The 69731-nt window shown below is 47.5% G+C and overlaps 5 protein-coding genes, 1 long non-coding RNA gene and 1 other non-coding gene across 8 annotated transcripts; 5 read left to right on the top strand and 2 right to left on the bottom strand.

Annotated features, from left to right (window-relative positions):
• The first annotated feature begins 29709 nt into the window (after window positions 1–29709).
• On the top strand, window positions 29710–31574 carry LOC100273234 (PLAC8 family protein). The gene has a single exon (NM_001147676.1). It carries the CDS (start codon window positions 29719–29721, stop codon window positions 31432–31434), a length of 1716 nt encoding a protein of 571 aa, NP_001141148.1. The 5' UTR covers window positions 29710–29718; the 3' UTR covers window positions 31435–31574.
• A 924-nt stretch (window positions 31575–32498) lies between these two features.
• On the top strand, window positions 32499–34121 carry LOC100382355 (PLAC8 family protein). Its single transcript, NM_001175101.1, has one exon. It carries the CDS (start codon window positions 32560–32562, stop codon window positions 34057–34059), a length of 1500 nt encoding a protein of 499 aa, NP_001168572.1. The 5' UTR covers window positions 32499–32559; the 3' UTR covers window positions 34060–34121.
• Window positions 34122–47005: 12884 nt separating this feature from the next.
• LOC100278017 (uncharacterized) lies at window positions 47006–60796 on the top strand. Its single transcript, NM_001151434.2, has 4 exons — window positions 47006–47365; window positions 47501–47681; window positions 59903–59957; window positions 60334–60796. Exons 1-4 carry the CDS (start codon window positions 47098–47100, stop codon window positions 60457–60459), a joined length of 630 nt encoding a protein of 209 aa, NP_001144906.2. The 5' UTR covers window positions 47006–47097; the 3' UTR covers window positions 60460–60796.
• A 962-nt stretch (window positions 60797–61758) lies between these two features.
• LOC103640650 (uncharacterized) lies at window positions 61759–62717 on the bottom strand. The gene is made up of 2 exons (XR_559804.2): window positions 62370–62717; window positions 61759–62268 (listed from the first exon to the last, which is right to left on the bottom strand). It is a non-coding gene; the product is annotated as an uncharacterized lncRNA (long non-coding RNA).
• Window positions 62718–65063: 2346 nt separating this feature from the next.
• LOC100278892 (uncharacterized) lies at window positions 65064–67091 on the top strand. The gene is made up of 5 exons (NM_001367122.1): window positions 65064–65524; window positions 65603–65777; window positions 65910–66118; window positions 66222–66380; window positions 66449–67091. Exons 1-5 carry the CDS (start codon window positions 65115–65117, stop codon window positions 66813–66815), a joined length of 1320 nt encoding a protein of 439 aa, NP_001354051.1. The 5' UTR covers window positions 65064–65114; the 3' UTR covers window positions 66816–67091.
• A 34-nt stretch (window positions 67092–67125) lies between these two features.
• On the bottom strand, window positions 67126–67198 carry TRNAK-CUU (transfer RNA lysine (anticodon CUU)). The gene has a single exon. It is a non-coding gene; the product is annotated as a tRNA-Lys (tRNA).
• Window positions 67199–67206: 8 nt separating this feature from the next.
• LOC542392 (ferritin homolog 2) lies at window positions 67207–69581 on the top strand. Of its 2 annotated transcripts, none has more exons than XR_004853085.1 (8): window positions 67207–67947; window positions 68118–68201; window positions 68331–68391; window positions 68471–68558; window positions 68808–68869; window positions 69024–69089; window positions 69175–69262; window positions 69353–69581. XR_004853085.1 is itself a non-coding variant. In NM_001308828.1 (8 exons), the coding sequence occupies exons 1-8, from the start codon at window positions 67661–67663 to the stop codon at window positions 69394–69396; spliced, it is 759 nt and encodes a 252-aa protein (NP_001295757.1). In that variant the 5' UTR covers window positions 67588–67660; the 3' UTR covers window positions 69397–69566. The 2 variants fall into 2 exon arrangements, 1 of the variants encoding a protein (NP_001295757.1); NM_001308828.1 differs by having other exon boundaries at window positions 67588–67947; window positions 69196–69262; window positions 69353–69566.
• The last annotated feature ends 150 nt before the right edge of the window (window positions 69582–69731 follow it).

Here is a 69731-nt window from a genome sequence, read left to right as displayed (position 1 = left end):
GAACAAGCCGAGTGGTGTTAATAAGTGGAGCTTCCTCTTTAACAGTATAATTGAACAGAATGGTCTTGTGGAGTTTGATTTGAACAATAGATTGTTCACATGGTCGAATAACAGGATGGACCCTACTTTTGAAAAGTTGGATAGATTCCTGGCTAGTCCTGAATGGGATCTTGCTTACAATAATATTATTGTCCGGGGTCTGAATAGATCCTTTTCTGACCATGTTCCTTTGTGCATCCAAACGGATGTTGTCTCAACTGGCAGTAGAATTTTCAAATATGAATTATGTTGGAAGACTAGACCAGATTTTCACAAAAAAGTGATAGACAATTGGTCTATGTCAGTGAAAGATAAAAATAGTATTGACATTTGGAAAACTAAACGTTTGAAGCAAATGCTCAAAGGTTGGAATATTAATATTGAAGGGCAATACAAGAAATTGAAACGAGAAATTTTGGATAAAATAGATATGTTTGAGAAAATCAGTGAAGTCAGTGGCTTGTCGGAGAATGATAGGATGGAGAAGCTTGATCTGGAATTGACTCTTAAGAAATTAGTTGATGGGGAGGGAATTAAGCTCAAACAGAGAGCTCGTGATAAATTCATTTTGGAGGGTGATGAAAATTCTAGATATTTTCATCTTCTTGCCAAGTGTAAGAGAAGGAAGCTTAAAATGGTGACTCTTACTCATGAAGACAGAAGTGCTCAGGATGATGTTGAGATAAATCTTTTGGCGACTTCTTTTTACCAAAATCTGTTTGGTCATTCTCAAGAATCTAATATGAATCTAAATCATTTGGATATGAAAATGTTGGAAGATACTGACAAAGAATATCTGACTAGACCTTTTGACATGAAGGAAATTAGAGAGGTGGTGTTTTCTATGAAACATAATAGAGCTCCTGGGCCTGATAGCATCCCTGCTGAATTTTTTCAGGAGTTTTGGGACACGATTAAAAATGACCTGTTTAAACTATTTCAAGATTTTCATGCTGGCACTCTTAACATTGAGAGACTTAATTTTGATGTGGTGACTCTTATTCCCAAAGTTCCTAATGCTATTGACATTAAAGCATTTAGACTTATTTGCTTGCTTAATGTGTGTTACAAGATTATTACCAAAGTCTTAACCAACAGATTGGCCAACTGCATCAATAAAGTGATTAATGATTTTCAGTATGGTTTTATCAAGGGTAAATATATCATGGATGGAGTGGTCTCTCTACATGAGATTATTCATGAGGTGAAAAAAAAGAAGCAGAGTGGGATAATCTTTAAGGTTGATTTTGAGAAAGCGTATGACAAGGTGAATTGGAACTTTCTTCATCATTTGATGATGAAAAAAGGTTTTGGTGACAAATGGTGTGATTGGGTTATGAGAACTGTTAGGGGTGGTAAAGTGGCCATCAAGACCAATGATAGAGTGGATCCCTATTTTACCACTCACAAAGGAGTTAGACAAGGTGACCCTTTCTCCCCCTTGCCTTTTAATATTGCTGCTGATGGGCTTGCTTGTATGGTTCAAAAGGCTAAAGATGAAGGTATTATCAGTGGGATCATTCCACATATAATTCCTAATGACTATTGTTGCTTGCAGTATGCTGATGATACCATTTTTTTGCTCAATGATTGTCGGCATTTCGAGACCGGGGGGTCCCTGGGCCGACGAGTGAGTGTCGCCGCGTGCCCCAGCCCAGATGGGTCGAGCGCGAGGGCGAGCGCGAAGGGGGGAGAGCGAGGCGGCCGGAGACCGGCGTGAGAGAGGTGGGAATCCCGCGGCCTTCGTGTTCGTCCCGCGCCCAGGTCGGGTGCGCTTGCAGTAGGGAGTAGGGGGTTACAAGCGTCCACGCGGGAGAGGGAGCGAGCGGCTCCAGGCGAGCGCCTGTCTCGTCCTCGTCCCCGCGCGGCCAACCCTCTCTAAGAGGGCCCTGGTCCTTCCTTTTATAGGTGTAAGGAGAGGATCCAGGTGTACAATGGGGGTGTAGCAGAGTGCTACGTGTCTAGCGGAGGAGAGCTAGCGCCCTAAGTACATGCCGTTGTGGCAGCCGGAGAGATTTTGGCACCCAGCTGGTGTGATGTCGTGGCCGTCGGAGGAGCGATGGAGCCTGGCGGAGGGACAGCTGTCGGAGCGGTTGGGTCCTTCCTGACGTCCTCTTGCTTCCGTAAGGGGGCTGAGAGCCGTCGTCGTCACAGAGTACGCGGGGCGCCATCATTGCCTATCTGGCGGAGCTAGCCACATGGGACGCCGGTCTTGTTTCCTGCGGCCCGAGTCAGCTCGGGGTAGGGTGATGATGGCGCCTCCTGTTGACGTGGCTGGCCTGCGCCCTAGGTTGGGCGATGTGGAGGCTCCTCCGAAGCCGAGGTCGAGTCTGTCTTCCGTGGCCGAGGCCGAGTCCGAGCCCCTGGGTCGGGCGAGGCGGAGGTCGTCGGCTGAGGCCAGGGCGGAGTCCGAGCCCTGGGGTCGGGCGAAGCGGAGTTCGTCGTCTTCCGGGACTTAGCCCGAGTCCGAGCCCTAGGTCGGGCGGAGCGGAGTTCGCCGTCTTCCGGGACTTAGCCCGAGTCCGAGCCCTGGGTCGGGCGGAGAGGAGTTCGCCGTCTTCCGGAACTTAGCCCAAGTCCGAGCCCTGGGTCGGGCGGAGCGGAATTCGCCGTCTTCCGGGACTTAGCCCGAGTCCGAGCCCTAGGTCGGGCGGAGCGGAGTTCGCCGTCTTCCGGGACTTAGCCCAAGTCCGAGCCCTGGGTCGGGCGAAGCGGAGTTCGCCGTCTTCCGGGACTTAGCCCGAGTCCGAGCCCTGGGTCGGGCGAAGCGGAGCTTCCTATGGTGCCTTCGGCAGGGCCTGACTGCCTGTCAGCCTCACTCTGTCAAGTGGCACCGCAGTCGGGGTGGCGCAGGCGGCACTGTCCTTCTGTCAGGCCGGTCAGTGGAGCGGCGAAGTGACGGCGGTCACTTCGGCTCTGTCGGGGGGCGCGCGTCAGGATAAAGGTGTCAGGCCACCTTTGCATTAAATGCTCCTGCGATTTGGTCGGTCGGTGCGGCGATTTAGTCAGGGTTGCTTCTTAGCGAAGGCAGGGCCTCGGGCGAGCCGGAAATATGTTCGCCGTCGGAGGGGGCCTTGGGCGAGACGGAAATCCTCCGGGGTCGGCTGCCCTTGTCCGAGGCTAGGCTCGGGCGAGGCGTGATCGAGTCGCTCGAATGGACTGATCCCTGACTTAATCGCACCCATCAGGCCTTAGCAGCTTTATGCTGATGGGGGTTACCAGCTGAGAATTAGGAGTCTTGAGGGTACCCCTAATTATGGTCCCCGACAGTAGCCCCCGAGCCTCGAAGGGAGTGTTAGCACTCGCTTGGAGGCTTTCGTCGCACTTTTTTGCAAGGGGACCAGCCTTTCTCGGTTGCATTTTGTTCCGGTGGGTGCGCGCGAGCGCACCCGCCGGGTGTAGCCCCCGAGGCCTCGGAGGAGTGGTTTCACTCCTTCGAGGTCTTAATGCCTCGCGTAATGCTTCGGCTGGTCTGGTTGTTCCCTCATGCGAACTGGCCGTAGCCCGGGTGTACGGTCGGGTCCCAAGTTCTCGGGCTGGTATGTTGACGCTGTCAACGGTTCGGCCGGAGCCGGGTTTGCGAGAGCAGCCCCCGAGCCTCTGCACAGGGCGAGAGGGCGATCAGGGACAGACTCGGCTTTTTTACATACGCCCCTGCGTCGCCTTTCCGCAAGGAGGAGGGGGGGAAAGCGCCATGTTGCCCTCGATGGGCGCCGAACATGGTGTCTCCGGTGAGCTGCAAGCGGGTAATCCGAGTGGACGTCCGTGCCCCGTTCGTTAGGGGTCGGCTAGGGGCCCAGAGGCACGCCCAAAAGTACCTGCGGGTGATCTGCCGGACCCGGTCCCCTGGCGACGGGGTCCGAGGGCTCGATGCCTCCCTCTGATGGGATTCCGTTACAAGATCGCTCCCGCTGGTCTCGGAAATGTCCTAGGGTACCTCGGGAGCGCAGCCCGAGCCTTGGTTATGTATCGAACGTACCCATGGTCATCCCTCGCTCGACGTCTGAGGCGGCTGTGAACCCTTCGGGGGCCAGCCTTCGAACCCCTGATCAGTAATGGACACGGAGCCCGAGTAGCCTGAGGCGGCCGTGGAACCCTTCCGAGGGGCCGGCCTTCGAACCTCTGACCAGTAGTGGGTGTGGGGCCCACGCGATCTGAGGCGGCTGTCGAACCCTTCCGGGGGGCTAGCCTTCGAACCTCTGATCAGTAGGGAGGCTCGGAGCCTGGTTCCTTCACGGGGAAGGATCCTTTTCGGGGTATCCCCCTTTCCCGGTCCCTGTTGCAAGAGAGAGAGAAAGAGGAAAAAAGGAAAAGGATACGAAATCGAACGACGCGGCGTACCTTTTTTGGCGCGGTCATTATGGCGAAGGCGAAGCGTCGCCTGCTTCTCCTGCCAGAGGCGCCGCCTGTCCCACCGTGGAGTTAATGCGACGAGGCGAGTGGTTGGCGGGGCGGCCGTTGCGCGTGCGCGAGCCGTTCGAGGAACGGATCACGGGCGCGTTGTCTTCACGCCGTGAGAGGGGGTTCTCTCGCTGCCCCCGGATGGGACGTGAGCTTGGCTGACGACGTGACCGCTGCTCCCGCCCGCCTGCCACCGTCATTACTGCCGGCCCATTTTTGGCCGCACTGACCGTCGCGCCAGGCTGGCGCTGCTGGGTCGTGTGCTGGGTCGCCTCGAGTCGCGGTATTGGTTCCGCAATCGAGGAGGCGCGGTGGTGGCGCAAGTGGCGGTGCAGTTGCATGCACGAAGCATTCGGCGCGCCGGTTGCATGACGCGTGGGCCTGGGCCTCCAGGCTGGGCGTGTTGGGAGTCGGAGAAGGGCGTCCACTTGGCGCGGTTGCATGCCGCCTGCATGGCTGCCCGCCCCTTTCGCCCGCTGGTCTGGGCAAAAGTGGAGGGTCACTTGTAACCGCTGGGCGGTCGTGCGCACCGCGCACGGCGGTTTGGCTTCTTCTGCTCTGAGCCGGCTTGCATGACATGTGGGACCCAGCCCCCGCGCCGCAGGGGAGGGCCTTGGAGCGTGTTGGAGAAGACTCAGCCTGTGACGGCTGGGGACGCAAGTAGGGATAGTCGCCTTTAAAAGGAGGGTGACCCCCTTGGAAGGCGACCATGTCTTCGTGCTTCCTTATGCATCGTGTCTTTCCACCTTCCAAGCCCCCGGATGGGGGATACCCGCCGTCTTTCCGCCTTGTCGTCGGGGGAACGCAACTCCGCGGGAGTTGGTACCTTCTAGCCATCGTTCGGCTTCAAGGATTTTCATCATGCAGCCCGGCTGCACCCCTCCGCCGGTGGTCACCCAAGATGGTGACCTCCAGCTTGATGATGGGGGAAAGCGAGTCGGGCTGCGGCCTCTGCCCCTCCCTCAGCCTCAAGGATTTTCATCACCACGGCTGGGGAGGGGAGTGTGCCGAGTTGGGTTCGGCCCTGCGTGGGCGGTGGCCCGCTCCTTCACTCAGTGATCGGAGGGAAGGGCGGTCATCGTCCGTGGCGCCGGCAGCTGCACCGTGCCTGGCTCTCGGACGCGAGTGGCTTCGGAGCCGCTCGCGGCGCCGGCGTCTGCCACGGCAGCTGGAAGAGGTTCTTCCGCCGACGAGATAGCCAGGGTCGCCCACGGACCGACCTCTAACTCTACGGCCTTCTGCCCGTCCTTGCCTCACGAGTTTGGGCATGGGCGGGGGCCTCTTGGCAGCAGCATCCGCCCTGAGGTCAGTGCTGCCGCCGTTCGCCCCCCCGGAGCAGAAGTCGTCGTCGTCGCTGCTGCTGGAGCGGGCGACCGCGCGCCGTTCGTCGGTCTTCTGTTGCTCCGCAGGCCCTCCCCCATCGAGTGGGGTTGTTCGTACCTGCGGAGGTGGAACCGGAGTTCCGTTTGTAATGGCACTTTGAATGCCAGTGTTTTTGTTCATTATGGCTGTCGAGGCCTGAACATGTATGTAATTTTGGCACGGAGCCGTGTTTTTCCTCATTTTCGAGCACTAAGACTCGCCTGTTGGTTGCCTGAACCGCTTCACCAAGCGTGAGTCGCCCCGTGTCAAGGTGACGAGTGAGGTATCCGTATCCCGGAGGCGTAGGAGTCCCTCGGCTCGGTCGGCCTTGTTGTCCGAGGCTCCTCTAGCTTAGTTAAAGGGGCCCCTTGGCCGCTCTTGGATGAGCCGAGGCCAGGGGTAGCGATATCAGCATGAACAGGGGCAGAGTTGGCTCAAAAATGAAACCTGGTTGGCCGAAGCCTAGCCGGGTCGTCCGTTGGCGGGACCGACGCTAGAGCTGACCAGCCGACGCCTCGGGTCGGGCTGGCGCCCTCGGTGGAAGGCTGGCCGAGGCCCCGGGGCGACCGGCCGAGCCGCCCGCTCGGGCCGGGTTCCCGGAGGAGACCCTGGCAGCGATGGCCCGGTCGTGGCGATGACGTCGTCTTTCGGAGTGGAGATCTTCGGACCGCGTCGCCGTCTGAGGCTAGGTCGGACCTCGCCGAAGGTGTCGTCGATGCCGAGGGTGCTGCTGCCCCCTTCCAGCGTCAAGACCCGAGCCTGCAGGATCAGATTGTCTTGTGGCGTGTGTCTCCTGCGGCCGCCGAGGCCAGAACACACCCTCGCTGTGTTGTAAAGTTGCGTCTCTTTTCCTCTTGTTTCGAGTATTTGGACTTTTTTGTCGGTAACAGGGATGTTTGTGCGAGCGAGAGTTGCTTCTCGCGGAAGGTGATGAGTGAGGTATCCGTATCCCGGAGGCGTGGGAGTCCCTCGGCTCGGTCGGCCTTGCCGCTTACGCGCACTTTTACCCGTCCATGAGGCTCTGTCACCGACTCAGTCGAGAAGGCTCGAAGGATCGCTTCGGCAGAAGAGCTTCCGAACGTGAAGACTTGTTCGGTCCGCGGAATCACTTATCCAAACGTGAGTTACTTATCGCAGAAGGTGATGAGTGAGGTATCCGTATCCCGGAGGCGTAGGAGTCCCTCGGCTCGGTCAGCCTTGGCTGCTTACGTGTACTCCGTTGTTTTCAGGATCCACTTTTCGAAGTAGTCAAAAAGCACGAAAGACATTCTGGCAGAAGAGATCTTTTTTCGAGGAAAATTTCAACGCAGAGGGGGTTCCCCCCTTTAGCCCCCGAGGGAGGGTCGGGCTTTGCCGAGGCGAGGCCGACCCTTCCTTGATGACTAAACTTTGCGTGGGTGCGAGGTATATGAACAACTTGAAAACATCTTAAGGGTAGAAGCGACGTAGCTGTTGGATGTTCCAAGCGTTGCCGTAGACCTCGCCTTGACTGTTGGCCAGCTTGTACGTTCCGGGCTTCAGAACCTTGGCGATGACGAACGGTCCCTCCCAGGGGGGCGTGAGCTTGTGCCTCCCTCGGGCGTCTTGTCGCAGCTGAAGCACCAGGTCGCCCACCTGGAGGTCTCGGGACCAGACCCCTCGGGCGTGGTAGCGTCGCAGGGACTGTTGGTACCGCGCCGAGTGTAGTAAGGCCTTGTCCCGAGCCTCTTCCAGCTGGTCCGGCGAGTCTTCTCGGCTAGCTTGGTTGCTTTGATTGCTGTAGGCCCTCGTCCTCGGGGAGCCGTATTCCAGGTCTGTGGGCAAGACGGCCTCGGCCCCGTAGAAGGCATTCCCGACAAGGGCTCGAGGCACTGCGTGATGGCCGCAAGCCCCCGAGTGTATCTCCCGCAGGAGTTCCTGACCTTCAGCGACGGAGATGCATCGCTGGAGGATGCCTGAGGGGCTGCGGTGGTAGAGCTCCTTCTCTTCGCCCAGCAAGACGAACGACTTGGCGCGCTGCGCCACCCGCCGAGCGTCGGCTCGGTCGAGGGGTAGTGTTGGGGCGAAGGCAAAGGCGCCACCACTCGCCCGAAGTCTTCGCTGATAACTGCTGGTCAGACAGAGACAGAACAGGCAGGGACACCCTTCGCTTGATCGGCACCAGACGAAGACCGGCGACGAAGTCATCCCACAGTGCGGCCTCGACCAGCTCAGAGGCCCACGTGCGTTCCGGCCCATTGTAACGGGCCCTGCGTGGTCGCCGCCGGTTATGGGCCTAACTTGTAAAGGCATCCCTGTAATTACAGTCTGTAACCCCGCTTTTTGGGAATATTCTAGGGATAACCTAGGTAGCTGAGGGCACATGCGTCCTTAGCACAAGGCGCTGGGCGCTCAGGTACCTATAAATACCCCTGCACAGTGCCCGTGGGAGGGCAGATCAACAGAGCTGTTGTCTTCTAGCACGTAACCCTGTTGTCACCACTGTTCACCCTTGTTGGCCTCCTTGCGATTGAGAGCAAGTTCCAACAGGTAGCTCTCCTTGGTAGAGATATCGCAGGTACGGGGTCTGCCAGTCTCGATCAGGCGTGGCCCCGCTTCGCTCCCCCTCGACGCGCAGTGCCTCACCCTCGGGGGCCGAGGGTACCTCGGGCCGAGCTGAGGGTGCCTCGGGCTGTGCCGAGGGTACCTCGGGCTGGACCGAGGGTACCTCGGACTGGGCCGAGGGTGCCTCAGGCTCGGGCGTGTCGTCGATCTTGACGGGGGGTTGGTGCAGATCCCGGGAGAAGACGTTCGGGGGAACCGTTGTTCGCCCCGAGGCTATTTTAGCCAGCTCGTCCGCAGTCTCGTTGTAGCGCCGAGCGATGTGGTTAAGCTTGAGCCCGTAGAACTTGTCTTCCAGGCGCCGAACCTCATCGCAGTAGGCCTCCATCTTCGGGTCGAGGCAGTGGGAGTTCTTCATGACTTGGTCGATGACGAGCTGCGAGTCACCGCAGGCGTCGAGGCGCCGGACCCCTAGCTCGATGGCGATCCGCAACCCGTTGACCAGAGCCTCATACTCAGCCACATTGTTGGATGCCGGGAAATGGATGTAACACCCCTGGTGTTACTATAACTAAAACTTGAGCATGGCATCATGAGCATTGGCATTGCATATGTTTGACACACCTAGAGTGCATTCACTAGGCAAAAATTTCAAACAAGTTGTATTGTTTTAATGTTTTGCAAATAGAACCCTGGTTAAAGGACTTAACCCTAAATAGTGGTTAAAGGGGTAAAACTTAACCCAAGTTGAGAAAACCTAAAAGCTTTAGGGTAAAAGTTATAAAATGACCCCAAAAATAAAGTTGAATCACATTTATACCCCTGGGATACCAGAAACCCTAATTGGAACCCTGGAAAACCCTAAAACCAAACCCTAGGGGCCTATGTGCAAAAGCAGTGCATATTTGGACCAAAGTGTAAAAACTACAATGTTTAAATATATAAAGGCACATGGTTCACATTTAGGATGATTTGCAAGCCAAACCCTGAGTTTTGGACTTATTTGCAAAAGAGTCACATTTGAACTCTTTTGACTAAGTCTAATTTCAGTGTATTGTGCTCATCTTTGTGACCTTGTAACTTCTAAACAAAGGAGATTTTGCCCTAGGCTACCACATCAAGTTTGTAGCTCAATCATAGGAGAACAACTTTGCTTAAGGTTGTGAGCTCACTTGTTAAGAAAAATCCAGAGATAATTAAGCTCAAAGTTTGGCTGTCAGGCTGGTTTATTCTGAAATTCAGACTTACAGTGTAATAAAGCCATCTTTGGGGTTGAATTCAACCATGATCTAGTTATCAAATAAGCTCAGTCACTATAGTTGATTTGTAGCTGGAACATGGGGCTATAACTTTGGTACAGAAGGTTGATGAATTTCTCATGCAAAATCTGGAGAAAATCTGGCCCCAAATCGCTCTGTCAGACTCATTGATTCTACTGAAACCGAGCACTATTCACCGGCCTTCAGAAATATCGCGCCGTGGATATGGTCAGCCCCTCGCCGGCGATAAGAACGCCACCGCAGCGGATGGTCATCGGCGGCTGCGGTAAAAATCTGGTGCGACGTGGCCTCAAAGCATTGAGGTGGCGCTACCCGGTTAAACGGCGGCCACCGGACTTGCGTCGTGGCTCTGCCGTGCGGGTGAAGCTCGCCAGCACGATTACAACCGGTGAAGCTCATCCGATTGCGGCCGGTTGGCTATAAATTGAGGGCGAGCGTTGCTTCTTCACCGTATTCCATCTCTCAGCCACTAAACGCCCGACTCAGGATCACCGGAAAACCCACGTATCCTCCAAATCCCTCGCTCCCTTGTTCTTAACTCCGCCGCGAAGAACATCTCCGTGGCCAGCCTTCCTCGAGTGAGTACTTACCCAATTGTTTCATGTTCTTGCTTGCTATTAGCCCCCTATTGCTCCCAGTACCAACCAATCGAACTTAAGCCAAAAGCTTTCACCGGAACGTGTGCTTGCTCTGAAGAACACCACCGTGACCCCCTCACCGTCGACCCACTCCTCGGGCCTTGTTCTGCCCAAACCAAAATGTGTCCGTAGACCCTGGTGAACCCGTGAAGCTTTGCCCAGCCCCAATTTGGCCATCCTCATCTCTGTTTGATCGGAACACGTTCATCCCCTTGCCCATCCGCTCGGACACCATGAATCGATTGATCCAATGCCCCCTTGGTGAAATTAATGGAGGGGAAATGCTCGGGCTTGGTTCAATTTGATGTCCGCCGCTCGGGAACCCTAGCCGTTGCCCTAATCGGCCGGCGTAGGTGCTCGCCGGAGCTCGGCTGGGCGTGAGCGCAGTCGGGGACTAGGTGTGGTAAAAGATTAGAACGCGAAGGGTCTTTCTGCAAATGTCAGCGACTCGCCGAAATAGTGCTCTGACCCCGCTTTAAGTTATTCTGTTTGTCAGGGCCTTTTCTGCAAAACCCGCAGCGCGGGCGCGCGCTGGCGCGTTTCTGCGCTAGTTGGGCCGACTTGGGCTGATTTCGGCCCGCGTCTGTTTATTGTTTTTCTTTTTCTATTTCTAGCGGGCTTCGGAAATCTGTCATAAATTATAGAAAAATCCTAAAAATATGAGACCAATTTTCTTAGAACCCTAATTTCCTGTAGTATTTAATAAAAATGAACTCATGATTTTTAGATTAAATAAGGAATTTTGGGGTATTTAAAGTAGCTTAAAACAATAGTTTTGGATTTTTAGAAAATAAATGGTAATTCTAAAAATGCCCAAACTTTTTATGGGAACTTAAAACATTATTTAGAAGCCTTGGGTAGACTTTGAATTGTTTTGGACCTTGTTTGATCACCAAACCCCAAAACACCCCCCTGCCCTATGAACTCCTTTACCGACTCCGGAAACCCTAAGTTCCCGGAACTCCGTGAAGGAAAGTTGTATTCAAGACATAAATAATAAGTTTATGCTATCTTTGCATCCTCATGAGCATCCCATGGCATCCATTCTTATACTTATGTATGGTTATGATTAGAACGAGGAGAAGAGGATGAAGTGACTGAAGAGAAGACACCACCACCTTTGGAACCTCAGGCAAAGACTTGGCTCTACTTCAACATCTGCGAGTCCGAGCCTGACTCACCTGTAAACGAAGGCAAGCCCCGGTGCATGCAACCCCTTTCCTTGTGTTTTTAAATACTTTTTGCACACTTAAGTCTAGTGAAATGTGCATTAGGTTCATAGGAGTTACTTGAAACCCTTTGATGCATTGCTTTCCTTGACATCCATACCTTTATAGATACTTCTGTGAAGTATCAAAACATGATTTACAAAAATGCTTAGACTTGCTTAGATCTTGTGGATAGAAGTTGTCCTCAATTTAACCATGGAGAGGATGGCTTCTACCTGCAAGAATATTTTCATTTGGAGCAATAGTGGGATCTTACTGCAAAGTTCCCCGTGATGCTCTTTCATCCTAAGGAACAGACACATTCCTAAGGGTGGAAATACTTAAATTGAAACTTGGGGTAGGAACAAGTGATGTTCTACCCAGGTTGGTTAAGGATTAACGCGTATGTAGGCGTGCTGACCGAGGACCCTTTAACTGGTCACATGCCTCGTCATGGGTAAGCCTTGCCTCGGGCAGACTAAGGCCGGAATAAGATAACACGAAATGGGCGTGGAGCGGTGGCGAGAGTAGCGTGTACCCTCCGTGGCAAGAGGCTGGACGGTGGAGTATCTGTGCTCTCGGTTTGCGTGAACCTGATCCGGTCTTAAGAACCCCGGTGGCGGGTTGACATATGCAAGGGTTAAGTGCTACATATGTCGTGTGATTGGAGATCCTCAGCTGAGTATAATCGATTCGGATCGCCGTACCTTCGCGGTTATGAAGACTTGGTCACTTCCCTGCAACCTAAAGTCAGGATGTGAACACGATGGATAAAAATGATGTTGTCTTGATGTGATGTGAAATTAGACTAGATGCAAATAGAGTCTATTAATACTTAACATGGCGTTAAAAGATTGAAAGTAAGGACTCACTTTAGTAAGCTATTTTTGCAAAGGTATAAGTTGAATTTTTGCTAAAGCCTTTCCTTGACTCCTAATTATCCAGCATACCCTTGAGAGTCTTTTCCTTAGTCGGGTAAGACTTGCTGAGTAATTCCATACTCAGGGTTTATCCCTTTATTGTTTTTAGGTGAGGAAGCGACAAAGTTTTGTTGCTTTTGCTCCAAGGTGGTATCTAATGAAGAAAAACAAGAATGAAGATACGGGAGGACTTGGTCCTCCACATAGGATCTTTTTGTTTGATAGTTATTGGGAGGAGTTTTTGCCTCCCTTGATATGTGTACTCAGCACTCGTTTATAGCTCTGGTCTGTAATAAGTAACTTGATCTTACTTTCTAAATAAATGTAAGTTTATGTAATTGCTTCCGCACTTCTATATCTCCGATGTTCTGTAATGTCTGCAAGACGGGTGAAACGTTCCTGGTAAGGTAAGGAAAGATACCGAACTTGTCAAGTAGTTCAGGGGCACCTGCAGGGTTGTCTGATGTCTGTGAGACAAGGACAACTGTAGGTGGGCCTAATTACTTGGGAGGTTCTGTCACAGCTGGTATCGGAGCGTAGCCCTTCTTTGCAGATATTATGAGGCATCTTCAAAAGAATTTTCAAAAGTCTTACCTAGAAATTCTTTTCTCTTCTTACCTAAGTATTCTGAAGAGTTTAACTTAAAGACCAGATAGGAAGAGTGCAATGTATAGAAGGTTGAATCGACTGAGGTTGATTCTGTAATTATACATGCATCATGCTAAGAATCATACTAATAACATTTTCCCCCTTAGAAAAGATGCCGCCACGCACCAGGCTAACGGCACGCAAGTCTACGGGACCAATTGGGGTGCCTCGGCATCAATTGGCTCCCCGACATGAAAGCAGTAGCAGTGGAAGTAACGACCCCATCGGAGACCTTGAAGCTCGTGTGAGTCGACTTCAGGCAGCACTGCAACATAGGACTGATGCTTGGGTCGCTGACGGAGATAGAATCAATGAACTGAGAAGGGACATCCGATACTTGCAAGACCAACTCGCGAAACGAGATTTAGCACTCGATTGGGTGGTTAACTCTCGTTTACTCGTCTGGGCTAAGGAAGCCAAAGCTCGAGCCCGTGTGGAGGAGCTTAGCTTAGCCATGGATAACTTGCAGGTCTATTATAATCCACTACATGAAGAAGTTCATGTGTTGTATTCACAACTACACCCGGACGTCCCTGCGAATCCTGTCGGGATGGAAGCCGGACCTTCTCATGTAGCGGGAGAAGCACTTGATGGTGCATTGGACCTTTTTCAGGCCCCCTCCCTCTATGAAGTTGGTTGACGAGTGGTCTTCTATGCCCGACAGTAAAGCTACCAAAGGTGAAAAGAAGTGGCTTCCCAGGTGCCCTTAACATTGGCCAGACATGACTTTCCTACTAATATGGTTGTTCTGAAAAGCCAAGACATAGATGTCATTTTGGGCATGAACTGGTTAGCCCAGCGTAAAGCAGTTCTCAACACGGATGTGAGAACCATCGGGTTGAGTTATGACCAATAGAGAGTTGGTGACTTGATTGCCTAAACCAAGATTAGGCTATATTCGTATTTAGTAAACCATGACCCGACCCAAAGTCGAATTTTCCGTTATCACTTCATGACCACACTCGTACAAATAAATGCCTAGATAATTTCCTTGTCAAACCTAAGGTGTACCTAGACCTCAAACGAGGATCTCAAGTCATGCCTCCTTTTAGAGCCATTCTCTTAATCAGCTGATGCAGGTTGAAGTCTTTAGTGTATTTGGCCTCTCCTTGCGGACCGTCGTGTTGCTCTATTAACCCAACCTAGAAAAGACATGTCTGACCATTTCCTTGAATTTGATGCCTTTGGTTTCTTCATATCTATCGAAGGCATACCAACTTAATCCTTGACCTTGTGCTTTCCACGATGTGCATAGAAATATGCTTGGGCTGAATTAACAGTCTCCCATCGTACTTCCTTCATCAAGTTTAGATTATGGCCATGCCTTGGGCCATGATCTATTTGGCGCTCTACTTGTAACCATCTTTACTAGTGGAGTATTTCGCTGTGTATAATCACCCTTGCTCAATCTATTGGTGACATGGTTAAGAACTTATGGTACCGCGGCGAAGCTGAGAGCCTCCTATGAATGTGCACCCAGGATTTTGCTGCTTGGCGCATGTCGGTATCGAGGTCTCTAGTCAGGATCCATTATGGAATTACACTGATGTGTTATCTCCCATTGACCTTTCCTTAAAACAATTTCTATGTTGTTTGTGAAGAGATCAAGCAACATCTGTCATTTTCATTGGATCAAAAGGACATACCACTTTCATGTGTGGTCTTATTTCTTTTGATCTTGGTAGTGACTACTCACACAAGTTCCCTTTGCATCTTTTGTGTAAAGGTGAAGCCTTGGATCTTTTTAGTGTTGGGTAACAACTGATTAGCTCCCAAAATGAAGACTGGTTTTCCCTGCTGTTGAAATGCAAGAGTTTGTTCATTCGCTCTCTTATTTAATCCATGTATTTCCTAACCAAGTGGATAATTCATCTTGCATGAAGAAACGGATGAACAACATGACCAAATGGATTTTTACCCAAATGCATGACCTTTTGCTTGCAAATGTGAACTCTCAACCCCTTGACTTACCAATGGTACTGAGAGGATTTGCTTAATGTCAAAAGTAGTTCAACAAGTTGGTTTTGACTAACTTGTAACTGCCCGTTGAACGAATGCTGAGTTTAGAGATCATTTTATTGAGTTGTCTAAACTCACTTTGGTTCAACCCACTCTAAAGAAAGTATTTACCAAAATGAGATTAAGTCAGCCAATAGCCACCTAATCATCGCTCTAGTCGTGCCTCGACCGTCTCACGCGTGTTTTTCCTGCATGTGTGATCATGCCGATCCATGACTAGTGCTGGATAAGATGGACTGGTTGCAAAGTCCACATTTATAGATCCCTTCGCTAGTGATTTTTCTTGAATCAATATCACCTTTCGTGGACTTGGATCCCTTGGCTAACACGAGTTGACCGTGATGTTATTCGACATTTCACCCCCGTCTCGTGTGCTATGAACCTACTGTAACCACTTGTTGGTAAACCTCTTCTTATGTGTTTTACCCAAGATGGTGCATCTGATTCTATTTGGGTAAAATTGCATAATTGCCGCCCAACAGACTTAGATGGTACAGTGTCATCAGAAAAAGTAAGTTGCACACATGGAACCTTATGTGTTCTTCTGGTGGGCAAAGATGCAAATTGAAATTGCACACTATGTGGCTAGATGTGACACTTGTAAACGTGTCAAGGCCATATACATGAAGACTGTTGGTCCATTACAATCCTTACCTATCCCAACATGGAAAGGGGAAGACATTAGTATGGACTTTATCGTGGGATTACCCAGGACTACAAAAGGGTATGACTCTATCTGGGTTATTGTTAATCGGCTTACGAAAATTTCTCATTTTCTGCCAGTCAAGACCGATCACCCAGTTACTGTCTATGCCCAATTGTACATTGCTCGTATTCTTAGTCTGCATGGTGTTCCGAAGACCATAGTGCCGGATCGTGGATTGCAATTCGTATCCAAATTCTGGGAAGAACTTCATAAATCCCTGGGTACTAAACTGCTCCACAGTTCGGCCTATCATCCTCAAACCAGTGGACAGACTGAAAGAGTCAATCAAATACTGGAAGATATGCTGCGAGCATGTGTTCTGGACTTCTCACAAGAATGGGATAAATGTTTGCCCTTAGCGGAGTTTTCATACAATAACAGTTATCAAGAAAGTATCAAGATGGCACCTTTTGAAGCTTTATATGGACGACGGTGTCGAACTCCGCTAAATTGGTCTAACCTGGAGAAAGATACTTCTTTAGGCCTGATATGGTGAAAGAGGTCGAAGAAAAGGTTCAGAAAATTATTTATAATATGAAGAAGGCTCAGGCTCGACAAAAGAGTTATGCAGACCGACGACGACAACCCTTATGCTTTCTAGTAGACGACTATGTCTACTTAAAAGTTTCACCAATGAAGGGTGTATCGCGTTTCGGGGTTAAAGGGAAGCTTGCACCCAGGTACATTGGTCCATTCCTGGTGATTGAGCAATGTGGACCAGTGGCGTACCGACTTCAACTACCCAAAACCTTGTCTGCTGTGCATAATGTGTTCCACGTGTCACAATTGAAGAAATGTCTTCGGGTTCCTGATCGAACCGTTGAAGTGACTGATGTTGTCCTGGAACCAGATTTAACGTACTCGGAGCATCCTATTCGAGTTCTGGATCAAAAGGACAGGGTCACCCAAAGGAAGACTCTCAAATTCTATAAAATACAGTGGAACCAGCATTCTGAAGATGAGGCTACATGGGAAACCCAAGACTTCTTAGATAAGAATTTCCCAGGCTTTCTAGCCTCATGTAAATTGTAAAGTCTGTAAAGCCGTGTAATAAAAAAGTAACCCCCACATCACCCCTGCCTTGTACCAAAATTAAGGAAATAAAAATGTGATGTGTTTCCTTTACCATTACCTACCCTAGGATTTTAATCTCGGGACGAGATTCTTTTATGGGGGGAAGGATGTAACACCCCTGGTGTTACTATAACTAAAACTTGAGCATGGCATCATGAGCATTGGCATTGCATATGTTTGACACACCTAGAGTGCATTCACTAGGCAAAAATTTCAAACAAGTTGTATTGTTTTAATGTTTTGCAAATAGAACCCTGGTTAAAGGACTTAACCCTAAATAGTGGTTAAAGGGGTAAAACTTAACCCAAGTTGAGAAAACCTAAAAGCTTTAGGGTAAAAGTTATAAAATGACCCCAAAAATAAAGTTGAATCACATTTATACCCCTGGGATACCAGAAACCCTAATTGGAACCCTGGAAAACCCTAAAACCAAACCCTAGGGGCCTATGTGCAAAAGCAGTGCATATTTGGACCAAAGTGTAAAAACTACTATGTTTAAATATATAAAGGCACATGGTTCACATTTAGGATGATTTGCAAGCCAAACCCTGAGTTTTGGACTTATTTGCAAAAGAGTCACATTTGAACTCTTTTGACTAAGTCTAATTTCAGTGTATTGTGCTCATCTTTGTGACCTTGTAACTTCTAAACAAAGGAGATTTTGCCCTAGGCTACCACATCAAGTTTGTAGCTCAATCATAGGAGAACAACTTTGCTTAAGGTTGTGAGCTCACTTGTTAAGAAAAATCCAGAGATAATTAAGCTCAAAGTTTGGCTGTCAGGCTGGTTTATTCTGAAATTCAGACTTACAGTGTAATAAAGCCATCTTTGGGGTTGAATTCAACCATGATCTAGTTATCAAATAAGCTCAGTCACTATAGTTGATTTGTAGCTGGAACATGGGGCTATAACTTTGGTACAGAAGGTTGATGAATTTCTCATGCAAAATCTGGAGAAAATCTGGCCCCAAATCGCTCTGTCAGACTCATTGATTCTACTGAAACCGAGCACTATTCACCGGCCTTCAGAAATATCGCGCCGTGGATATGGTCAGCCCCTCGCCGGCGATAAGAACGCCACCGCAGCGGATGGTCGTCGGCGGCTGCGGTAAAAATCTGGTGCGACGTGGCCTCAAAGCATTGAGGTGGCGCTACCCGGTTAAACGGCGGCCACCGGACTTGCGCCGTGGCTCTGCCGTGCGGGTGAAGCTCGCCAGCACGATTACAACCGGTGAAGCTCATCCGATTGCGGCCGGTTGGCTATAAATTGAGGGCGAGCGTTGCTTCTTCACCGTATTCCATCTCTCAGCCACTAAACGCCCGACTCAGGATCACCGGAAAACCCACGTATCCTCCAAATCCCTCGCTCCCTTGTTCTTAACTCCGCCGCGAAGAACATCTCCGTGGCCAGCCTTCCTCGAGTGAGTACTTACCCAATTGTTTCATGTTCTTGCTTGCTATTAGCCCCCTATTGCTCCCAGTACCAACCAATCGAACTTAAGCCAAAAGCTTTCACCGGAACATGTGCTTGCTCTGAAGAACACCGCCGTGACCCCCTCACCGTCGACCCACTCCTCGGGCCTTGTTCTGCCCAAACCAAAATGTGTCCGTAGACCCTGGTGAACCCGTGAAGCTTTGCCCAGCCCCAATTTGGCCATCCTCATCTCTGTTTGATCGGAACACGTTCATCCCCTTGCCCATCCGCTCGGACACCATGAATCGATTGATCCAATGCCCCCTTGGTGAAATTAATGGAGGGGAAATGCTCGGGCTTGGTTCAATTTGATGTCCGCCGCTCGGGAACCCTAGCCGTTGCCCTAATCGGCCGGCGTAGGTGCTCGCCGGAGCTCGGCTGGGCGTGAGCGCAGTCGGGGACTAGGTGTGGTAAAAGATTAGAACGCGAAGGGTCTTTCTGCAAATGTCAGCGACTCGCCGAAATAGTGCTCTGACCCCGCTTTAAGTTATTCTGTTTGTCAGGGCCTTTTCTGCAAAACCCGCAGCGCGGGCGCGCGCTGGCGCGTTTCTGCGCTAGTTGGGCCGACTTGGGCTGATTTCGGCCCGCGTCTGTTTATTGTTTTTCTTTTTCTATTTCTAGCGGGCTTCGGAAATCTGTCATAAATTATAGAAAAATCCTAAAAATATGAGACCAATTTTCTTAGAACCCTAATTTCCTGTAGTATTTAATAAAAATGAACTCATGATTTTTAGATTAAATAAGGAATTTTGGGGTATTTAAAGTAGCTTAAAACATTAGTTTTGGATTTTTAGAAAATAAATGGTAATTCTAAAAATGCCCAAACTTTTTATGGGAACTTAAAACATTATTTAGAAGCCTTGGGTAGACTTTGAATTGTTTTGGACCTTGTTTGATCACCAAACCCCAAAACACCCCCCTGCCCTATGAACTCCTTTACCGACTCCGGAAACCCTAAGTTCCCGGAACTCCGTGAAGGAAAGTTGTATTCAAGACATAAATAATAAGTTTATGCTATCTTTGCATCCTCATGAGCATCCCATGGCATCCATTCTTATACTTATGTATGGTTATGATTAGAACGAGGAGAAGAGGATGAAGTGACTGAAGAGAAGACACCACCACCTTTGGAACCTCAGGCAAAGACTTGGCTCTACTTCAACATCTGCGAGTCCGAGCCTGACTCACCTGTAAACGAAGGCAAGCCCCGGTGCATGCAACCCCTTTCCTTGTGTTTTTAAATACTTTTTGCACACTTAAGTCTAGTGAAATGTGCATTAGGTTCATAGGAGTTACTTGAAACCCTTTGATGCATTGCTTTCCTTGACATCCATACCTTTATAGATACTTCTGTGAAGTATCAAAACATGATTTACAAAAATGCTTAGACTTGCTTAGATCTTGTGGATAGAAGTTGTCCTCAATTTAACCATGGAGAGGATGGCTTCTACCTGCAAGAATATTTTCATTTGGAGCAATAGTGGGATCTTACTGCAAAGTTCCCCGTGATGCTCTTTCATCCTAAGGAACAGACACATTCCTAAGGGTGGAAATACTTAAATTGAAACTTGGGGTAGGAACAGGTGATGTTCTACCCAGGTTGGTTAAGGATTAACGCGTATGTAGGCGTGCTGACCGAGGACCCTTTAACTGGTCACATGCCTCGTCATGGGTAAGCCTTGCCTCGGGCAGACTAAGGCCGGAATAAGATAACACGAAATGGGCGTGGAGCGGTGGCGAGAGTAGCGTGTACCCTCCGTGGCAAGAGGCTGGACGGTGGAGTATCTGTGCTCTCGGTTTGCGTGAACCTGATCCGGTCTTAAGAACCCCGGTGGCGGGTTGACATATGCAAGGGTTAAGTGCTACATATGTCGTGTGATTGGAGATCCTCAGCTGAGTATAATCGATTCGGATCGCCGTACCTTCGCGGTTATGAAGACTTGGTCACTTCCCTGCAACCTAAAGTCAGGATGTGAACACGATGGATAAAAATGATGTTGTCTTGATGTGATGTGAAATTAGACTAGATGCAAATAGAGTCTATTAATACTTAACATGGCGTTAAAAGATTGAAAGTAAGGACTCACTTTAGTAAGCTGTTTTTGCAAAGGTATAAGTTGAATTTTTGCTAAAGCCTTTCCTTGACTCCTAATTATCCAGCATACCCTTGAGAGTCTTTTCCTTAGTCGGGTAAGACTTGCTGAGTAATTCCATACTCAGGGTTTATCCCTTTGTTGTTTTTAGGTGAGGAAGCGACAAAGTTTTGTTGCTTTTGCTCCAAGGTGGTATCTAATGAAGAAAAACAAGAATGAAGATACGGGAGGACTTGGTCCTCCACATAGGATCTTTTTGTTTTATAGTTATTGGGAGGAGTTTTTGCCTCCCTTGATATGTGTACTCAGCACTCGTTTATAGCTCTGGTCTGTAATAAGTAACTTGATCTTACTTTCTAAATAAATGTAAGTTTATGTAATTGCTTCCGCACTTCTATATCTCCGATGTTCTGTAATGTCTGCAAGACGGGTGAAACGTTCCTGGTAAGGTAAGGAAAGATACCGAACTTGTCAAGTAGTTCAGGGGCACCTGCAGGGTTGTCTGATGTCTGTGAGACAAGGACAATTGTAGGTGGGCCTAATTACTTGGGAGGTTCTGTCACAGGAGGCGTAGCACATAGCGTAGGTGTTTCCCGAGGGGCGAGATGAAGAGTAGGCCCGCGCCGGCTCCCGTCTTCATCAGCGACCCATCGAAAAACATGGTCCAGAGCTCCGGTTGGATCGGAGCCGTCGGTAGCTGGGTGTCGACCCATTCGGCTACGAAGTCTGCCAAGACCTGGGACTTGATGGCCTTCCGAGGGGCGAACGAGATTGTCTCGCCCATGATTTCCACCGCCCACTTTGCAATCCTACCCGAGGCCTCTCGGCACTGGATGATCTCCCCCAGGGGGAAGGATGACACCACAGTTACCGGATGAGACTCGAAGTAGTGTCGCAACTTCCACCGCGTCAGGATCACTGCATACAGCAGCTTCTGAACTTGTGGGTAGCGGATCTTGGTTTCGGACAGTACCTCACTGACGAAGTAAACTGGCCTCTGAACGGGCAATGCATGCCCCTCTTCTTGCCTCTCGACCACAATCGCGGCGCTAACCACCTGAGTGGTCGCGGCGACGTAGACCAAGAGGGCTTCTCCGGCAGCTGGAGGCACCAAGATATGCGCCTTTGTGAGGAGCGCCTTCAGGTTCCCGAGAGCTTCCTCGGCCTCAGGTGTCCAAGTGAAGCACTCGGCCTTCCTTAAGAGGCGGTACAGAGGCAGACCTCTTTCGCCGAGGCGTGAGATGAAGCGGCTCAGAGCCGCGAGACATCCCATGACCCTCTGTACGCCTTTCAAGTCCTTGATGGGCCCCATGCTAGTGATGGCTGCGATCTTCTCCGGGTTGGCTTCGATGCCCCGCTCGGATACGATGAACTCTAAGAGCATGCCTCGGGGCACCCCGAAGACACACTTCTCGGGATTGAGCTTGACACATTTCGCCTTGAGACATCGGAATGTCACTTCAAGGTCAGAAAGGAGGTCGGAAGCTTTCCTCGTCTTGACTACGATGTCATCGACGTAGGCCTCGACCGTGCGGCCAATGTGTTCGCCGAACACATGGTTCATGCACCGCTGGTACGTCGCGCCCGCATTCCTCAAGCCGAACGGCATGGTGACATAGCAGTACATGCCGAAGGGCGTGATGAAAGAAGTCGCGAGCTGGTCGGACTCTTTCATCCTGATTTGATGATACCCTGAGTAGGCATCGAGGAAAGACAGGGTTTCGCACCCAGCAGTGGAATCCACGATTTGATCGATGCGAGGCAGAGGGTAGGGAACCTTCGGACATGCTTTGTTGAGACCAGTGTAGTCTACACACATCCGCCATTTCCCCCCTTTCTTTCTCACAAGCACGGGGTTGGCAAGCCATTCGGGATGGAATACCTCTTTGATGAACCCTGCCGCCATTAGCTTGTCGATCTCCTCGCCTATCGCTCTGCGCTTCTCCTCGTCGAATCGGCGTAGAGGCTGCTTGACGGGTCAGGCTCCGGCCCGGATATCCAGCGAGTGCTCGGCGACATCCCTCGGTATGCCGGGCATGTCCGAGGGACTCCACGCGAAGACGTCGGCGTTTGCGCGGAGAAAGTCGACGAGCACTGCTTCCTATTTAGGATCGAGCTCGGAGCCGATCCGGATCTGCTTGGAGGCGTCGCCGCTGGGGTCGAGGGGGACGACCTTAACCGTCTCCACAGGCTCGAAGTTGTCGGCATGACGTTTCACGTCTGGCACCTCCTTAGAGAGGCTTTCCAGGTCAGCGATGAGGGCCTCGGCGTACTCCACGCACTCCATGTCACATTCGAACGCGTGTTTGTACGTGGGGCCGACGGTGATGACCCCGTTGGGGCCCGACATCTTGAGCTTCAGGTAGGTGTAGTTGGGGACGGCCATGAACTTCGCGTAGCATGGCCTTCCCAGTACCGCGTGGTAGGTTCCTCGGAACCCGACCACCTCGAACGTCAGGGTCTCCCTTCGGAAGTTGGAGGGTGTTCCGAAGCAGACGGGAAGGTCGAGTTGTCCGAGGGGCTGGACGCGCTTCCCGAGAATGATCCCATGGAAGGATGCAGCGCCTGCTCGGGCGGAGGATAGATCAACACGCAGGAACCTGAGGGTCTCGGCGTAGATGATGTTGAGGCTGCTGCCTCCGTCCATAAGGACCTTGGTGAGCCTGACGTCGCCGATGACGGGGTCGACGACGAGCGGGTATTTCCCCGGGCTCAGCACGTGGTCGGGTGGTCGGCTTGGTCGAAGGTGATGGGCTTGTCGGACCAGTCCAGGTAGACTGGCGCCGCCACCTTCACCGAGCAGACCTCCCGGCGCTCTTGCTTGCGGTGCCGAGCCGAGGCATTCGCCGCTTGCCCACCGTAGATCATGAAGCAGTCGCGAACCTCGGGGAACTCTCCTGCTCGGTGATCTTCCTTCTTGTCGTCGTCGCGGGCCCTGCCACCCTCCGCGAGTGGCCCGACCCTGTGGAAGTGGTGCCGAAGCATGACGCACTCCTCAAGGGTGTGCTTGACGGGCCCCTGATGATAGGGGCACGGCTCCTTGAGCATCTTGTCGAAGAGGTTGACACCTCCGGGGGGTTTCCGAGGGTTCTTGTACTCGGCGGCGGCGATAAGGTCCGCGTCGGCGGCGTCGCGTTTCGCTTGCGACTTCTTCTTGCCTTTCTTCTTGGCGTCGCGCTGAGTTGACGCCTCGGGAGCATCTTCCGATGGGCGGCCCTGGGGCTGCTTGTCCTTTCGGAAGATAGCCTCGACCGCCTCCTGGCCAGAGGCGAACTTGGTGGCGATGTCCATCAGCTCGCTCGCCCTGGTGGGGGTCTTGCGACCCAACTTGCTCACCAGGTCGCGGCAGGTGGTGCCGGCGAGGAACGCGCCGATGACATCCGAGTCGGTGATGTTGGGCAGCTCGGTGCGCTGCTTCGAAAATCGCCGGATGTAGTCCCGGAGAGACTCTCCCGGCTGCTGCCGGCAGCTTCAGAGGTCCCAGGAATTCCCGGGGCGCACGTACGTGCCCTGGAAATTGCCGGCGAAAGCTTGGACTAGGTCGTCCCAGTTGGAGATCTGCCCCGGAGGCAGGTGGTCCAACCAGGCGCGAGCGGTGTCGGAGAGGAACAGGGGGAGGTTGCGGATGATGAGGTTGTCGTCGTCCGTTCCACCCAGTTGGCAGGCCAGGCGGTAGCCCGCGAGCCACAGTTCCGGTCTCGTCTCCCCCGAGTACTTTGTGATAGTAGTCGGGGGTCGGAACCGGGTCGGGAACGGTGCCCGTCGGATGGCCCGGCTGAAGGCCTGCGGACCGGGTGGCTCGGGCGAGGGACTCCGATCCTCCCCACTGTCGTAGCGTCCCCCACGCCTGGGGTGGTAGCCTCGGCGCACCCTCTCGTCGAGGTGGGCCCGACAGTCGCGGTGATGGTGCTCGTTGCCGAGGCGGCCCGGGGCCGCAGGCGCGGTGTTGCGCGTGCGCCCGGTGTAGACCGAGGCTTCCCGCATGAATCGGGAAGTCGCGGCATGAGGTTCCGAGGGGTACCCCTGCCTTCGGGAGGCAGAGCTCTTGGCCCGTCAGACCGCAGCGCCTTCCAGGAGATTCTTGAGCTCCCCCTGGATTCGCTGACCCTCGGTGGTTGATGGCTCTGGCATCGCGCGGAGAAGCATCGCCGCTGCAGCCAGGTTCTGGCCGACCCCACTAGATGCGGGTGGTGGCCTGACCCTGACGTCGCCGGCGACGCGGTGCTGGAAGCCCTGGGGCAGATGACGTATTTCTCCGGCCGGGGGTTGGCCCGCCCATGCCTGCCCGACGTCCCGGCGGATCGGCTCAAGCGCTCCTGTTCCCTCATCGAGCCTGGCCTGCACCCCGCGGATTTGCTCGAGCTGTGGGTCATGGCCCCCGCCTGAACGGGGACCACAGCTAGCTCCCGTGGGATGTCAACGCGGGGCACCGGCCTAGGGAGATCACCGTCCTCCGGCATGCCGAGATGATTGCCTTCGGAGGGACCCCCTAGATCGACGTGGAAACATTCGCGGCTTGGGCCGCAGTCCTCGTCGCCGAGGCTGCGGCTACCGTCAGAACAGTCGGAGAGGCAGTAGTCACATGCGGTCATGAAGTCCCGCATGGCACTGGGGTTGCCAAGTCCAGAGAAATCCCAACAGACGCTGGGCTCGTCGTCTTCCTCGGACCCAGAGGGCCCGTAGGTCGAGACGTCCGTCAGCCGGTCCCAAGGCGACCGCATGCGAAACCCCAGAGGGTTTGGACTCGCCTCTACGAGAGCGCCCGCCAAAGCGAGGTCGCTAGGCGGGTTGAGGCTGAATCCAAATGACGTGGGATGGGAATCAGTCGGTACCTCTTGGTCGACGAGCGGCGATAAAGTCACGTCGGGGACTGACTGCACCGTCGTCTCAGGTACGAGGGCGACGTCCAGCAAGCTTTGCGCAAGCGCGCTGGCGTCGTCCGCTTGCTCGGGATTGGCGCGTCGCGGGGAGACGGCGCTCGTCTTCGTCTCAAGCACGAAGTCGATACCCGGTGCGCCCCCCGTTGGGGTGCCGGCGCCGTCGACTTGCTCGACAGCCGACGAGGCGCTGCCTCCTGCTTGGCCTTGGCTGCCCTGCCTTCCCCTCCGTCGGCGGGGAAGAGGGCGGGATGAGCTCGAAGGTTGTTCTTCCACCACGCGGGGAAGACGTCGTCGATTCCGCCGCCGACGGGCGGGCTGTCGGCCGCCATTGTTGTTGTCGCGCGGCGGTGGAAGGAGTATCATGTCGTAGCTGTCGTCGAAGGACATGAACTCAAGACTCCCGAAATGGAGCACCGTCCCGGGTTGGAGAGGTTGCTGGAGACTGCCCATCTGGAGCTTGACGGGAAGCTGTTCGTCAACACGCAGCAGGCCCCTACTTGGCGCGCCAACTGTCGGCGTTTTGAGACCGGGGGTCCCTGGGCCGACGAGTGAGTGTCGCCGCGTGCCCCAGCCCAGATGGGCCGAGCGCGAGGGCGAGCGCGAAGGGGGGAGAGCGAGGCGGCCGGAGACCGACGTGAGAGAGGTGGGAATCCCGCGGCCTTCGTGTTCGTCCCGCGCCCAGGTCGGGTGCGCTTGCAGTAGGGGGTTACAAGCGTCCACGCGGGAGAGGGAGCGAGCGGCTCCAGGCGAGCGCCTGTCTCGTCCTCGTCCCCGCGCGGCCAACCCTCTCTAAGAGGGCCCTGGTCCTTCCTTTTATAGGCGTGAGGAGAGGATCCAGGTGTACAATGGGGGGTGTAGCAGAGTGCTACGTGTCTAGCGGAGGAGAGCTAGCGCCCTAAGTACATTGCCGTTGTGGTAGCCGGAGAGATTTTGGCACCCAGCTGGTGTGATGTCGTGGCCGTCGGAGGAGCGATGGAGCCTGGCGGAGGGACAGCTGTCGGAGCGGTTGGGTCCTTGCTGACGTCCTCTTGCTTCCGTAAGGGGGCTGAGAGCCGCCGTCGTCACAGAGTACGCGGGGCGCCATCATTGCCTATCTGGCGGAGCTAGCCAGATGGGACGCCGGTCTTGTTTCCTGCGGCCCGAGTCAGCTCGGGGTAGGGTGATGATGGCGCCTCCTATTGACGTGGCTGGCCTGCGCCCTAGGTTGGGCGATGTGGAGGCTCCTCCGAAGCCGAGGTCGAGTCTGTCTTCCGTGGCCGAGGCCGAGTCCGAGCCCCTGGGTCGGGCAAGGCGGAGGTCGTCGGCTGAGGCCAGGGCGGAGTCCGAGCCCTAGGGTCGGGCGAAGCGGAGTTCGTCGTCTTCCGGGACTTAGCCCGAGTCCGAGCCCTAGGTCGGGCGGAGCGTAGTTCGCCGTCTTCTGGGACTTAGCCCGAGTCCGAGCCCTGGGTCGGGCGGAGCGGAGTTCGCCGTCTTCCGGGACTTAGCCCGAGTCCGAGCCCTGGGTCGGGCGGAGCGGAATTCGCCGTCTTCCGGGACTTAGCCCGAGTCCGAGCCCTGGGTCGGGCGGAGCGGAGTTCGCCGTCTTCCGGGACTTAGCCCGAGTCCGAGCCCTGGGTCGGGCGGAGCAGAGTTCGCCGTCTTCCGGGACTTAGCCCGAGTCCGAGCCCTGGGTCGGGCGAAGCGGAGCTTCCTATGGTGCCTTCGGCAGGGCCTGACTGCCTGTCAGCCTCACTCTGTCAAGTGGCACCGCAGTCGGGGTGGCGCAGGCGGCACTGTCCTTCTGTCAGGCCGGTCAGTGGAGCGGCGAAGTGACGGCGGTCACTTCGGCTCTACCGGGGGGCGCGCGTCAGGATAAAGGTGTCAGGCCACCTTTGCATTAAATGCTTCTGCGATTTGGTCGGTCGGTGCGGCGATTTAGTCAGGGTTGCTTCTTAGCGAAGGCAGGGCCTCGGGCGAGCCGGAAATATGTTCGCCGTTGGAGGGGGGCCTCGGGCGAGACAGAAATCCTCCGGGGTCGGCTGCCCTTGTCCGAGGCTAGGCTCGGGCGAGGCGTGATCGAGTCGCTCAAATGGATTGATCCCTGACTTAATCGCACCCATCAGGCCTTAGCAGCTTTATGCTGATGGGGGTTACCAGCTGAGAATTAGGAGTCTTGAGGGTACCCCTAATTATGGTCCCCGACAATGATGATCTGGAGGGAGCCAGAAATCTTAAGTTCATTCTCTGTTTATTTGAACAGATGTCTGGTCTCAAAATCAATTTTCACAAAAGTGAAATTTTCTGTTTAGGTGAAGCTGTTGATAAGGAATTTTGGTATGCTGATATTTTTACTTGCCCTTCTAATTATCTTCCAATGAAATATTTGGGAGTTCCGATTGACGATAAGAAACTTTGCAAGTCTTTGTGGTTACCCACAGTTGAGAAAGTTGAAAAAAAATGGGGGCTTGGCAAGGAAAATTCCTTAGTTTGGGTGGTCGGTTAGTTTTGATTAATAGCAGCCTTACCAATGTCCCTTTATACATGCTCTCGATGTATAAAGCTCCCAAGTTCATTGTGAAGAAAATTGACCTCTTTAGAAAAAGACTTCTCTGGCAAGGTGGTCATACAAAAAGGAAATATCACCTTGCTGACTGGAATATGGTGTGTTCTCCGAGAGGTCAGGGTGGTCTTGGGGTCTTGGATCTTCATAAGATGAATGAGGCGCTTTTAGCTAAGTGGCTTTGGAAGTTGGAAAACACGAATGGGTTGTGGCAGACTATTATCAGACATAAATATGTCAAAGGTAGGCCTATTATTTCTCTGAAAAAAAGACAAAGTGATTCTCACTTTTGGAAAGGTGTTCTGGATACTAGGGATAATTTTTACAAGTATTGTAAAAAAACGTAGGTGATGGCAGTAATACCAGCTTCTGGCACAATATTTGGTGTGATGTAGAGCCTTTGTCTTCTAAATATGCTAATATGTATGATATTGCTTATGATAAAGATATCACGGTAAAAAAGCTTTTTCTTCTGAGTTTAGAGCTGTGAATTTCAGAAGAAGGATTTATGGTGCTTTGGAAGTTGAGTATAACAATCTTATTACACAATGTAATAATATTAATATTTCTGAGGAAGAAGATAAAACTGTTTGGCTTCTGGGTGGCAAAGGTTTTTCTGTTAACTCTTTTTACAAAAGAATCAAGTGCTCTCAGACTCCTTTGTCTCCTAGTTTCCTGTGGAAAACTAGACTTCCATATAAGATTAAAGCTTTTTTGTGGCTTGTTATGCACAAAAAGATTTTAACTAAAGACAATTTGTTCAAGAAAAATTGGAAGGGTAATCTGGATTGTATCTTTTGTGGATTTTCAGAATCCATAGACCATTTGTTTTTCCAATGTCCGGTTGCTAGATTTACTTGGAGAATAGTTTACTCAGCTCTTGGATTAGTTTCTACTCCTGAGAATGTGGATGATTTGTTTGGTACTTGGATTAACAGTTTTAATAAGACTGAAAAAAATCTGGTAATGTTCGGCTGTGGAGCTGTCATTTGGGCGATCTGGCGTTGTCGCAATAATTGTTGCTTTGGGACTGACCGCATTGATGATCCGACTAATGTGATTTTCTCTTGTTGTTATTGGCTTGAAACTTGGGCTATTCGTCAAAAAAAGAAGGCAAGAAAACTGGTGGAGCTCGGAAGTCTCAAAATCAAAAAGATGGCGTGTGAGATCTACAGCAAGGCTCGTAATTGGAGGTCAGTTGACAGACGAATCCGATGAAAGAAATCTGTTTTGTTATCTGGCTATTTTGGTTCAACAACTCTGCGGTCGTTCTACTTCCTCTTCCCGGTAGCGCTAAGCTACAGGAAAAACTCTGGGATAGAAGGTTGCTCGATGATCTGTTTTGATCTGTGTGAACTTTGATTTTGGCCAGCTTTGTGATTCTATATGTGTGCTATTAGTAGTCTGGTGCGGTCAGAGTATGGTCCTTAGTTGCTGATAGTTCTGTGCTTTATCAGCTTTTCATTTCTGGATGCTTATGTGGTATTGTAAGAACATATGTCTCTTTCTATTTCGTAATGAAATAGGGGGTTATTCCCTCTGTCAAAAAAGTAATATTAGTGGTCAAAATAGTTTTTGGATTAGGGCTCGCTCGGACAAGAAAACACCATTTTGTAACGATAGCATCAGATCCTGCAAAGAACGTGTATACTCAAGTCAAGTGGCAGCAAGCCAATTATTTTTTCTTCACCAAACAGATGAAATATCAGGAAATTAATTATATGCCAAGTCCCGAATGGCAGGCGCTTCTTCTACCTGCAGACGAGTAGTACTCGCAGAACCCAAGATTGACCATGGCCAGCGCTGCTGGGTCAACTCTGACACACGGATTCACCGTCCCCCTCTCGTGTCTCATCAACGCAGGCCCTCTACAAAAGGCCAAGAAAAAGGAACCTGCCGTGCCCGTCGCGCTCGCGATATGGCTGTGGCCGGCAGCGACGATGCTCCAAGTCCAGCCACCAGAGGCCATGGCGGCACCGTGCGCCTCCTCGGCTACGGACCCCGGACGCCCACGCCGCAACTCACCGAGCGCCTCCTCGACGACAAGCCGCAGCAGCGACCGCACTGCTGCGTCGAGGAGGAGCTCCCCTCCTTCTGGCGCTGGAAGCCGAGCGACCGCGGCCACGTGGACTGGGCCTCCGTCCGCCGGACGTGCAAGGAGTGGATCAAGAACCCCATGAACGTGGCGCTGCTCCTGTGGCTGCTCTGCGTCGGCGTCTCCGGCGGCATGCTCGTGCTCCTCCTCCTCGGCCTGCTCGACAGCGCGTTCCAGGGGACGGCCGACAGGAACCGCTGGATCGAGATCAACAACCAGGTCCTCAACGCGCTCTTCACGCTCATGAGCCTGTACCAGCACCCTGCCCTCTGCCACCACCTCTTCCTGCTCTGCCGCTGGCGCCCGGCCGACGCCGCCGAGCTCCGCGCCGCCTACTGCAAGGAGGGCGCCGCCGCCGCGCCGCGCCACGGGGACCGCGCGCACGTGGCCGTCGTCGTCGCGCTGCTGCACCTCACCGTGCTGTGCCAGTACGTGCTGTGCGGCCTCTACTGGGGCTACACCAGGACCACGCGCCCGGAGCTCGCCGAGGACGGCTTCTTCGCGCTGGGCATCCTAGCGCCGGTCGCCGCCGCGGTGTACACCGTGTGCAGCCCGTTGGGTAAAGGCGACCGGTGCCACGACCTCGCCTCCTGCTCCGTTCCAGCCTCGACAAAGGCGCAGCCCACGCCCACTGGGCACGTCGTGCTGGAGCCGGACTGGGCCGGCGGCATGCTCGACTGCGGCGGCGGCGACGCGGCGGCCGGGTGCCTCTCCCTGTCGTGCACGTTCTGCGTCTTCGGGTGGAACATGGAGAGGCTGGGCCTGGGCAACGCGTACGTGCACGCCGTCACGTTCGCGCTCCTGTGCTTCGCGCCGCTCTGGGTGCTGGGCGTCTCGGCGCTGCACATCCACAGCCACGTCGTCGGCGACGCCGTGGGCGGCGCCGGCGTGCTACTCTGCGCGTGCGGCCTGCTGTACGGCGGCTACTGGCGGATACAGATGCGGAGGAGGTTCGGGCTCCCAGGGACCACGGCGTGCTGCGGCTCCAAGTCGCTGACGGACTACGCGCGGTGGCTCTTCTGCTGGCCCTGCGCGCTGGCGCAGGAGGTCCGCACGGCGAGCATGTACCACGTCGACGGCGAGGTCTTCTACTCGAAGACCGTTGACCACGACGATCTCCACGCCGACAGCGGGAAGCGGTGGCTCGCGGTGTCCAAGCATCGTGACGTTTTTAGTGCAGCGGACACGGTTGCAGTGTCACAGCAGTCGGCGGCAAGTGGTCATCGTCTGGTTGTCATTCATGACGAAACGACCATCATGGCTCCACCTGTTCAGGTCGTGGTTGTGCAGGTGGAAGACAAGTGCAGTGTTGTTCGTCACGGGGAGACGAGCGGTTCTTCTTCTTCTATTTCGACATCGGCGAGCGAGGAAGAGGACGTGTCCTTTTTGGAGTCGAACCGAGAAATGCTGGAAGATGATGCTGATCGTAGTACGTCGTCTGATGGGAGCTGGAGAGTGGAGAAAGTGAAGAGACTGATCAATATGGTCACCCTGGTGTCTCTGCTCATTCTTTTGTACACAAGGGGAATTATTCTGTAGAGAAGCAGTGGAATTAAGGATGTGTTGTTCTAGATGCTATTTCTCCACTTCTGTTGCTGAAAACAGGATCACAGTGTAGGTTTTGTATAGGGAACTAGTGAAGCACCATGCAATTTTTGAAAGTAAACTCATTCTTATACAGCTTGTTCTGTCTGTCTCTTTCGGCTTAGTCAGTGTGAATGCATGTCCTTGTGTTTCAGGAACTGATTTTTCAATGGTACGACGATCTGCAAGCATATGAATTGTTTCTCTGAAGAAAAAACAAAGATATAGGCTAAATTGATGTATCAATGGTTTCTATCCCTTTGTCCGAACTTCTCGCGACAATGTTGAAATGGCAAGTAGCCTAAGAGAGAGAAATGCTCATGCCACATGATGATCCTGGATTTTTTCTTTCCTGCACCTATCCGTGGTAATTCCTTAAAGAACAGAGTAGAGCGAAAATCTGAAGATCTTCAGAATTAACGGCATACTGAAGTTCAAGTCTCACATGGTGTGCTGAAAGCACCTACTACTATATGTTTCCTTCTTTTTTGTTTGGATGTCCTGATTACTTTTTTTTTGCATAACAAGTCGAGATAGCATCCACACTAATGATGTATCTGACAGAATGGTCTTTCTCGGTTTCTCCCATATATTTGGACGTACCTTTGTCCAGCCTCAATCAAGTCTGAACGGCCGTCCCGTGCAGCCTCAAACTGAATATTGACAGCATGCCAAAGTTGATCCACTGATGATATGATGCATCAACCAGTCAGTATCTTCATCAGCAATGCAGGTGCTTCATATCTACTGAACCTGAATTGAACTGGTCCATTCACTGTGCCTGCCCGTCTTGACTTTCCGGTGCTGAAATCTTCTGACGGCTTCAAGCACCAGCAACAAGACCAGGTTCAAGTTTCTGCTTTAGCAGCAACCTGCCAATTTTGACGTACTTCACTCTTCTCCCAGAAACTAGCAATCCCTTTCGTTACAGTTAATATCTCTCTTAACCAAATCAGATCAAGCAGCAACGTGTATATATACTATATGCTAAACACCTGCAACTAGTAGCTTCAGATCAAGGAAGCGTGAGGGATCACCCTCGCAGCTCTCCTCTGACTGACAAGGAGAAGCTCTGCAACCATGGAGTCACACGAGACATCAAGCAAACAAATCCAACGCCATGGCAAGGCCAGGAAGGAGAGGTTCCTGGACTTCCTTAGGGCGGCGCCTTCCAAGGACCTATGGCTGCAGCGCTTCGGCGTCACCGTGACCGCCCCACACGCCTTCCTCCGCCGCGTCGCCACCGTCGGCTACGTGCCGGCAGCCTACGCCCGCTTCTTCCCCCTCCGCGCGCCGGCGGCGTTCGTGCGCGGCGTGGACTGGCGCGCCCTGCGCGCCCGGTGCAAGGCCTGGGCGAGGCGGCCCACGAACGCGGCGCTGCTCGTCTGGCTGGCCTTCGTCGCCGCGGGCGTCGCGTTCGTCTTCCTGCTTATGACGGGGGCGCTCGACTCCGCCGTGCCCGACGCGGCCCGGCGGCGGCGCTGGACGGAGGTCGCCAACCAGGTGCTCAACGCGCTCTTCACCGTCATGTGCGTGTACCAGCACCCGCGGCTCTGCCACCACCTCGCGCTCCTGCTCCGCTGGTGGCGCGACGACGCCGCCGCCGCCGAGCTCCGCGCCGTCTACTGCAAGAACGCCGCCGGCACGAGGCGGGAGCGCCTCCACGTCGCCGTCGTGCTGCTGCTGCTCCACGCCACGTGCTTCGCGCAGTACGCCTACTGCGCGCTCTTCTGGGCGTTCAGCAGCGACACGCGCCCCGACTGGGCCGTCAACTTCTGCATGGCGTTCGGGCTCGCCGCCCCCGTCGCCGCCGCGCTCTACATGGTCTACGGACCGCTCGGCAGAAGGATCGTGCAGCTCCCGGCGGCGGCGGCGGCGGACACCGGAGACGACGAGGCCGTCGCGGTGATGGCCGCCGATGAGGCGCGGTACACCGGTGGCAGAGTGGCGGTCGCCAGGCCGGAGTGGGCCGGCGGGCTGTTCGACCTCGCCGACGACCCGACGGTAGCGGCGCTGTCCCTGACGTGCACGTTCTGCATGTTCGGGTGGAACATGGAGCGCATGGGCATGGGCAATATGTACGTGCACGTCTTCACGTTCGCACTCCTCTGCGCCGCGCCCGTGCTGGTGTTCGCGGTCGCCGCGCTTAACATCCACGACGCCACGCTGGGGTTCCTCGTCGGCGCCACGGGCGCGCTGCTCTCCGTGCTGGGCCTCACGTACGGGGGCTTCTGGCGCGCGCAGATGCGCAGGCGCTTCAGCCTGCCGGCCGACCGGTCCATGTGCGGCGGCCGGCCAGCCGCGGCGGACTACGCCAAGTGGCTGCTCTGCGCGCCGTGCGCGCTGGCGCAGGAGGTCAGGACGGGCAACCTATACGACGTGGAGGATGGCAGCTTGTACCACGTGAGGGGCAGCGACGAGGACGCGTTGGAGGAGGAGAAGCCTGGAATGGCGCCTCTAGAGAGGGAGGGGTGCGTCGCGCCAGCGCCATTGACGGCCGACAAGACACGCGCTGGTCGTGTTGAGTGTGTAGTTACCGTTAAACCTCCGGCGCCGCTGAGGATAATGAGAGGTGAATAAGTGAACATGCACAAATGTACAAAAGGTGATTTAATGCGCTTTGGCTTTTCTTTAGTTCTTTTATTTCCAGTGTTTTGCACACCAATGTTATTGCAACTGTACTTCCTCTCTCTTTCAAATTACAATCCGCCCTAATTTTACCTTAATTAAACTAATCTGTTCATGACATTTTTATATAAAAATCATATTATATTATTGTAGATAAGTCTAAATAAGTCTTGATAGACAGTAGATTTAAATATTTTAAGGCCTCTTTTAGAATAAAAGATTATTTAATGAATCATATGTTTTTTCAGTGTTTTTAAATGATTTTTGTTACATTTATGTTCCATTTCTATAAAATTCCCACATTCAGAGGGATTAGTTAGTTTCCCATATGTTATGATATAGGTATACATTGCTTAAATAAGATATTTATTAAATATGATCTAAACTTATAGATTTCTATATCACACCAAAATAAAGACAATTAGGGACCAGGAGAGGGTTAGCACATCTACCAGCGACACGCCTCTAGATCGAGTCAAACCAATGCTGAGTTATACGTGCAGAATTGGACATTGGCAACTTCTCATCATGTGAAACCTAGCATTTTTCTATTCATATTGTCCTATTGTAGCTGTTGTTCACTGCCTCTTTGTTTTCTTCCTTAACTAGTTGTTTTAGCTTTCATCTTTAAAAGGAGAGATTAGTTCTAACCGGACATTTTTCATTATGAGGGCACCCTTGAATTACTATAATTTTATTGAAGTCTTCTTGTTTTTTCCTCCTTCCCTAAGGCCTCATTTGGTAGGACTCTTTCTCTACGAGCTCCACCCTAATTCCTCTAAAAACAGCTCCCTCCTTATATTCAGGAAGAGTAGTAGAAAGAGCACTCTGTTTGGTTGAAAACATATTTTCTTCTGCAACTTCTCTTACGATGTAGCGTCGACGAGTTGATAGAAAAATATGGGAGGAGTTGATAGAAGCTCCTTTTTCGGGCTACCAGCTGCTGTTGTTTTTTAGAGGATCTCTTTCTTTTCTAGAAAGAACCCATCAACCCATCAAAGAACCTCCCCTTTGGTTGATTTTTTCAAGGTGATGTCGGAGAAGCCCTTACCAAAGGAGGCCTAAAAGAGAGAGGCGGAAGGTTGGAGACTGCGGAAAGAGGCTAAAAGTTTAGCTGATCTATAGATCTCGGCAGCTGTTGGGGCGAAGGCGAAGACGCCACCCTTCGCTCGATGCCTTCGCCGGTCTCGCTGCACCAACAGAGACAAGACGACTGGCAGACTTTACCCTTTGTCCCACGCGTCGCAGGACGAAGGCCTATGACGAGGTCGTCTCATCCCGCGGCCTCGTCCAACATGGAGGCCCACGCGTGATCCGGCCCATTGTAACAGGCCCTGCGTGGCCGCTACGCATTACGGGCCTAATTTGTAAAGGCTTCCCTGTAATTACAGTCTGTAACCCTGCTTTATGGGAATATTCCGGGGATAATCTGGGCGCCTGAGGGCACATACGTCCTTAACTCAAGATGCTGGGCACTCAGGCACCTATAAATAACCCCGCACAGTGCCCTTGAGAGGCTGGATGACAGAGCAATCGCCTTCCTAAGCTAAAACCTTGTTCGCGTAACTTTCACTCCCCCGTTGGATCATCTTGCACGGAGCGCAAGTTCCAACAACAGCATATTAGCTAATGGCTGCAAGTTAATTGTCTTGTAGGATTTAGAGGGTGTTTGGTTAGAGGGACTAAAAATTAGTCTCTAGTTTTTAGTACTATTTAGTCTCTTTTTTGTCAAACACTAGGACTAAAATGATTTAGTCTTTAGTTCTTCACATATGTGCTAAAAGGGACTAAACCATATTAAATTCATATTTACCCCTCATTTAGTTCAATTGTACTAATAGCAGGAGAATGTTAAAGACCATTTTAGTCTTCTTATGAGTCATTTAGTATATTCTTACTATTTTTAGCCCCTAGAACCAAACATGTTAGGGAATAAACTTTAGTCTCCTAACTAAACTTTAGTCCCTAGACTAAAGAAACCAAACATGGCCTAATATTATGGCTTTGTTCTGTCCACTCAGAACCTGGTTGAATATGTTAAGGTCCCATTTGGTTTGTGAAAGGGAATTAGGCTTACACCTAGTTCCTATATAATTTTGGTGGTTGAATTGCCCAACACAAATCTTTGGACTAACTAGTTTGTTCCAGTGTATAAGTTATACAGGTGTTAAAGGTTCACACATAGCCAATAAAAAGACCAAGTGTTGAGTTCAAACAAAGGGCAAAGAGGCAACCGAAGGCTCCTCTGGTCTGGCGCACCGGACTGTCCGGTGTGCCACCGGACAGTGTCCGGTGCACCAGAGGACTCTCACTCCAACTCTTCACCTTCGGGAAAATCCAGAGCCAGCGCGCTATAATTCACCGGACTGTCCGGTGTACACCGGACAGTGTCCGGTGCTCCACAGAGGCGCGGCTCAAGAACTCGCCAGTCTCGGGAAATTCACGAAGGCTGCTCCGCTATAATTCACCGGACATGTCCGGTGTGCACCGGACTGTCCGGTGCATCCTCGGAGCAACGGCTACTTCGCGCCAACGGTTACCTGCGACGGCATTCAATGCGCGCCAGTGCGCGCAGGAGTCAGAGTCGCCCATACTGGCGCACCGGACAGTGAACAGTGCATGTCCGGTGCGCCACCGGACATCAAGGCGGGCCCAGAAGTCAGAACTCCAACGGTCAGATTCCAACGGCACTGATGACATGGCGGGGGCACCGGACATGTCCGGTGCGCCATCGAGCAGACAGCCTCCACCAACGGTCAAGTTGGTGGTTGGGGCTATAAATACCCCAACCACCCCACCATTCATTGCATCCAAGTTTTCCACTTCTCAACCTCTTACAAGAGCTAGGCATTCAATTCTAGACACACCAAAGAGATCAAATCCTCTCCAATTCCACACAAGGCTTTAGTGATTAGCGAGAGAGATTTGCCGTGTTCTTTTGAGCTCTTGCGCTTGGATTGCTTCTTTTCTTTCTCACTTGTTCTTGTGATCAAAACTCCATTGTAATCAAGGCAAGAGGCACCAATTATGTGGTGGCCCTTGCGGGGAAGTTTTGTTCCCAGCTTTGATTTGAGAAGAGAAGCTCACTCGGTCCGAGGGATCGTTTGAGAGAGGGAAGGGTTGAAAGAGACCCGGCCTTTGTGGCCTCCTCAACGGGGAGTAGGTTTGCGAGAACCAAACCTCGGTAAAACAAATCCGCGTGTCACACTCTTCATTTGCTTGCGATTTGTTTTGCACCCTCTCTCGCGGACTCGTTTATATTTCTAACGCTAACCCGACTTGTAGTTGTGTTTATATTTGTAAATTTCAGTTTCGCCCTATTCACCCCCCCTCTAGGCGACTATCAATTAGTATCAGAGCCTGGTGCTTCATTAGAGCCTAACCGCTCGAAGTGATGTCGGGAGATCACGCCAAGAAGGAGATGGAGACCGGCGAAAAGCCCACTACAAGCCACGGGAGCACTTCATCGGAAGAGTCCCGCACCAAGAGGAAGGAGAAGAAGAAGAGCTCCTCCAACAAAGGGAAGGAGAAGAAATCTTCTTCTCACCACAAATAGAAGAAGGAGAGATCTTCCTCTCACAAGCCGCATCGGAGTGGGGACAAGCACAAGAGGATGAGGAAAGTGGTCTATTACGAGACCGACACTTCATCAACATCTACCTCCGGCTCCGACGCGGCATCCGTCACTTCTAAGCGCCAAGAGCGCAAGAAGTATAGTAAGATCCCCCTACGCTACCCTCGCATTTCTAAATATACACCTTTACTTTCCGTCCCATTAGGCAAACCACCAACTTTTGATGGTGAAGATTATGCTAGGTGGAGTGATCTAATGCGATTTCATCTAACCTCGCTCCACAAAAGTATATGGGATGTTGTTGAGTTTGGTGCACAGATACCGTCCGTAGGGGATGAAGACTATGATGAGGATGAGGTGGCCCAAATCGAGCACTTCAACTCTCAAGCAACAACAATACTCCTCGCCTCTTTAAGTAGAGAGGAGTATAACAAAGTTCAAGGGTTGAAAAGCGCCAAGGAGGTTTGGGATGTGCTCAAAACCGCGCACGAGGGAGATGAGCTCACAAAGATCACCAAGCGGGAAACGATCGAGGGGGAGCTCGGTCGGTTCCGGCTTCGCAAAGGGGAAGAGCCACAACACATGTACAACCGGCTCAAGACCTTGGTGAACCAAGTGCGCAACCTCGGGAGCAAGAAGTGGGACGACCACGAAATGGTTAAGGTTATTCTAAGATCTCTCATTTTCCTTAACCCCACTCAAGTTCAATTAATTCGTGGTAATCCTAGATATACTAAAATGACCCCCGAGGAAGTTATCGGGAATTTTGTAAGTTTTGAGTGCATGATCGAAGGCTCGAGGAAGATCAACGAGCTTGATGATCCCTCCACATCCGAAGCTCAACCCGTCGCATTCAAGGCGACGGAGGAAAAGAAGGAGGAATCTACACCAAGTCGACAACCAATAGACACCTCCAAGCTCGATAATGAGGAAATGGCGCTCGTCATCAAGAGCTTCCGCCAAATCCTCAAGCAAAGGAGAGGGAAAGACTACAAGTCCCGCTCCAAGAAGGTTTGCTACAAGTGTGGTAAGCCCGGTCACTTTATTGCTAAATGTCCATTATCAAGTGACAGTGATAGGGATAACGACAAGAAGGGCAAGAGGAGAGAAAAGAAGAAGTACTACAAGAAAAGGGACGGCGATGCCCATGTTTGTCGGGAGTGGGATTCCGACGAAAGCTCTAGCGACTCCTCCAACGACGAGGACGCCGCCAACATCGCCGTCACCAAGGGACTCCTCTTCCCCAACGTCGGCCACAAATGCCTCATGGCAAAGGACGGCAAAAAGAAGGTAAAATCAAGATCCTCCACTAAATATGAAACCTCTAGTGATGAGGATAATGCTAGTGATGAGGAAGATAATTTGCGTACCCTTTTTGCTAACCTTAACATGGAACAAAAGGAAAAATTAAATGAACTGATTAGTGCCATCCATGAGAAGGATGATCTCTTGGACTCCCAAGAGGACTTCCTAATCAAGGAAAATAAAAAACACGTTAAAGTTAAAAATGCTTATGCTCTAGAAGTAGAAAAATGTCAAAAATTATCTAGTGAGCTAAGCACTTGCCGTGAGATGATTGACAACCTTAGGAATGAAAATGCTAGTTTAAATGCTAAGGTTGATTCACATGTTTGTAGTGTTTCAATTCCCAATCCTAGAGATAATAATGATGATTTGCTTGCTAGGATTGAAAAATTGAACATTTCTCTTGCTAGCCTTAGAGTAGAAAATGAAAATTTAATTGCTAAGGCTAAGGATTTTGATATTTGCAATGTTACTATTTCCAACCTTCGAAGTGAGAATGATATATTACATGCTAAGGTTGTTGAATTAAAATCATGCAAACCCTCTATATCTAATGTTGAGCATGTTTCTATTTGTACTAGATGTAGAGATATTGATGTTAATGCTATTCATGATCACATGACTTTAATTAAACAACAAAATGATCATATAGCATTATTAGATGCTAAAATTGCCGAGCATAACTTAGAAAATGAAAAATTTAAATTTGCTAGAAGTATGCTCTATAATGGGAGACGCCCTGGCATCAAGGATGGCATTGGCTTCCAAAGGGGAGACAAGGTCAAACTTAATGCCCCTCCTAAGAACTTGTCTAACTTTGTTAAGGGCAAGGCTCCCATGCCTCAGGATAACGAGGGTTACATTTTGTACCCTGCCGGTTATCCCGAGAGCAAAATTAGGAGAACTCATTCTAGGAAGTCTCACTCTGGCCCTAACCATGCTTTTATGTATAAGGGTGAGACATCTAGCTCTAGGCAACCAACCCATGCCAAGTTGCCTAGAAAGAAAACTCCTATTGCATCAAATGATCATAGCATTTCTTTTAAAACTTTTGATGCATCTTATGTTTTGACTAACAAATCCGGCAAAGTAGTTGCCAAGTTTGTTGGGGGCAAACACAAGGACTCCAAGACTTGTGTTTGGGTACCCAAAGTTCTTGTTTCTAATGCCAAAGGACCCAAAACCGTTTGGGTACCTAAAGTCAAGAACTAAAATTGTTTTGTAGGTTTATGCATCCGGGGGCTCAAGTTGGATACTCGACAGCGGGTGCACAAACCACATGACAGGGGAGAAAAAGATGTTCTCCTCATATGATAAAAACCAAGATCCCCAAAGAGCGATCACATTCGGGGATGGAAATCAAGGTTTGGTCAAAGGTCTTGGTAAAATTGCTATATCTCCTGACCATTCTATCTCAAATGTTTTTCTTGTAGATTCACTAGACTACAATTTGCTTTCCGTATCCCAATTATGCAAAATGGGCTACAACTGTCTCTTTACTGATGTAGGTGTCACTGTCTTTAGAAGAAGTGATGATTCAATAGCATTTAAGGGTGTGTTAGAGGGTCAGCTATACTTAGTAGATTTTGATAGAGCTGAACTCGACACATGCTTAATTGCTAAGACTAACATGGGTTGGCTCTGGCATCGCCGACTAGCCCATGTTGGGATGAAGAATCTTCATAAGCTTCTAAAGGGAGAACACAATTTAGGATTAACAAATGTTCATTTTGAGAAAGACAGGATTTGTAGCGCATGCCAGGCAGGGAAGCAAGTCGGAGCCCATCATCCACACAAGAACATCATGACAACCGACAGGCCACTGGAGCTCCTACACATGGATCTATTCGGCCCGATTGCTTACATAAGCATCGGCGGGAGTAAGTATTGTCTTGTAATAGTGGATGATTATTCTCGCTTCACTTGGGTATTCTTTTTACAGGAAAAATCTCAAACCCAAGAGACCTTAAAGGGATTCTTGAGAAGGGCTCAAAATGAGTTCGGCTTAAGGATTAAGAAAATAAGAAGCGACAACGGGACGGAGTTCAAAAACTCTCAAATCGAAGGCTTTCTTGAGGAGGAGGGCATCAAGCATGAGTTATCTTCTCCCTACATGCCACAACAAAATGGTGTAGTGGAGAGGAAGAATCAAACTCTATTGGACATGGCAAGAACCATGCTTGATGAGTACAAGACTTCGGATCGGTTTTGGGCCGAGGCGGTCAACACCGCTTGCTACGCCATCAACCGGTTGTATCTACACCGAATCCTCAAGAAGACATCCTATGAACTCCTAACCGGTAAAAAGCCCAACATTTCATATTTTAGAGTTTTTGGTAGCAAATGCTTTATTCTTATTAAAAGAGGTAGAAAATCTAAATTTGCTCCTAAAACTGTAGAAGGCTTTTTACTTGGTTATGACTCAAACACAAGGGCATATAGGGTCTTTAACAAGTCCACTGGACTAGTTGAAGTCTCATGTGACGTTGTGTTTGATGAAACTAACGGCTCTCAAGTAGAGCAAGTTGATCTTGATGAGATAGGTGATGAAGAGGCTCCATGCATCGCGCTAAGGAACATGTCCATTGGGGATGTGTGTCCTAAGGAATCCGCCAAAAGCACAAGATCAACCTTCCTCCTCCACGCAAGCATCTCCACCAACTCAAAATGAGGATGAAGCTCAAGTTGATGAAGTAGAAGATCAAGCAATTGAGTCACCTCAAGATGATGGCAATGATCAAGGGGGAGATGCAAATGAGGAAGACAAGGAGGAAGAGGAACAAAGGCCGCCACACCCAAGAGTCCACCAAGCAATCCAACGAGATCACCCCGTCGACACCATCCTCGGCGACATTCATAAGGGGGTAACCACTAGATCTCGTGTTGCACATTTTTGTGAACATTACTCGTTTGTTTCCTCTATTGAGCCACACAGGGTAGAGGAAGCACTTCAAGATTCGGATTGGGTGGTGGCGATGCAAGAGGAGCTCAACAACTTCACTAGGAATGAGGTATGGCATTTAGTTCCACGTCCTAACCAAAATGTTGTAGGAACCAAATGGGTCTTCCGCAACAAACAAGACGAGCATGGTGTGGTGACAAGGAACAAAGCTCGACTCGTGGCCAAGGGGTATTCACAAGTCGAAGGTTTGGATTTTGGTGAAACCTATGCACCCGTAGCTAGGCTTGAGTCAATTCGTATATTATTGGCCTATGCTACTTACCATGGCTTCAAGCTTTATCAAATGGACGTGAAGAGTGCCTTCCTCAATGGACCAATCAAAGAGGAGGTCTATGTTGAGCAACCTCCCGGCTTTGAAGACAGTGAGTATCCTAACCATGTCTATAGGCTCTCTAAGGCGCTTTATGGGCTCAAGCAAGCCCCAAGAGCATGGTATGAATGCCTTAGAGATTTCCTTATTACAAATGGCTTCAAAGTCGGCAAGGCCGATCCTACTTTTTTCACTAAAACTCTTGACAATGATTTGTTCGTATGCCAAATTTACGTTGATGATATTATATTTGGGTCTACTAACGAATCTACATGTGAAGAATTTAGTAGGATCATGACACAAAAGTTCGAGATGTCTATGATGGGGGAGTTGAAGTACTTCTTAGGATTTCAAGTGAAACAACTCCAGGAGGGCACCTTCCTAAGCCAAACGAAGTATACTCAAGATATTCTAAGCAAGTTTGGGATGAAGGATGCCAAGCCCATCAAGACACCCATGGGAACCAATGGGCATCTCGACCTCGACACGGGAGGTAAGTCCGTGGATCAAAAGGTATACCGGTCGATGATAGGTTCATTACTCTATTTATGTGCATCTCGACCAGATATTATGCTTTCCGTATGCATGTGTGCAAGATTTCAATCCGACCCTAAGGAATCCCACCTTACGGCCGTAAAACGAATCTTGAGATATTTGGCTTATACTCCTAAGTTTGGGCTTTGGTACCCTCGGGGATCCACATTTGATTTGATTGGTTATTCGGATGCCGACTGGGCGGGGTGTAAGATTAATAGGAAGAGCACATCGGGGACTTGCCAGTTCTTGGGAAGATCCTTGGTGTCTTGGGCTTCAAAGAAGCAAAATTCGGTCGCTCTTTCTACCGCCGAAGCCGAGTATATTGCCGCAGGTCATTGTTGCGCGCAACTACTTTGGATGAGGCAAACCCTGCGGGACTACGGTTACAAATTAACCAAAGTCCCTTTGCTATGTGATAATGAGAGTGCAATCAAAATGGCCGACAATCCCGTCGAGCATAGCCGCACTAAGCACATAGCCATTCGGTATCATTTTCTTAGGGATCACCAACAAAAGGGAGATATCGAGATTGCTTACATTAATACTAAAGATCAATTAGCCGATATCTTTACCAAGCCACTTGATGAACAAACTTTTACCAAACTTAGGCATGAGCTCAATATTCTTGATTCTAGAAATTTCTTTTGCTAACTTGCACACATAGCTCATGAATATACCTTTGATCATGTTTCTTTCATATGCTATGACTAATGTGTTTTCAAGTCTATTTCAAACCAAGTCATAGGTGTATTGAAAGGGAATTGGAATCTTCGGCGAAGACAAAGGCTTCCACTCCGCAACTCATCCTTCGCCGTCACTCCGAGCCGCTCTTTATCCTAGGGGGAGAGAGCAAAGCAAAAGGACTCCTGCTTTGGTATACTCTTCACTCTTTTAGTTATGACCAAAGGAGGAGAAAGTAATCTTTAGGGCTCTAATGATTCCGTTTTTGGCGATTCATGCCAAAGGGGGAGAAAGGTTGAGCCCAAAGCAAAAGGACCGCACCACCAACTAATTTTAAAATATAATTTTCAATTGCCAATTTGGTATCTTCTTGTGTTCAAAAAGGGGAGAAAGTAGTATTTCAAAATTGATTCATCAAAACCCTCTTGAACACTAAGAGGAGGATTTTATTTAGGGGGAGTAGTTTTGTTTAGTCAAAGGAAAAGCATTTGAAACAAGGGGAGAAAATTTCAAATCTTGAAAATGCTTTGCAAACTCTTATTCATTTACCTTTGACTATTTGCAAAAGAACTTTGAAAAGATTTACAAAAGATTTTGCAAAAAAAAACATGTGGTGCAAGCGTGGTCCAAAATGTTGAAGATGAAGAAACAATCCATGCATATCTTGTAAGTATTTATATTGGCTCAATTCCAAGCAACCTCTGCACTTATATTATGCAAACTAGTTCAATTATGCATTTTTATATTTGCTTTGGTTTGTGTTGGCATCAATCACCAAAAAGGGGGAGATTGAAAGGGAATTAGGCTTACACCTAGTTCCTATATAATTTTGGTGGTTGAATTGCCCAACACAAATCTTTGGACTAACTAGTTTGTTCCAGTGTATAAGTTATACAGGTGTTAAAGGTTCACACATAGCCAATAAAACGATCAAGTGTTGAGTTCAAACAAAGGGCAAAGAGGCAACCGAAGGCTCCTCTGGTCTGGCGCACCGGACTGTCCGGTGTGCCACCGGACAGTGTCCGGTGCACCACCGGACAGTGTCCGGTGCACCAGAGGACTCCCACTCCAACTCTTCACCTTCGGGAAAATCCAGAGCCGGCGCGCTATAATTCACCGGACTGTCCGGTGTACACCGGACAGTGTCCGGTGCTCCACAGAGGCGCGGCTCAAGAACTCGCCAGTCTCGGGAAATTCACGAAGGCTGCTCCGCTATAATTCACCGGACATGTCCGGTGTGCACCGGACTGTCCGGTGCATCCTCGGAGCAACGACTACTTCGCGCCAACGGCTACCTGCGACGGCATTCAATGCGCGCCAGTGCGCGCAGGAGTCAGAGTCGCCCATACTGGCGCACCGGACAGTGAACAGTGCATGTCTGGTGCGCCACCGGACATCAAGGCGGGCCCAGAAGTCAGAACTCCAACGGTCAGATTCCAACGACACTGATGACATGGCGGGGGCACCGGACATGTCTGGTGTGCACCGGACTGTCCGGTGCGCCATCGAGCAGACAGCCTCCACCAACGGTCAAGTTGGTGGTTGGGGCTATAAATACCCCAACCACCCCACCATTCATTGCATCCAAGTTTTCCACTTCTCAACCTCTTACAAGAGCTAGGCATTCAATTCTAGACACACCAAAGAGATCAAATCCTCTCCAATTCCACACAAGGCTTTAGTGATTAGCGAGAGAGATTTGCCGTGTTCTTTTGAGCTCTTGCGCTTGGATTGCTTCTTTTCTTTCTCACTTGTTCTTGTGATCAAAACTCCATTGTAATCAAGACAAGAGGCACCAATTGTGTGGTGGCCCTTGCGGGGAAGTTTTGTTCCCAGCTTTGATTTGAGAAGATAAGCTCACTCGGTCCGAGGGATCGTTTGAGAGAGGGAAGGGTTGAAAGAGACCCGGCCTTTGTGGCCTCCTCAACGGGGAGTAGGTTTGCGAGAACCGAACCTCGGTAAAACAAATCCGCGTGTCACACTCTTCATTTGCTTGCGATTTGTTTTGCACCCTCTCTCGCGGACTCGTTTATATTTCTAACGCTAACCCGGCTTATAGTTGTGTTTATATTTGTAAATTTCAGTTTCGCCCTATTCACCCCCCTCTAGGCGACTATCAGTTTGATGGACTAAAAATTAGTCCCTGCATTTTAGTCTCATTTAGTTCCTCAATTGCCAAACGTTAGGACTAAAACAGGGACTAAATTGCTTTAGTCCCTAGTCCCTCGAGATGTGGCTAAAAGAGACTAAACCATATTAATTCCACATTTGTCCCTTATTTAGTTCAATTGTACTAATAACAGGAGAATGTTAAAGGCCATTTTAGTTTTCTTATGAGTCATTTAGTATATTCTTACTAATTTTAGTCTTAAAACCAAACATGTTATGGACTAAACTTTAGCCCCCTAACTAAACTTTAGTCCCTAGACTAAAGAAACCAAACATGGCATAAGTCTAACTAGCATATGCTTGAATAATTTTTTGGCAACCTAGTGCCATCTGATGCTGCCTTTTCTGAACTGAGTGGCCTGGTAATATGTTCTAGGCAACGGTGGGTTCATCCTCACTGTGATGGCAGATTATTATTTATCTATGTGTAAAAACCATCATGAAGTTATGGTTGTTGCTATGTCATATTTGGTTCGACAAGGAATCTTAAAAAAATATAAACTTAATAGCAATATAATATAATTTTATTGAAAACATTATACAATAAAAACAAAATATCTTAGATACTATTTGAAATTCAGAAGAATTGCGTAGATGGACCTTTGAACAACTCGAACAATAAGATTCGATTACATAACGTTAAACTAAAAGCCAACTTGAACCATAAGATTCTATTACATAAGGTTGAACCGAAAGCAAATGAGTATCCAATGAAAGAAAAGAAAAAAAATGACTTTATCTCGTTAATTATTGATGCGACAATGACCTACTTCATATTCATCAAGCAAAACATTCAGTTATTGATAGATAGAAAAAATCATAGGATGCGTTTTCATATATTACTTAAATATTGCGTATGTCGGAGCAAGATCATATCCACTGCGGTACAGTTCTAGCTAAGTTAGACAGGGACACCATACTTAGGAATAAAGTTTTTAGATATACCCTGTCAAGAAACATGGCAAAAATGTTTTCGCTATGTACTCTATATTTTTGGAATGGAGTATGTACATATACATTGTCAACATACATGACAAAAACATCTTAAAATCTAGAACAAAGAAAATATATAATATTTGGATTCATAAATCACATACATGTTCCTGGTTTCTCTTCAAACGGGCGCATCCTGCCCAAAGGGGCAGGACCTATTTTTTATATTTTATTATGTCAAGATGAAGTTTGTGTCTGAAATTTTGAAAAAAAAAATAATAATAACTGAGGAAGCTGTATTAAATAGGCCCAGTAAATCTTAAATCCTCAAAACTTATGGAATTAACGTGTTGGGTCATACCCACCTTAATTCATAAAAGTTGAAGCCCACGTCGGTCCACGAACACAAGACTGCCCTTCTTCTCCAACCTTCCCCTACAAGCTTGCACATCTCCGCCTCCTCGCTCCTCTTCCCGCTCTCCGAATCCACCGCTCTCCCCACTTTCCGCGACCCCGACGATGAGCCCCCCCAAAAGCGCTGCGAGGCCCCCGGCATCCCTGACGAGCCCGAAGACCGGCGCTAACAAACGGCAGCGGAAGGCGGCGTCGGCGGTGCCGCTGGGCGACATCACCAACCTCCTAGTCCTCGCTGAGTCCCCGACCCCGAGCAAGCCCAGGAGGACAGCACGCCGGGCCCTCCCCGCTACCTCTGACGTCTCCGCGGTCTCCTCCACCTGCTCCTCCTCCGCCTCCGTCACGCCCGCGCCCAAGCCTTCCTCCGCCGCTGGTGAGTGAAGCTACGGCACCGCTTTGGCGCTTTGTGCTCGATTCGCTGCAACCGGCTGTGGTAGGATGGTAGTGGCATGTCTTCGTCCTCATTGGGCTGGGATTTCTAATTCTGGTACCTCCTCTTCGTTTGCAGTCTTCGAGGAGGAGCACAGCGTGGTCAAATCGCCAACCATCTCCACAGTTCACCGCAGGACCACTGGGGCTCAAGAGAGGTGTAGGAGGAACCCCGCCTCCGCCAACAACAAGGGCAAGGAACCGGTCGCTGCCACGGCGAGCTGCCCCCCGCTTGGGAAATCTGCAAGGACCCACAGCAGGTGGGATTACTTTACTTGCCTGGTTCCAGTACATGTCATCTGCGCTGGTGTATGTTCAATTCAGCCTCATCAGTGTTGGTGTCTCTCGCTGTGAGGCTGTACAGTTGATTGTGATTGGGAACTTGTCACAGTTGATTGTGATTGGGAACTTGTTAGCTTAGTAGTAGGTTCTTTTGTGGGTGATACAGACCTCCCCCGTTAGCATTGGCCAATTATCACTACCGTTGTCTTTAGTTTGTGTGCCAACTAGAAGCCAGATAAGTGCACCTATTTTTTTATTTCATGATGCACATTCCTGATTGCATGTGAGAATCATTATCTGTTGGTTGTTTCTTAAAAAGGGCACAATGGTATCTGTAACACCCTAAATCTAGCAAATGCAAACAAACCTATTTGAATTATTAAATTTCAGTAGAAAGGAAAAATACTTATGATTTCTAATAATATAATGGTAATATATATAAATCGAACAATTTCTTGATTAGATAAAATATTGTCAAGTGTTTGATGCATTCATGCCGAAACATATGTTTTGTTTGATTTGAACTTTGTGAAAAATCTCATTTTATAAAATAATAATGAATGGTTAAATTTTAAAGGCAATATGTATGTGGTATGTTAATAATTTTAGTTTGCAAGTATCTGTATGAATTCTATTTTGTTTAATTTTATCCCCTTATGTGAAGATCATTTTATTTAAATAATAGACTTTTCATAGAAAATTATATTTTCTGCGAAATAAATATTTATTTTGGTGCATATTATTTGTGGAATCATTCTTTTGAAAGGTATATAGTTATATACACGTGTATATTCTGAGAGCATAGGAAATACATTTGAAAATTGGAAAAAAACTGAACGTTGGCCCACTCAGCCAAAGCAGCGTCCCAGCTCCTCTTCATACCCTACATGAGACTATGACAGGTGGGCCCCGCCCAGGTAGTATTCTTCTCCTTCCTTGATTCCGTTCGTTTTCCAGTCCACGCGTTCAGCCGGCAAAGCGCCGCGCTCGACTGCAGTCTGTCCGTGCTTGCGAGTTCAAGTGTCGCCCCACTTCCTCGCCCTCTCACCTTCCGCAGTGCACACCGCCATGAATCGACGCCGCACCGACCCGCCCAGTTCGACCGAGCCGAAGCCGCGCCATGCACGCCCGACACCCGCGTCCATGCAGCTACCGTTTCTTAGCCACCATTAATGGAGATTAGAGCTGTCATTTCTCCCATAGGTGAATGCAGCGCTTAATTGATTATTAAATCCGTGTTAATTTGGTCCTAATTCCTCTCGTTCCCTCGCTTCCTCGCGCTCTTTGGATGTTGCCGCTGTCTGTTTCCCTCCCCTTTCTCCGCTACAACAGTTTCTTCTTTCGTTGCTCAAGTATTTCTCTGATTTACAGTGCCTTCAATAGCCATTACCTTCAATAGCCATTATATCGACGCCCCTCGGTCTCCCTCGCCAGCCTATAAAACCCCACGGAGCTCGCCTGCGTGGTATGCACCACACCTTGCGGCTGCTGCAACACTCGCCTTCACCACTCACCATCGTCTCCGTGTCGAGCTGCTGTCCTGCTTGTCACTGTCTGTGCCTTGCACCGTGCGACTGTTACACCAACCTCGCTGCTCGCCGTCGCCGGTCGGGACGTCGGCACCTCGTCGAAACTTCACGGAGCGTCGTGCCCTCGCTGTCGTCGTTCTTCATTGCATCGCCGCCTTGCCAAGTTCTACGCTCCGGATCCTTGTGTTGTATCGCGATATCTGGCCCCTGCTGTTTCTCGATGTGAGGTAAAAGAAATGTCCAAGTTTTTTTTTATACGCTACCTCCTATCATCTACGTTTAATTTTGAACTAACCACAGCTACAATTTTCCCCATTCTGAAATGTGCATGAGAGACTAAAATAATTATATATTAATTTGTTAACTTCATAAATTTATGTTAAACATTTGAAATTAATGTTTTCAATAATTTACATGTTTTCGCAGATGAATTTGAATTATGTTTGCTATAATCAATTTATGTGTATTCGATATCTAAGCAAATTAAATAATAATTTGTTAGTGCGTTAATCAGTTTAAATTTATAGTTGCAACAATTTACATGTTTTTGGAAATTAATTTGTATTATGTTTGTTGTAATGTGTAGTTCTTAAATTAAGAAATTAAAAAAAAAGAATTATAGCCTTATGTTTTTATAACAAAGGAAATAAGATATAATTATCTATAGTGGTATATGTATACAAAAGTGTAAATTTATTAGCTACCTCTCCTAGTCTACCTTTATTTATGTGTGGATCTATGTTAATGTTTATTATAAAATGTACATTTGGAAACCAAATTAGAGATGGCTTTGTTAGTTTCACAATTATGTTATAAACACATTTAATTAGTGATTTCAATAGTTCACATATTTTCTTAAATTGTTTTTTTAGATCATGTTATTATAATCAATTCATTTATAGATAATTAGATAAAGAAAAAGAGTGGATCACCTTTTTTGTAACAAAAACATTTAGATAAATAATTGCATGGTTATCTTTGCATAAAGTGTGTTCTAGATTTTAATCAAAGTTTTTTTATATGATTATAAGCATAAATATTGTTTATTCACGTTAAGAAAAGAATATAGTTTTCTAATAATGTTAGAATGACTTAATTAGGTGCTCACACCTCCATAATAAAGAAAGGATAGTTTATATTCTCGAACATAGTTTTCTTATTAATTAGATCATTTGTTGCCAATTGAAAATAACTTAATTAGTTTTCTAGGCATGATTAATCCATCCATCAAATTGAGTCCATATTATTTATATATACCACTTAGTTTTCCCTAAAGAATAAAATAAAATAATTAGTGTTCATATTCTTTTATAACCTAAAATGTTACTTTATATATTGACTTCGAATATAATAATATAGGCTATGTGTTTCTAATGAAATTAAAAGATAGTTATTTGTTTATTATCGTTTGCATGAAAATGCACTTAAGGCCCATAACCTAACTCATCTTAAATAGGTGATTAATAATATAATTATGACATTTTCACATAAAAAGTTGTTTAAGCTATTTATGAGACTTGTTATAAAAGTAATGTTTAATAATGTGTTTTATAACTCATTAACCTTAGATATATAACATATATCTTCTCTAAAAAGCTAAAAAGGTTTAATATTGTTATTACGTGTTTTATCATCTTATAAACCCTTTATCTTAGACGTATCGCGTATGACGTTTTATAAAAGATTAAAATTGATGAACGCAATATTTGTATATTTTAATTAAGATATTTTTAAGCTCATGTCTTGTTTTATAAAGTATAGATCACATTTTTGAAAAGAATACCCTCATGTTATAGCCATTACTTGCGATCTTTTTGAAAAACGAATGCTCTTATTTTAGCTTTACGTATGGTGAATGTTGTATGTTATTGAGTGGTGTTTGTTTTTCTTGTTTGTTTGTGTGATATTCAGTGGTTGATCTAGTAGTTAAGAATCAAGATCTATTCCTATCCGTGGAAGAACCTCAAGTTTTCTATAAGCAAGGCAAGTGGACTTCTCCCTCTGCATACTCTGTTTGATCCCAAACAATACATTTAATAAAGTTTATTCTTTTGGATATATATGCATAATTTTGACGGGTTACCTATTTAGATAACCTTTCCAACCTTATTCCTTGATCAAACCTGGGAATTATACTTTACCTTCGTAGCTATGCTATTGCTACAACTTAACTTTATGCAGTCACTCCCGCTTATGATATTAATGTTCCAAAATGGTAAGTTTATATTATTGTTGTTAACCCGATGGTTAAACAAGATTATTGCATATTAATTGGAACATGGAGTGACCACCCGGGAAAACAGTGCAACCACGAGTGCTATCATGGCTCTGGCTTTGGTAATTAGCTTTATATGCTTAGTGCCTGGCAACCTTACCTGAAATATGGGCAAGAGGGGGAGCGGTAGGTGTTGGCAGCCCACGTTAACATGGGGACGTATTCTTGGCTAAGGTACCTCACCCAGGGGGCCACCACCATCGTCTTTAGAAACCTTAGTGGGTTGCTTCGTATTAAGTGTATTTTGTGAAAGCCTCATAGTGGATCCCTAGCCACTCACCTCGGAAGTGTTTACGGGTTTTGGCCGACCCAGGCTAGAGGGGATACACGGCTTGTGGGTAAAGTTGTACCACCTCTGCAGAGTGTAAAACTGATATATCAGCCGTGCTCACGGTTATGAGCAGCCTGGACTCCTCACATGATAATTGAACTTGAAGATGGAAATAAATCGAGATCCGATGATCTGCCAATGGTTTGCTTAAGTGGTTTCACTTAAGTGTTTTTGATATACTCTTATACCTTTGTTTAATGGGAATACTTGGGATTCACATTTATTAGTAATCAGGTGTTGATAATAAAATGTTGACCAACTAAAATGCTTACAGCTCAACCTCAGCCTCACCTTGTTATACCTGCATTAGTTTTTCCCCCACTTGCTGAGCCCCGACCATAAGTGAGCTCACCCTTGCTTAATTTTGATCAGAAGTTTGCAGATGAAGATTTTGATGGTGAACTCCATGGATGCTAGTCTAGTGATACCCCCGGTCATCTTCCTGTGGATGGATGTCCCTGTTTCGCTATACTTTGATGAATAAAGGTTAAGACATTATGTCTGTTCGAAGTGTAATATGTTAATATAATCGTTATTTACGCTTTTATGCATTGTTCTTTTGGTATATTACACTTGTGACGTCAACATATGTGTGGAAATAGATCCTGGCACACATATGCTATGCACCTGGCTCTGCCCTTTAGAAACGGGTGTGACAGAAGTGGTATCAAAGCAATGTGACCGTAGGTCGCTAGATTAGTTAGAAATGGGAAACCCAGTTAGTCTTTCAAAGCTTGATATATTTTCCTCCATTAAAATTTACTTTATATTAAAACTCGTCTCTTTTATTTTCAACTCTTCAAAGTCTGATTTTGGTCTATCAGAAGACTCTACTCGGAAGCACTACAAGATGATCAAGTTAGGATTGTGGAACTTGAAGTGAAGTCTACCGGAAGGTACCCTTTAGAAGCTATGGAAGATGCCCCATTCTCTGTCTTATCCCCGCCCCACAAGAAGTTTCGTTATAGATCTCTTGGATCTATTACCATTCTTCTTGGTTAGGTTGATAGGATAGTTCTATAGTGCTAAGTTTTCGACTAGATCGGTAAGGACGATGTTATATGGTAGTTGTTTTCTAATCCATAATATTGTTATATAACTCTTGATTTCTTCTACTCTTGTTTTCTTGCCATTGTATTGTCATCCTTGGACAATATTTACCTTGATATATTGAACCCTTTGTCTCTCTACTTCTCTCCTTGATAATGTTTTCTCCCTATTGAATTCTTATACTTTTGCTTTCGTGCCATTATATTGCCACCCTTGCGCAATATCTATCTTGATGTATGAAACCTTTGGCTCTCTACTCCTTGATAATGCTTTCTCCCTAACTCACTTTATATCCTTGGTTGTATCATTTATCCTAACTTTAATAGTTCATGATTATTTTATTTCACTATTGGCCACCGACATATATGTCTTGTCTAACTCCTTGATAATTCTTACCTGACTCCTTGACTTTATAATATCTTTCTTATTCCAAACCTTGTCTCACCTTTTGTTTTGGTTGAATGAGTAGAATTGGATTGTGTTGTGCTGATATGTTTGAGTTCATGTTAGTTATATTTGTGACTATGTTTGATTTGCTTCTTTGTAATGATTGTTGTGGTTTTGTGTGACTTTTGTCCACAATGACATAAGTTAGCTAGGAAAAACCTTAGATAGATGGGTTTTCTCTGCTCTCTATAATTCGTCTTTGCTCAACCCTTTCATCCCTTCCATTCTTCCATACCCATACAGATGTCAGACCTTGGAATGTCAACTACAAGTGATGTCACTAAGTGCAAAGAATACATTGTGTTGGCAACTCCTCCAGCTAAGGATCAGATGGAACAGTTCAGGAAGGCGCATGCTCAGTTTCTACAAGCAACATCTCAAGTGGTAGCTAGACTCCAACAAGTTGATTTAGCAGAATTTATAGCACATGAGCAGACTACCGATAACCATATGACATCAACCCCAACATCACCCTCGATAGTTGACTTAGAAAAGCTGTTACATGCACAAGCTCTTGTAATACACAATGTATCGCAACTCACCTCCTCATACCAGCAAGTGTTGGCAAGTCGAAACGTCACTAGAAATGAAACAACTGATGAACAAAAGGATGCACACCAACAGACAAATGATCTTGGAACATGTTGTGAGTACTATGGAATTCCTTGTCGCCAAATTAGTACGAACGAAAATAAAACTACAAAACAGAAGAACCGGATTTTATTTTCTGGTATAAAAAGGCAATGGTCTTCCCAAGAACAACTAATAGCAAATGCACTGCCAGTTGATGAATTGCAAAGTATTCCAAAAAAAGAAACATCACAAGGATGCCCAACCCCAAGAAGAAACACATGAGTGTTACATTGATGGATGGACTATTACTTACACACAGTTTCAGCCTCGTCGTCGCATTAGGTCCAAGAAACAAAAAGGGAAACATGGAAAAAGTCAAGAAATAACTTCAAGAAAAGCTTGCTATCAATGTGGACATGAAGATCACTACCTTCGTAACTGTCCTGAGAAGAGTTCACTACCGGACACCCCCGAGATAAAGCTATCTCAGTCTCCAGACATGGTATATGAACAAAAATGCACAGAAACTTCTATCAACATCGTGAAGAACAACAAAAGGAATAGAAAAATGTTTGGATACATGAGTAGTCCACCCCAACCACAAGCAAAAGCCCCAAAACACATTGATACCCAAACAGAAGAATCAAGTCAGGCTCAGCCATTTGAGATACAGACACCCAATCAACCCTCACCCCCGGTTGGTCAAGCAAAGTTGACTCGCAAAGAACTCAAAGCAAGAGGTGCTTGCTTCTACTGCAAGAATGAAGAACATATTATTCGTGAATGCCCCAAGAAGCGTCTAGACCGACTAAAGGAGAAGACGGTGAAGCAAGACCCAAACAATAACTCAGAAGACCAACCAGCTATAAGTACGATGATGAAGATCGCTTGATTAGTAGTCATTGCGGAGCGAAGAAACAATAAGTCCCTTATATTTAGAAGAGTTAAAGTGTGAACCAAGAACCTACGAGTAACCATATATCACCATTGTTTTCTTGCTAGCCTTCCCTAATCTCGAGGACGAGATTCTTTTTAATGGGGTAGATTTTGTAACACCCTAAATCTAGCAAATGCAAACAAACCTATTTGAATTATTAAATTTCAGTAGAAAGGAAAAATACTTATGATTTCTAATAATATAATGGTAATATATATAAATCGAACAATTTCTTGATTAGATAAAATATTGTCAAGTGTTTGATGCATTCATGCCGAAACATATGTTTTGTTTGATTTGAACTTTGTGAAAAATCTCATTTTATAAAATAATAATGAATGGTTAAATTTTAAAGGCAATATGTATGTGGTATGTTAATAATTTTAGTTTGCAAGTATCTGTATGAATTCTATTTTGTTTAATTTTATCCCCTTATGTGAAGATCATTTTATTTAAATAATAGACTTTTCATAGAAAATTATATTTTCTGCGAAATAAATATTTATTTTGGTGCATATTATTTGTGGAATCATTCTTTTGAAAGGTATATAGTTATATACACGTGTATATTCTGAGAGCATAGGAAATACATTTGAAAATTGGAAAAAAACTGAACGTTGGCCCACTCAGCCAAAGCAGCGTCCCAGCTCCTCTTCATACCCTACATGAGACTATGACAGGTGGGCCCCGCCCAGGTAGTATTCTTCTCCTTCCTTGATTCCGTTCGTTTTCCAGTCCACGCGTTCAGCCGGCAAAGCGCCGCGCTCGACTGCAGTCTGTCCGTGCTTGCGAGTTCAAGTGTCGCCCCACTTCCTCGCCCTCTCACCTTCCGCAGTGCACACCGCCATGAATCGACGCCGCACCGACCCGCCCAGTTCGACCGAGCCGAAGCCGCGCCATGCACGCCCGACACCCGCGTCCATGCAGCTACAGTTTCTTAGCCACCATTAATGGAGATTAGAGCTGTCATTTCTCCCATAGGTGAATGCAGCGCTTAATTGATTATTAAATCCGTGTTAATTTGGTCCTAATTCCTCTCGTTCCCTCGCTTCCTCGCGCTCTTTGGATGTTGCCGCTGTCTGTTTCCCTCCCCTTTCTCCGCTACAACAGTTTCTTCTTTCGTTGCTCAAGTATTTCTCTGATTTACAGTGCCTTCAATAGCCATTACCTTCAATAGCCATTATATCGACGCCCCTCGGTCTCCCTCGCCAGCCTATAAAACCCCACGGAGCTCGCCTGCGTGGTATGCACCACACCTTGCGGCTGCTGCAACACTCGCCTTCACCACTCACCATCGTCTCCGTGTCGAGCTGCTGTCCTGCTTGTCACTGTCTGTGCCTTGCACCGTGCGGCTGTTACACCAACCTCGCTGCTCGCCGTCGCCGGTCGGGACGTCGGCACCTCGTCGAAACTTCACGGAGCGTCGTGCCCTCGCTGTCGTCGTTCTTCATTGCATCGCCGCCTTGCCAAGTTCTACGCTCCGGATCCTTGTGTTGTATCGCGATATCTGGCCCCTGCTGTTTCTCGATGTGAGGTAAAAGAAATGTCCAAGTTTTTTTTTATACGCTACCTCCTATCATCTACGTTTAATTTTGAACTAACCACAGCTACAATTTTCCCCATTCTGAAATGTGCATGAGAGACTAAAATAATTATATATTAATTTGTTAACTTCATAAATTTATGTTAAACATTTGAAATTAATGTTTTCAATAATTTACATGTTTTCGCAGATGAATTTGAATTATGTTTGCTATAATCAATTTATGTGTATTCGATATCTAAGCAAATTAAATAATAATTTGTTAGTGCGTTAATCAGTTTAAATTTATAGTTGCAACAATTTACATGTTTTTGGAAATTAATTTGTATTATGTTTGTTGTAATGTGTAGTTCTTAAATTAAGAAATTAAAAAAAAAGAATTATAGCCTTATGTTTTTATAACAAAGGAAATAAGATATAATTATCTATAGTGGTATATGTATACAAAAGTGTAAATTTATTAGCTACCTCTCCTAGTCTACCTTTATTTATGTGTGGATCTATGTTAATGTTTATTATAAAATGTACATTTGGAAACCAAATTAGAGATGGCTTTGTTAGTTTCACAATTATGTTATAAACACATTTAATTAGTGATTTCAATAGTTCACATATTTTCTTAAATTGTTTTTTTAGATCATGTTATTATAATCAATTCATTTATAGATAATTAGATAAAGAAAAAGAGTGGATCACCTTTTTTGTAACAAAAACATTTAGATAAATAATTGCATGGTTATCTTTGCATAAAGTGTGTTCTAGATTTTAATCAAAGTTTTTTTATATGATTATAAGCATAAATATTGTTTATTCACGTTAAGAAAAGAATATAGTTTTCTAATAATGTTAGAATGACTTAATTAGGTGCTCACACCTCCATAATAAAGAAAGGATAGTTTATATTCTCGAACATAGTTTTCTTATTAATTAGATCATTTGTTGCCAATTGAAAATAACTTAATTAGTTTTCTAGGCATGATTAATCCATCCATCAAATTGAGTCCATATTATTTATATATACCACTTAGTTTTCCCTAAAGAATAAAATAAAATAATTAGTGTTCATATTCTTTTATAACCTAAAATGTTACTTTATATATTGACTTCGAATATAATAATATAGGCTATGTGTTTCTAATGAAATTAAAAGATAGTTATTTGTTTATTATCGTTTGCATGAAAATGCACTTAAGGCCCATAACCTAACTCATCTTAAATAGGTGATTAATAATATAATTATGACATTTTCACATAAAAAGTTGTTTAAGCTATTTATGAGACTTGTTATAAAAGTAATGTTTAATAATGTGTTTTATAACTCATTAACCTTAGATATATAACATATATCTTCTCTAAAAAGCTAAAAAGGTTTAATATTGTTATTACGTGTTTTATCATCTTATAAACCCTTTATCTTAGACGTATCGCGTATGACGTTTTATAAAAGATTAAAATTGATGAACGCAATATTTGTATATTTTAATTAAGATATTTTTAAGCTCATGTCTTGTTTTATAAAGTATAGATCACATTTTTGAAAAGAATACCCTCATGTTATAGCCATTACTTGCGATCTTTTTGAAAAACGAATGCTCTTATTTTAGCTTTACGTATGGTGAATGTTGTATGTTATTGAGTGGTGTTTGTTTTTCTTGTTTGTTTGTGTGATATTCAGTGGTTGATCTAGTAGTTAAGAATCAAGATCTATTCCTATCCGTGGAAGAACCTCAAGTTTTCTATAAGCAAGGCAAGTGGACTTCTCCCTCTGCATACTCTGTTTGATCCCAAACAATACATTTAATAAAGTTTATTCTTTTGGATATATATGCATAATTTTGACGGGTTACCTATTTAGATAACCTTTCCAACCTTATTCCTTGATCAAACCTGGGAATTATACTTTACCTTCGTAGCTATGCTATTGCTACAACTTAACTTTATGCAGTCACTCCCGCTTATGATATTAATGTTCCAAAATGGTAAGTTTATATTATTGTTGTTAACCCGATGGTTAAACAAGATTATTGCATATTAATTGGAACATGGAGTGACCACCCGGGAAAACAGTGCAACCACGAGTGCTATCATGGCTCTGGCTTTGGTAATTAGCTTTATATGCTTAGTGCCTGGCAACCTTACCTGAAATATGGGCAAGAGGGGGAGCGGTAGGTGTTGGCAGCCCACGTTAACATGGGGACGTATTCTTGGCTAAGGTACCTCACCCAGGGGGCCACCACCATCGTCTTTAGAAACCTTAGTGGGTTGCTTCGTATTAAGTGTATTTTGTGAAAGCCTCATAGTGGATCCCTAGCCACTCACCTCGGAAGTGTTTACGGGTTTTGGCCGACCCAGGCTAGAGGGGATACACGGCTTGTGGGTAAAGTTGTACCACCTCTGCAGAGTGTAAAACTGATATATCAGCCGTGCTCACGGTTATGAGCAGCCTGGACTCCTCACATGATAATTGAACTTGAAGATGGAAATAAATCGAGATCCGATGATCTGCCAATGGTTTGCTTAAGTGGTTTCACTTAAGTGTTTTTGATATACTCTTATACCTTTGTTTAATGGGAATACTTGGGATTCACATTTATTAGTAATCAGGTGTTGATAATAAAATGTTGACCAACTAAAATGCTTACAGCTCAACCTCAGCCTCACCTTGTTATACCTGCATTAGTTTTTCCCCCACTTGCTGAGCCCCGACCATAAGTGAGCTCACCCTTGCTTAATTTTGATCAGAAGTTTGCAGATGAAGATTTTGATGGTGAACTCCATGGATGCTAGTCTAGTGATACCCCCGGTCATCTTCCTGTGGATGGATGTCCCTGTTTCGCTATACTTTGATGAATAAAGGTTAAGACATTATGTCTGTTCGAAGTGTAATATGTTAATATAATCGTTATTTACGCTTTTATGCATTGTTCTTTTGGTATATTACACTTGTGACGTCAACATATGTGTGGAAATAGATCCTGGCACACATATGCTATGCACCTGGCTCTGCCCTTTAGAAACGGGTGTGACAGTATCATAACGAGTCTGAATCACCTTCCACCATGCTTAAGGTTGTACTGCATCCTGTATGCTCATCCAGTGTGCGAGTCACATAATTTCATTGACCTTTTACTATGCCAATGTTCAGTTCCAATGCACTTATTGGTAACCACTAACCAGAGTTCAAGCCCTGGTTCTCCTAGACTGGTATGAAGCCTTTCCATTCTAATTGTTTTCATAGGATGGAATTGCTGTAATACTTCAATGTCTTAAATGTTTGTGTTGCTTGTTGCAAAATGACATATAGTGATATAGACTAGAGTTTGTGTTGTTATGTCTTTGCAATTCGGACAGTACAAACTTGCATATATCATATAGTCTCAGGGCTCACATGCACAGGATATTCAGAAATGAGGACTTCAGGGATCCTTTAGTCCATCTTGTTTCACCGATACCTAACAGTTACATTCTGAGCGCATTTCGTTTACTGAACTATATAATTTCGCTGATCTTTCAGGAAAAAGGATACTCGGCCCATCTCCGCATCAGTTCCCTGTCATGAAGGTAGAAAGGTAAGCAGGGCCACAATTTGAGTGAATTGGTTCATAATGACCCTACCAAGTATCCTGGCGTATACCATTGTGCTCTCTTGATGGGTCTACCGTCTACACAATGAAATGCCATTATGCTTACGGTCACAAACTCCATTATGCCTACAGTCACAAACTCTTGATTTACCATGTGGTAGTAGTTGCCGGGCCTGCCATAAGGTCTGTGATGTGTTAAAGTTTCACACCCGTGCCCTTTTGCATAAGTCCACCCATTCTGGAACACTTATGTGAGCCACATATAAATATGATGAAAGAAATGTTTGAAGGTTGGACGACTGCAGTTTTATAGTACACTTAAAGCTGCACTTATAAGATTTGCTTGCCATTTCTGAAACAGAAGCGGCCCATTGCAAGCACACCCAACTTACTAGAGGACCTTTTGGAGAAGCAGAGAGCATACTTTGCAGATATCGATGCCTTTGAGCTGGTAGAGGAAGAGGTGTCGGAATCCGAGCTGGAGTAAAAACCAAAGCAGATATGGCCTTTCTTTTTTTTTTCTTGTACAGAAGCAAATTACTGGAACCACCGGCGAGGTATGGTAGCAATGTGTAGCTAGCTCTACTTGTAACACGGGGGGCACTAATCGCTCGATATTTCGTGTGCTTGGGAATTTGTTGCTCTGGATTATATTATCTAATATACTTGTACTCTGTAGGAGAGAGGGGGTAGGCAAGTGTTTGCAAACTGGTTTTGCTACTCGCAGCAGTTGAAACTGCTGGGTAAGATGATGTCTAGTAGAAACATGTGTTGATGCAAATCAGCTTGGAGGATCTTCCATACGAGTTAAGGAACGGTTTCTTACACTGCGCACTATCTTCCATACTCGAACGATCTTGTGAACCGAAGCCTACTACGACAGACAAACTGGTGACGAAGGATGATTTCGGACGACTGAAATGTTGCCGAATGCATGATGCCATCCATCATCTTGCCAATGGTAAAGAACGCTTTGGTGTGCAATCCATGTCTCTTCGCAAGTTCTGTTGGTCCTGATTGGCTGCAGTCTATCGTAGCAATGCAGCGGCAAGTGCTTTACAGTCTTTTACCCAAGCATGTAGCAAAACTGAGGTGTCTTACGCTTTTATATGCTGCACACAGAAAACTTTCCTGGAGTTAAGGTGCCTAGGGGTATATCGCACTTGACCGGACTACATTCTCTGCAGAGAGTTGGAGAGGTTGCAGATCATTTGCGGTTAGCAATGTGACAAGTCAGCACTCTTAAATAACAATTAAACATTTAAAACAATTAGAGTCGACATCGAGAGGATCATATGTATAGACCTAGGAACAGTGGTAAATTTCTATTAAACTAACTAAGGACAATACGTAATTTACCTGGCATACGGAGTACCAGCTCCTTGGTCTCTTATAAAATCAAGTTTCTAGAAAAAAAACTAGAGTATAAAATGATCTGTTTCGAAGTACCCCAGTTTGTATAAACCAGTTTAGACACTCATGTGCTCTTAATTACGTCTTGCCACTTTCAAGGATACGATCTCTCCAGACGCTAACATATACGTTTAAAACTAGAATTATTTGCGGGAGTGAGATGCAGACATTTCTTAACCACATCTGCTGGGACAAGGAAATATAGTATCTACAATAATAAAATCAAATTCCACTGATCGAGTTGCATGACGTTCATATTTACTGTTGTGGCTTTCTGAGCAAATAGAACATAATATCATTTTACATTCTGCCGTCAAAGAAAGAGCATTGGGGCACTGATAAAAAAGGAAAAGAAAATAAAAGAGTGTAAATATTTAGAAAAACATAAAATGTTAGGAGGAGTCATTGACAAGTAAGAGAAATTTGAACCTAAAAAACACAATTAACAAGTGCTGCTTCACACATAGAACAGTTTAAGAGGAGACCTGGAAAAAAGCTGGTCTGCAAATACAATATAGATTAGATAATACCACAAGCTGCATATTTAAATCAATGAAACAAATCAATCATTGAATAGGCGGTGTTACAATACTTGTTTAAGATTTATTCCGTGTAATTACCCTCTCAACACGGTTGATAGAATACTTGTTGAATCGGAACTTGGAGGTGATGGGTGTGTGTGGAGATGGACGAGATCAGATAATTTGCATTAATAAGTAGCAGAGCACCAGACCAAAACAAACATGATAGAATATAGATCTATGTTTAGTTTTCTATTACTGATCTATCAGGTAATGATCTCTCTTTGCAACCACTCCCGCTGCTGCGTCGGCGGTGCACGCAGGAGCTTTCCTGAGCCAACCGTCTCTCTCTACCGCCACCTCTGAAAAAGCTTTTGCTTAGTAGTGTTTTGGTGATCTAATTCTTTACCAGGAGCAATGATTAATTGACGATGGGTTAAAAATAGGTGGAAGTGGAACAGACCTTAACTCAAGCGGTCCTTGTCGTCGACAAGCGCTGCTGTATCTGTATGTATTCTGATTGGCGAATCGGAAGCAGTGTTTTCTGATTCTGATGGTGAAAGCGTCCTCTTGGGCCTCATTTTGTGGAAAGATGGGAAAGAAACGGGCCGCAGCTCCGAGAACAGAAGGCGTGTAGCCCAGCAAAGCATGGTTTGGTTCTCTTCAAGCTCTGGGACTGGCTCTCTCCTCCTCTCTTTTTTCAATGGCCAGGAAAAAGAAAAGTAGCGTAAGCTCAAGGGGGGGCTCTCCATGCACCTGATCTCATTGCAATCTGCATCGCTGATAGGTCACCCTTGGAAATGTCATGCATGCCCTATCTCTGCATATATATATGGTTTGGTGAGGAGCTGTCGAGTTGACAGGCAGAGATGACACAGCTCCTTTTTTCTTCTTTCTTTTCTTTTTGCCTGGCCTTAAGGCTTGAGTGACATACTCCTTGCCTGGTAGCCTCGCAGTTGCAGGTAGTCGGTCTCCTCTGGTCTTGTCCATCTTCTGACATGAGAGCGCATCTAATTCCATGATATTGTTCATTTCTTGCATTGATCGTCTAATGTCCTACATATTGATCTGTAATTAGGACTAAACAACATGCATGGTTGGTGGCGGTGGTTGAAGCTGGCACAACATGCTACATTTCTTGCTAGGTTGGCCCCGTGTGGTGTGGTGTGGTGGACTCCACTTGCACTGTCACCGCAATGGACTGCAGCATCCCGATAGATAGATATATAGAATGTATTCACTCACTCCATAAAAAGTACAGATTATAATCAATCTAATAATATTCATTTTGTATCATATATATTAGTGTTCTTTTATATGAATTTGAATTTATTTGGTTTTGTTGCTTTTTTTTGTGTGTGTGGAGCATACAGGAGTCAGCCGACAGGAACAGTGTTACTCAGACATGCTTACTCTAGCTAGATGTTGCTCTTCTACCTTCCCTGCTAAAGTGCTGTATGAATTGCAGGCACAACCCTGCATGCAGAGTTTGAGGCAGGCAGGCAGGTAAGGTTGATCCGTCGTCGTCCATAAAAGTGCATTCCAATCCGCGCTGCAGCGAACGAATATCATAATTGCTAGTGTCTGCTGGTGAACCAAATCAGAGCTTCCCTCTGTGTTTATATTATATATGCCAGCATTCAGTTCATTTTACCGTCTAACATGGCAATCACAACGCCAACCTTCCAACTAATACGTGCCTTGCACTCTTAAACACGGACTGCTGCTATGCTTGGACTTGTGCAGGAAGCCAAGCGGACCACCATTCGGTTGCAACTACTGCTACAGATCTTACCAGCCTTGTAAGGCTCAACCAAATCAGCTGGCTGGTGTACATTCCAGTAATAATGGTACCCATTCTCTTCTCTTTCTCTGCTGCTCACTGTTCATGTTTTTTTTTCAGACGGAGTATGGTTGGACAAAGCCGCTCCGCTTTCAATTTGTTGTTGTTTAGATTAATTCCACGTAGGACAGAGTGACTATAAAAAAAAGAAAGATTATGCTTAAATACTGAACCATCCGACTCCCTAAAATCTTCCAAACAGAGCCGCTCCATCCGAAGTAGCTCTGGAACCAAACACTACCTTATTCTCATTGGAGCCATGCATTTCTTGCTATGCTTAGAGAAGGAATAATGCAGAAAAGGGGCCTATGGTTTAGCACTGAGTCTGAGTAGGTCATTTTTAAGATACCAAACCAAACTAAAGATAGAATGTGTTAGTTTATGGTGTTACCTCAACGTTTCTCAGCAGATTTTCTTCAAAGGTCGTATCTCAATTATTTGTGTTGATGCACTGATAGGCCAATATGATGGGCCCCTTTGATGCCTGAAGTGTGCACACATGTGGCTTGTGCAAAATATGTAGCTTTCCAGTGCATCCTTAAAAGAATAAGAGAGAGAGTAACTATGTAGCTTACAATAGAATGCTCAATTTACTCTTAAGTACATGCATAGATAGGCCAAAACTGATCATGGCAAATTCCCCTTTTTGATATATTCATGCCACACACATAGACACAAACACAAACACAAAAGGAACACAAACCGTACTGGTTCCGAAGGGAGAAGGGGACCATGAGAAACCTAAATTATCCACTAATGCACTGTGTCTAATTCCTTCTTAAGAATTCGACGAATGTTCTGATTTTCAGGGAAACAAAGTGCTGACATTGGTTTACTAGAGCACGGCCAGAAACAGAGGATTATGGTTGAGCTGGATTTTCGAACATTAGTGGTCTTTGCATTCAAGAGCTCAGTAGCTTAATCATCATTCATTCGAGGCAAGAATGCTGCTGTGCTGGCCACCAGCCCATCACCTTTCCGTTGCTTCAGATGCACTCTGGTCTTTTTTCAGTAGTCAGTGGTGTCCAAGTCATTTGTTTATTGGCATGCTACAGTCGTATCTATAAATAATGGTTGGTGCGTGTGTGTGTGGATTGGTATAGCCGTCGGTGACAGAAACAACCACTTCTACAAATTCTAAAGTTTTTTTTTTTTGGTTAGCACTTCTACTACACTGCCCTCTTTTTTCTGGTTAGCGCGAGGGTCAGTGTTCTAGGTTGCTTGGGTAGCACTACTTTTTCCTAGAGCTGGGGCATGCATATAACCATGTGCAGGAGCAGTGTTGCTAGCAGCATTGGATTTGCCCCAGTGTACTACAGACTCGACAGGTACGGTGAGCATAAAAGAGGAGAGCCGATAAGCACAATGGCGCCTGAGGAAAGGATGAAGCAGACAGAGGGCAGTCACAAGGTGGTAACAGCAGCAGCAGCAGGTGGCAAGATGGCGGTGCTCCACTCTCCGGTCGGAGTGAGGAGCATCGTGACCTCCCTGGTGGCTTTCTTCATCCTAGCCAGCTCCGTGGTGTTCCTCCTCCTCGACAGAGAAGCCGGGCTCCAAGAAGAACCGGCGATAAGAGCCGGCGGCGGCGGCGGCGACGAGGAGTGCAGCTGGTCTCGGGGGCGCTGGGTGTACGACAACGTGTCCCGGCCGCTGTACGACGGGCTCAAGTGCGCCTTCATCTTCCCCGAGGTGGCCTGTGACAAGTATGGCAGGAAGGATGTCATGTACCAGCACTGGAGATGGCAGCCTCATGGTCATGGATGCGACCTCCCAAGGTATGTATGTATGTATGCATGGAACTTTTGGCATGCATGCATGCATGTCGTCTGAATCTTACCTTTTCTGGAATACAGATTCGATGCCATGAAGCTGCTTGAAGAGCTGAGGAACAAGAGACTGGTGTTTGTGGGTGACTCGGTGAACAGGAACCAATGGGTCTCTCTCGTGTGCATGGTGGAGGCCTCGATACCTGACGACAGGCTCAAGATGCGCATCTTCAATGGCTCGCTCATCTCCTTCAAGGCACTGGTGTGTATGCTTTCCGCCCCTTGACAAACTAAACCTGCAGGATCGATAGAAAAGAAGAAGAAGAAAAAGCAACGATTTTATCTGCAGGTTAGCCTGTTTGAACATACATACATACATATAAATCGTTTTCAGGAGTACAACGCGACGATAGATTTCTACTGGTCGCCGCTGCTGGTGGAGTCTAACAGCGACAACCCCATCATCCACCGGGTGGAGTACCGGATCATAAGGGCAGACAGGATCGAGAAGCACGCCAGCGTGTGGAGGGACGCCGACGTCATCGTCTTCAACTCTTACCTGTGGTGGAGGAAGCAGAAGGATGACATGAGGATGAAGGTCATGTAAGGGCAGACAGGATGAAATTAATCATGCATAGGACATATGCATTGCACCGTCAGTTATCATCAACATGATCTGTATATATATACCCCCGTGTGCACGCAGGTACGGTTCATTTGAAGATGGTGACGCAAAGCTAGACGAGATGGAAATGGCGGATGGTTTCGAGATAGCTATCAAGAAACTGACGGAATGGCTTGCAAAGAACATTGACAAGAACAAGACTAGGATATTTTTCGCAGGATCATCACCAACACATTCCTGGTAATATATATAAGATCGAGATGTGGTGTTGTTGTTGTTGCTTTAATTAATTAATTAATTAATTTCAGGGCTAGCAACTGGGGCGGACAAGACAAGAACAAGTGCCTGAACGAAACGGAGCCGATCAGCTACAGACCCGGCGGCGGGTACAAGGCTGCAACCACGGACTACAGCCTGATGGCCATGGCCAGGTCCTACTTCCGGCGGACGCTGGAGCCGAGAGGCATACGCGTCCAGATACTCAACATCACGGAGCTGTCCGACTACCGCAAGGACGGGCATCCCACGGTGTTCAGGAGGCAGTTCGTTCCCCTGACCAAGGAGCAGATCGCGGACCCGGCCAGCTACGCGGACTGCACGCACTGGTGCCTCCCAGGCGTCCCCGACGTCTGGAACGAGTTCCTGTATGGCTACCTCACGCAGCAGAGCAAATGACGATGCATTATTACAAGAATGGCCTTGTTATATGTAGTAGTGTACAGTGCAGTACAGATTGCCAGCTGCTCCGTTTAGATTATTAGGGATGGACCTGCTGTTACATGTAGAGAGAGACAGACAGGAGATCTGTCTTGCCCAACATTAATTCTAGTATCTGTAAATCTTGTTCTTCTTGTCCAACATTAATTCTAGGATCTGCTGCTAACCATTTTTTTTGGATTTATGTAAACTGAGTGATTATCTGAAATAGAATGATCTGAGTTTGCTGTTCCAGTACTGAGCAAGTAAAAAAACCAAAAAAACAAATCGCCCACCGTGGGGCTCGAACCCACGACCACAAGGTTAAGAGCCTTGCGCTCTACCGACTGAGCTAGACGGGCTTGTTTTCCCTTTTTTTTTCTTTGGCTATAAATTGGATCCGCATCAGTCAGCTCAACACTTGTTACGGAGCAACTAAACATAGAGAGAGAGAGAGAGGGTGGATGACGAGGACGGCCTACTGCTTTCTTTGAGACAGCATGCATGCATGGCCTGAGCTTGCTTTGAGCCCTCCTCGCTCGCTCGCTCACCTTCTTATCTCCTCCATCCATCCAAAAATATCTCCATGCGCTCAGACGGGGACGAGACGACGGGAGAAGGAGGAGGAGGGCGCCCGCCCGCCACGCGCCTCCTCCAAATCCCAGCCGTCCACGTGTCCCAGTCCGCGACCCCCACGCGCCTATATCCATCCATCATCCTATTCCTATCCCGCCACATAGTCCACCACCACCTATTATTCCGCTCCCGACGCCCAGAATTCACGAGAACGCACCCGCCCGCCTCCTCCTTCCGTCCCCATCCAGATGATGCTTAGGGTTTCCGCGTCTCCGGCCGCCGCGGTGGCCAACCATCTCTCTGGTGGGGCCGCGGCGACCACGGCTCCTGCCAGGGTGACGGCGCAGCGCAGCGGCGTCTCGCTGTCCGCCGCCGCCGCCGCCGGCAAGGGGAAGGAGGTGCTCAGCGGGGTGGTGTTCCAGCCCTTCGAGGAGATCAAGGGGGAGCTCGCCCTCGTGCCCCAGTCCCCCGACAGGTCGCTCGCGCGCCACAAGTTCGTCGACGACTGCGAGGCAGCCATCAACGAGCAGATCAAGTAAGTGATACTGTAGCTGCTCCCGTTTTTTTTTCCTTTCTTCCTTTCTTTTCATCCATTCCATCCGTCCTTCTATGCTATTTTGGTTTGGATTTTGCTCCACTAACCGAATAATATATGTATAAATGTCTCCGTCAATTTGACTCTGGAACCTCTCCCTGGTCGTGCAGTGTGGAGTACAACGCCTCGTATGCGTACCACTCCCTCTTCGCCTACTTCGACCGCGACAACGTGGCCCTCAAAGGATTTGCCAAGTGAGTCGCTGTCGCCGTCGTCGTCGTCGCCTGCCTCTCGCTACCAACCAACTTCGGCTATCCGTCTGTAAACAATAAATCACAGCATTACCGTTGATGTGGTTCTGCACACCTGTTCTGTTCCTCCAGGTTCTTCAAGGAATCCAGCGACGAGGAGAGGGAGCACGCTGAAAAGCTCATGGAGTATCAGGTACGTACCATTGATTTGACTGACCCTCTGGTCCGTTCTAGCTACTGACGTGACAATGTTGCGCCGGCCTGTCTGTCAGAACAAACGCGGAGGCAGGGTGAGGCTCCAGTCGATTGTGGCGCCTTTGACCGAGTTTGACCACCCCGAGAAAGGCGATGCTCTGTACGGTAAGTTGCGTTGCCGCCGCATCTGACTTCCGGGTTAGGAATTAGGATAGGACGTGTAATTTATTCTGCATCTGAACCTAGCTTTATCAGCTGCAGCTTTCAAGTATATGCATCGATGGATGATTAGATTCAAAGACTAACAAATTTAGGACGACGGCTTATACAGAATAGAATAGAATAGAAGGCTGGCTACGTTAATTGGAAGCCAATGCTCTGTTTTCTATTTTTTTTATTTTTGATGGGTTTCAGCTATGGAGCTGACTCTGGCTCTGGAAAAGCTGGTTAATGAGAAGCTGCACAGCCTGCATGGTGTAAGTTGCTCTCACATGCTTGTTTATTTACAGAGAAATATATATTGCGTGCTTCGCTTAAGGCATATATACAGACTTGGATAATGTATGTGCAGATATAAATTGAATGAGTGTTGGGTCACTACATGTAACATGCTATTATTGTAATTAACAGGTGGCAACAAGGTGCAATGATCCTCAGCTGATAGACTTCATCGAGAGTGAGTTCCTCGAGGAGCAGGTATAAAATAAAATGCTACCAACAAGCTTATATATGTTCGTTCCGTATAGTTTACACGACGGAATTCTTAGCTGATGAGCGAAAGTTTTGGGTTTTCTTTTGAAAGGTGGAAGCCATAAATAAGGTCTCCAAGTATGTCGCGCAGCTGAGGAGAGTGGGCAACAAGGGGCACGGTTAGTCTGTTGCTAATAAACTTGGTTTCATCTGCTATATATGTCTCGTGCCCAAAGTTACGATATTGTTGAGACGTGGCTTGCGTGCAGGGGTGTGGCACTTTGATCAGATGCTGCTTCAGGAAGGGGCCTGAAGGCCAACAAGGGTGGCGTGGACGGAGCTGAGCTCTGGGTGGTGTATTCTTTTCTTTTTCTTTTCTTTCCAGTTGGTTAGTGTTTTAGTTGTAGAACGGTGTTGCGTTGCCCACATGACATGATGGATGTTACGTGGAGGATTGTCTCTTATATTTGAACATTATATTGTCGTTCGTTTTTGGCATGGCTCTGCAACTGTCGTGAGAAGATCTGGACTAAGAATAGATCCTAACCCAATAAGTAGAAAAATAACAAGACGACGAGGCTGCTAAAGAATAGATTCGATTACCAATGGATGTTGCATAAATTAACGGAGATAGGTGTGCTTTTCTTG

This window comes from Zea mays, chromosome 10 (assembly GCF_902167145.1).
Source record: "Zea mays cultivar B73 chromosome 10, Zm-B73-REFERENCE-NAM-5.0, whole genome shotgun sequence".
In the NCBI taxonomy this organism is placed as follows: Eukaryota; Viridiplantae; Streptophyta; class Magnoliopsida; order Poales; family Poaceae; genus Zea; species Zea mays.
The sequence above is the reverse complement of the archived record's forward strand: the minus strand, read 5'-3'. Positions and strand labels throughout refer to the sequence as shown.

Bases quoted from the DNA above. Each gene is read 5' to 3' on its own strand.
- LOC100273234 (NM_001147676.1), top strand. From the start codon at position 29,719: ATGGCTGTGGCCGGCAGCGACGATGCTCCAAGTCCAGCCACCAGAGGC.
- LOC100382355 (NM_001175101.1), top strand. From the start codon at position 32,560: ATGGAGTCACACGAGACATCAAGCAAACAAATCCAACGCCATGGCAAG.
- LOC100278017 (NM_001151434.2), top strand. From the start codon at position 47,098: ATGAGCCCCCCCAAAAGCGCTGCGAGGCCCCCGGCATCCCTGACGAGC. The intron at 47,366-47,500 runs GTGAGTGAAGCT...CTTCGTTTGCAG, and splicing joins CAAGCCTTCCTCCGCCGCTG to TCTTCGAGGAGGAGCACAGC. The intron at 59,958-60,333 runs GTAAGCAGGGCC...TTTCTGAAACAG, and splicing joins CCTGTCATGAAGGTAGAAAG to AAGCGGCCCATTGCAAGCAC.
- LOC100278892 (NM_001367122.1), top strand. From the start codon at position 65,115: ATGGCGCCTGAGGAAAGGATGAAGCAGACAGAGGGCAGTCACAAGGTG. The intron at 65,778-65,909 runs GTGTGTATGCTT...AATCGTTTTCAG, and splicing joins TCATCTCCTTCAAGGCACTG to GAGTACAACGCGACGATAGA. The intron at 66,381-66,448 runs GTAATATATATA...AATTAATTTCAG, and splicing joins TCATCACCAACACATTCCTG to GGCTAGCAACTGGGGCGGAC.
- LOC542392 (NM_001308828.1), top strand. From the start codon at position 67,661: ATGATGCTTAGGGTTTCCGCGTCTCCGGCCGCCGCGGTGGCCAACCAT. The intron at 68,202-68,330 runs GTGAGTCGCTGT...CTGTTCCTCCAG, and splicing joins GCCCTCAAAGGATTTGCCAA to GTTCTTCAAGGAATCCAGCG. The intron at 68,870-69,023 runs GTAAGTTGCTCT...TGTAATTAACAG, and splicing joins AGCTGCACAGCCTGCATGGT to GTGGCAACAAGGTGCAATGA.